A 72,089-nucleotide genomic window follows, 5' to 3' on the forward strand; every position below is an offset into this window, starting at 1 on the left:
TGTAAAAATACCTTACTTTTTCAGTTAAATAAATCAAGGCACATATGGACTTAATTTGTTAATTTAAAAAAAATTGACAATCTCTTGCCACTGTTTGTCGTACGATATTAGTTTGTGACCTTATAATATGATTTTGATAGGAGAAATAGTTCATCGATCCTAGATACTGCTTACTTCATTTTCCAATGCTACTGGTATTAGACTTAAGAGGCATGTGTCTTCAGACTCACTCTGTCCAAGCCTCATTTTACTATCACAGAAAATTGGTATGTTGTAGAAAGAGAAATCATGGAAACTGCAGGAGTTTACACTATAACCAGTGGGGTGGAGGAGATATCCATCGGTAAGTTTTAAATTGTTTTTGCTTGTATGAGGAGTCTGGTGATAGGAGATACTGCTGTCTGTAAAAATAAATAGAAAGCATACAGCTTTCATTATAATCATGAAATAATCCAGCCTACATTAGCCATATATCACACAGCGTACATTCAGCAGTATTCATACAGTTCTCCCTCTCCAATAAAACCATGGGCTGTGACAAACTGTTGGGCAGCTGGTCTATAGTTCAGCAGTCACAACGAGTAAGTCTATTGTGTCTAGTTGCAATAACTAGTAACCTAGAAGTCTAGTGTACATTGAGAGATCACCAGGTGCAATAACTCCTAGTTATTCTGAAAGGTGGCAAGGTAACTGATTTGTGCAGGTGGTGGAGTGTTAGTCTATCAAACCTGAAGTTGTAAGTTCAAGCTTCGTATGATGCAATCTTTTTCCCAACATTCAACCATGTTTTGAGCAAATGGACTGGCAAAAATGGCTGTTAAAATAGTAAAAATTGCAGCCTCATTACATTTCTCGCAAGTTGCAGAATCACAAAGCATTAAATCTCCTTTTACTATTTTTAAACATTTGACTTTTAATATTTTTAACTGTGACAAAAATTGGTCGCAGTAAAAGCACTAAGATCAATCAAAAATGTAATTATCACGCCTATTATAGTTGCAAAGAGACTGACAGAATAAAGGCAATAGCAAATATCAACTATAGCAACAATAATAATAATTAGTGAGTAGAGGAAATGTGCGACTTAGAATATGATTATTTTTACATGTTTGTTTCTGAAGCGCGCACCCTAAAAGATGAACTTATACCTACAAAACTTTAGCCTTTTCATCAGACAGTGTACCGTCAAATACTTGTAATCTTTGATCAAATATACTAAAATTGTGTGCAGGTTCATCATTGAGAGATGAAAGTTGAGCAACGTCAAATGACACATTTTCTGCGTCACGCATTTTGTAAACATTTCCTTCTCACAAGAGGAAATACAAAATTTTACTGCAACTTACTGGAAATACTGCAACTATATATTTCTGTCCCTACTGTTAGGCAATGTTTATTTTACTAAGGACAAGAAAGTTGTTACATTCATCTCAAGTCATGTGAAGGATACTCAGAAAAACATGTTGATTTAGAGGTCTCTCTGTATTTTGGTAGTCATAGAAACATAAAACCGGTATTTCCTTTATATCTCTTGTAATGAAGCAACTTTGACTAACGGCAGACTAACTTTGACTAACAGGCGTTTAGCATGACAGCCGTACAACATTCTCAGCTGTACAACTGGAAAATACAGAAAAATAAAATATAGTTTCAGTATAACTAAAAAAAGGTTGTTGCACAGAACTGTTACCCATTCAATAGGTAGTTTCCTACTAGTTTATCATAAAACATACAAATAATTTAATCTATTTTTGTAACAAAATATTATATTTAAAATTCATTTTATTGAAACTGCAAAAGCATTAAAAGGAACAAAAGTAAAACAAAATAACTGCTTTTTAAGAATAAAGCACTGAAGAAATATTGAGTGAATTCTAAAGAGAAGTTGTTTTTGATGTTAGCAGTGAATTCTAGCGTGCATGTGCAAGGGAATTTTAGCGTGCGTGTGCAAGGGAATTCTAGCGTGCGTGTGCAAGGAATGTTTGAAAATTTTGCTTGATTCTTTGTTGTGATTGGCTAGCTAATTGCCAGAAAGTATTCCTTAGAACAAAGCACAAAACACAACGAAAAATTCTGCTTTTAAAACTAATGTTATGCCATTCTAAATGAGAAGGTTATTTTATGACCAAAATTATTAAAAAAACAATATTCACAAAATGCATAATTTGTATTACATCATAGAGTTTATTTTAATTAATATCAAGGAAAATAGATTTCCTGATGATTTCCGTGTTTTAAAAAAACTTCTTGCAAAGTTGAAGCAAATGTATAAATTTTTTCCCTCATGCCCCTCCTTTTGCTTCCAATTTATTTCAACCTTCATAGTGGCAGCACCATGTAACTAATTGGTTATCTAAGATCCACTCTCACCAACCAATTCTTATAGACGCTTTATAAAATGCAACAAAAACCGGTTTATGCAAATACAAGACTTCGAAGCTTGAGTTGGAAGAAATGCAAAATAATCAGTAGGATTGGATATTTAGTACAGCTGTATTGACCCTTATAGATAAGGCTAATACGGTCTGCTGTGAAAGGAATGTGCCTGCGATCTGATCTAACTTGAACAGCGGGAAGCACCAGTATTGCATAATCTCATGCTGTCCCCTTGATAGATATCTATCTCTCTCACACTGCAGTATATGGATAGATTCAGATTACTTCCTGTTAATTACAGTTACTTACAGCCAATGGCTATCACTTACAGACGCATGTACTTACTATTACTTACTGTTACTTATCGCTTCTTACTTTTTTTACCACTACTTAAAGACTAACTTGTACAAAATTTTGGTAGATTTTATCAGAAATTAAATATATATATACATATATATCACCTAATATATTAATTTATTGGCAATAATAAGTATCGGTATTTTTCTGACACTTGCAATTGTTTTCGGTGCTTGAGATGATCTGATTGTCAGGATGTTTCAAGGTTGAAATCGACAAAACTTGATCACAGTTGAAACGCTCAGACCAAGCTATGTGCGATCAGATCAAGTCTGATCAAGTGTGACTATGATGACTATAGTTGTCAAGAGATTGAACAGAATAGAGACGCATAACGATGTAACTTGAATGCAGTAGCTGATATCAACTATAGCAATGATAGCAACTAGTGACTTCATTGTGCACATATGTTTCTTCTGAGTATTTTTACAGTGATCAAGTTTTACTGATTTTAACCTTAAAACTTTATGGCAGTTGGTTAATCTCAAACATAAAAAACAGTGGCAAATGATAGAAAAATACCCATACTTTCTGATAAAATATAAAGCAATTTTGTGAAAATTCATTTTCAAATTCTGTTTGTTTTCTACTTAATGTTATTTACCATTATTCACTGTTAGTTTCTTACTATTAATCACTGTAATTTACTGTTTCCTGTTTGTTATTTACATCTCGTGTCGAATCCTGAACTTCACTGTTACTCGAGCAGGTTAACAATGAATCGGCAAAACAAACTACGCCGCGTTTTTCATGTTAAACAAGCTGTAAGTCTGTTTATCTTGTGGCTATGATTGATCTATTGTGGAACAGAAATAAATTAACAAAAGATTTAGCGGTGGTCAAATAAATAAAAAGGAAAACTTGACATTCTATGTGACTGGCTATAACCGCAATATGATTATTAAGCCTACATAGTGACACAAGTGAAAAGAGGTCATATTTGGAACTTGTTAGAGCTTCCTGTGTTTGAGTGACAGTTATTACATTCTCAACACTTTCAAGGATATAATATCTTGTGATGATGTTATTTAATAGCGTTTTGAACCCTGGATTTTTGTAAATAAAATTTAATGTGTGCTACAAAATTTGGCAATTTCATTTAAAACAGCTCTGCACGTGTTTGTGCCCTGCGCTGTCATTGGTGGGCTTGTATAAGCTCTGAGTTAGAGAACATTAGTAGCAGCCATTTTTACAGTCATCAAATGTGTGCATCACTATCTTGGAGGCCGGATTGAAGATTTTTAAAAATTATGATTCCCACACATGTATCGTTTGGTATTCATAAGTATACAAAAGTGCTTTTTATCCAAAAAAAGCAAATTTATTTGTTTTCGCAAGTTACTACTATTTATGCTAGTGCGTTATTAGTAATAGTAATGTTTAAAATGAGGCAAATCGAGTGCCTTCCTAAATATGTACTTTGAGGTAAAAGTTGAACAAAGATATAACTTTGGATATTACGTTCACACAAGCATAATATATTTAAAATATATATTATATAATACATGATAATATATTATATAATATATGATAATATATTATATAATATATTTATAATATATTTTATGAAATTCACTGCTGTAGGAACCTTTTTACTTCTGTTACTTCGGTTGGAAATGTGCGGCTTAGAATATGATTATTTTTACAATGTTTGTTTCTGAAGCACCCTAAAAGATGAACTTATTACCTACAAAATTTTAGCATTTTCATCAGACAGTGGCGATATTGCTCTATCATTTGCCGCTGTTTTTGATGTTTGAGGTGATCTGACTGCCAGGATGTTTTAAGATTACAATCGACAAAACTTGATCGCAATTAAAACGCTCAAATCAGTCGAATGTGTGATTATCACACTTATAGTTGCAAAGAGATCGATGGAATAAAGAGGCGTAACACTGAAACTTAAGGCAATAGCCGATATCAACTATAGCAACGATAATAACAACTAGTGACATCATTTCATACATTTTTTTGAGCGTTTTAACCACGATCAAGTTTATTTGATTTTGGTCTTGAAACATCGTGGTAGGCAGATTACCTCAAACATCAAAATCAATGACAAATGATAGAAAAATACTTGTAATTTTGTTAAAATTTACTGAAATTGTGTGCAGGTTCATCATTAAGAGATGAAAGTTGAGCAACGTCAAATGACACGCATTTTGTAAACATTTCCTTCTCACAAGAGGAAATACCAAGACTGCAACTTTGGATTTCTATCCTTACTGTTAGGCAATGTTTACTTTACTAAGGACAAGAAAGTTATTCGTCTCAAGTCATGTGAAGGAAACTCAGACGAAAACATGTTGATTTCGAGGTCCTTTTGTTGTTGACGATTAGTAGACTTTCTAGCCGAGTGACTGGCTTACGGGTGACCTCACACACACAAAGTGACTGTTCATTAATAAATACGGCGTTCATAATCACAGAGCTGGTCAAATAGAATGTTACACACTTCTTCTAGACTATAGTGTTTGATCATGAAATGTCTTTTCCAAGTTTAATGCATTCAATGCCATGAACAGGCATTTTTGTGTAGATTCGGTCTGGAAACTAAACCTTGCTCAAGGTACTTGAGGAGACGAATCAACAAGTAACTCTTATAGCTGGATAGAATTTGATGGCATCGACATGAAAAACCTTAACATGCTTCATTGAAGTAATTGTATCTTTCTCTTTGTTTCAAAAGTCATAAAAAGATTATCTTATATTTTTTGATATGTCATCACAATGTGTTTTTTGTTTAATTCTGATGAATTTGGTCAAACTAATCGCAGTGCAAGATGTTCTTTTGTTTTTGGTTTAAAAGTACATGTTTATAACTTATAAAAAATCGAACTGCACATTTTTCACGATTAATCTGGACCGACCACTCCCGGTGAAAAGTGAAAATCCTTGAATTAAAAACTAATGAAGTAACTTTTTTTACTGATAACACATACAACTTATGCTCAATAATTTAATTGTGCAAAAACCATTAGTCAGTGTTACCGAGGGTGATTGCAAAAAACTTAACAGCTGATCTGCATTGTCCAAATGACCTCAAATGACCTCAAATAGGTTGTTATAGCAAAAACATCTTTATAAAAGTTTTCAACATTTGAAAATTAGTTTGTGTGCTATTAATGTTGCTCAGTTTCTAAATGCAAAAATTTCGCATGGTGGAAGGTGGTTACTTATTTGTCACGGAATGCAGAAAATCAAACGGCAGCTTTCAATCGATGGGATAGTTTTGAAATAGAGCATTTCTAAATAAGTAAATGTATTTTATTGCACGAGACTTTCATAACAAGGCTTGGTATGAATTTCTACAATAGCAATAATGATTGCAACATGCGATGATGTTAGTAGAACTTCCTGAATATTCCTAATATAAGTTAGGATGCGCCTTCATTAAATTGACCCTAGCAATGATGATTTGGTTATGGTCTTTGTTGGCCTACACAACTCATTATAAAAAACAAAGTCGAAATCGATGAGTTGTTTAAAGAGTCGAAATAGCTGAGTTGTTTAAAAAGTCAAAATCACTGAGTCGTTTAAAAAGTCGAAATCGGCGAGTCGTTGAAAAGGTCAAAATTGCCGAGTTGTTCAAAAAGTCGAAAACGACAAGTCATTTGTAAAGTCGAAATTGCCGAGTTGTATAAAAAGTCGAAAACGCCGAGTCGTTTGTAAAGTCGACATTGACGTGTCATTTGTAAACTCGACATTGACGTGTCGTTTGTAAAGTCGACATTGACATGTCGTTTGTAAAGTCGACATTGACGAATCGTTTGTAAAGTCGACATTGACGAATCGTTTGTAAAGTCGACATCGATGAATCATTTGCAACGTCAAAATCGAGGAACCTCTAACCAAGTTGAAACCATTTCTAGGGGAAATTCTAACCAAGTCGGAAATTGTTAAATTTTTACTGAAACCAAAATTGCTAAATCCCTAACAAAAATTGAAATCGCTAAATCTCTAACAAATTTTAAATTGCTGAATTGTTCACAAGGTAGTATATTGCAAAAACTGCAAATATGATGTGTTTAATTTTCAGCTTCTATTTTTGCTAAGTCACATACACCATGCTTCCTTCCATAACATCGTCAGAATTCCTACACATCATTTAGCAGATAGTGTAATGGAATACTCCAAATCTATTTCCTAAGGATAAGCGCTTGCGTATCTAATGTAAATATAGGATTGAATATTTAGAAAACTGGTCGCAACTCAAGTGCGGTGTTGTTTACTCAGCCAAATTAGGTCAAGAGGTCAGAGAGTATAATAGGCTATTTAGACTACCCTTATCGCGGTCGATCCAAGACCGAGCTCTATTGTGAGCAACGATTAACAAGATACGTCAGATTCTGATTACAAAAATCTCTTTGGTTATTCGAGTCGGAAGTATACAACGAGCATCAAAAATGCAGACAAAAGACGATGGGTGTCGTCCTCTATGTGATGGCAAAATAACAACATTATGACTGTACTGCATACAGAGATATACAGAGGTGTCTCAAGCTCATGAGTTGTTTACCAAGTTTTAAGGCTACAAGATAGTGCAGAGATGAAATTCAAACTAATTGCTATCATAGCTTTTATCTACTGGATCAAGGTTAGATTTACAGATATTAAATAAGTGAATCTTTACTATAATAAAGACTGTTCATTTTCCCTCTATTTAAAGCAACGGTTCAGGATAGGAAAATATAGTGCATCACACAAGACTCAAACCTACAACCCCAGACACTGGCAATCAGCTCGCCACTGCCAGCTGCGATCCAACTATATCTGCAAGCTTTTTAATTTTTAGAATTATCTCCCTTTGCTGGCTAGTATGATCTCAAATGTCTCATTAGAACCCTTACAGCTGTGATAAGTGTTACTTGCCTATCTGAGTCTATTTCTTAAAAGGTTCAATTAATATTAGGGTGCTACTTTTGGGTGTCCGTATCAAAATTAAGCATGGCCCAGAAGCTATGCATGAAAAACACATTAATTATTTTTCATCATTGGGGATACACAACAAGCAATTGTTTAGCTTTATGTGTATTCATAAATCTGGAGTTATCCTTTACATGTCCCTTGTAACTGCTGCACAATGCAGCAAATATTGTATCATTTGGATGGTGACCCAAAAACTAATCTAAAAACATTTTAGCATTCATCGAACATGTTTATGATTGCACCCTGCCAACATTAATTTGTCACTAGAATTTAGGGCTGTAGTTTTTACTGGTGCATCAGAAGGCATGCTTTTATCTATGCTATTATAGCCTGCGTACCATTGTGTACCCAATCAAGGCAGAACTGCCATTTTTTTTTTACATATGTGAAAGCACTTTTAAATTCAACACATTAACCAATTTTCTATGCAAATATTTTGTTTCAATTAAAAGGCTGAGAAATGTAAAAATTGTAAAAGAAAATATTAGTGAAGTCACAAAGCTTAGCCTATGTTCCCAGCTTTATAATGTCACATATTGCATCGAACCTTTATTGTAGGAGTGAGGAACTTAGCCTTCCACCCAAGCACAGCGGAGTTACGTCCCCCCACCCTTTTGGAATGTCAGAGCAACAGCTCGGAGAGTCTTGGTAAGTTGCTTGTGCTGATTTTGAAACTGATTGAAAGCAAGGAGTGACAACTTACGTATTTGTTTAATAAATCAAAATAAGATTGCAAATTTAGTAGAAATGTAAACTAAAATTAGTTCAATAAATAAAAAGAATATTGTAAAGAATTTTGAAATAAATTTATTGAAACTATTATGGTTGAAAATAACTAGGCGAACTCGGTAAGAGTGGGTGTATTCAAGAACTGAGACTATCAAAAAGTGATGAACTATGTTTAATTAGTGTATTTTAGTTATTCTATCAGCTGCATAAGTGAAATTAATAGTTTTTATCAAGGAATTGTTTTTAAATGTCCTTGAATACATCTCAAATATTTTTTGAGAACTTATCATGCATTGCTTTGCACATCTTACAAGAAATGTGAACTAGTTGTCAATGGAATCAAATTTACTAGGAAAACGTTTTTGCCGTGATCCTAGGTTTTTGCTCATAAAAGCAAGCGCAAGCCTTTCACGATAACACATTGAGCTAATGTAGAGAAGGAACTAAACTAGTCAGCAGACCTGTGGGTGTGATCGAAGGCAGCATAATTTTTTGTGCAGCTTTCAACAAACTGTATATAACCAAAACCTTTAAAGATGAACTTTCACAAAGTTTCAGTAGATTTTATTAGAAAATATCAGTATTTTTCTATCATTTGTGATTGTTTCTGACGTTTGAGGTTATCTGATTGCATGGATGTTTCAAGATTAAAATTGACATTAAATTACGACATCTGTAGTTCAAAGAAACCGACAACAAACTATCAACTATAGCAACAATGATAATAACAGTAATAACAATAATAACAATAACAACTAGTGACGTCATTTTGCACAAAGTTTTTCTTTAGCGATTAAACAGTGATTAGATTTTCTCATTTTAATCATGAAACATCCTGGCAGCCAGATTACCTCGAACATCAAAAACAATTGCAGGTGATAGAAAAATACCACTTCTTTCTGATAAAATGTAAAATTCTGTCGAAGTTCATATTTAAATCAAATTTAACACAAGAAAGTATAAAAAATGTTTAAAATTTGCTACCTTATGTTAAGCTGTTTATAGCTCTTTCTACTCGATGCATTTGCTGTCACTAAACAGGCCAGTATTACAAGCGGTGAGCATTTGCAAGAGGACATGCGAGACCCAGCAAGTAGGTGTTGGCCTAAATTACGAATTACAATCCTTTCACGTTTCTATAATTTCAAACAAGTTGTGTGATTAGCTAGACAATAACAAAGCGTTGCACCCTTTGTAGACTACTGTAAACATATAATGTTACAGTATGCCAAAGTTTGTTGTCGATTGACTATGCACCTTTGTTTTTGACTTGAATTATGAATGGAAAATGACACACAGACGCTGACAAGACTCTTTAAAGTAAACAAACGCTGCTCTTTGTTCAATTGCATGTTAATCACATTCTTTAATCTGACAACCAGCTCTACTCGCCTGTCTGTATTATTACTAGTAAGCAGGTTTATGTTAGTAATTTTCAACTTATCTGTTAAGATCTGAACACAAACTTATTTTGACCAACCATTTCCTAAGCCAATCGACATGTAGAAGTGTTGAACTGTTTTTATCACTAGCCTGAATGAGCTGATGGTGCATTTACTATCAGAGCGCATCTCAGCATTACGATGTTTGTCAAAACATAACCAACAATCATTGAAATAACTGTACGAGTTACAAAAGTGTTGTAGAACTAGGTCTATTATGTAAAAAAGCTGTCATATTTATTCATGTGTTTTGTAATTATATTTTTTTTTCATTAACAAGAGTTATTCATGTGTAAAAATACCTGGCAGCAATTAAATATCAACATTTAAACGAAGTTTTTAAAATTTAATTTGACTTAACTTGATTTGGTTTAATTTAGTTTTAGAGGTTTGAAATGAATTTGGTTTGAAACAATTAGCTAGCATTTCTCCTCATACAAGCCTGAGCTACACTCTTAATTCCACCATCAACATCCATCAGCCAGTCATGATTATAATTACATCTTCCAGGCTTCCTTGTTTACTTGGTGTGTAATCGCCATGGAGACGCATTGTCTATGTACAACTAATGACCTTCAATTTTAGACGCTCTTCCCTAGCCATTCCCATACTGCTATAGATCATACTAATCCTTCACCATGATTTATGTTACTCGTGTTCAGTAAACTATTTTTTCGTTTTTCAAACATTTGCGTAACTGTTCATAAGAAATGGCTCACCATTATGCTAATTCCTTCTTTGGCAACCAACGCTTTGCTTATAAGAATATGAAGTTTAAATACATAATTCTTAACTATTAAAGTTTTTAAAATGGGTCATTTTTATTTAATTACAGAGGCTTTCCCCTGTTTATTGATATTATGGACATGTTGTTCAGCCAGTTTCTGTTGTTGAAAACAATCTGTCAAATCTAGTGAGAACAGGAAACTTTGCAAAACTATTACAGAGCCGCTCTGTCTATGCAGTTAGCTATTAGAAGCGTGCGCATGCTTAGTGCTAAGAACTTTACCATAATTGCGACTTAACTTCTTGTCTTTTTCTTCGGATTCTAGATGTTATAGCATTATAACATTATACCAGATTATAGCATTAGCTTCAATTTATGGTTATAGTCGCAATATAATTTTATTGGTTTCTACCAAATTTCAACAGCTAAGAAAATGTAACTTGCTGCTACTGATTTAATGCAAACTGTTTTGAATAAATTTTTTTACTAAAATATAGTATTAGTATATTTTTAGTAAAATATACTAATATATATTAAAACAAGCAATCTTTAAAATACCAATGCTTTGTTACATAGCAAATAAAATTTCCAAGCTGAAACTTTTGTAGTTCTTAGTTGTCACAGAAATGCACTCTTCTAGAGTATTCCTCTTTCGAAATCCCTAGAAATACCAATCTACTTGTGTGGTATGGTCAAGCAGCAAGCTCCGAGTCTGGGTGGAATAGCAAAGATGGGAGGTTGTGGAATAAAGCCTGTCAGAGCATTTAATTTAGAACTATGTTTTCTTTTTGTACCTACTACACACTGATCCTTCTGCCTTTGAGCTGGCATAAAGTTTTTAAAGGTTGAGGCAAGCCAAGAAGCTAATTTACATACAAGTAATTTTAATCATTCTGGCTGATGTTTATATTTTAATTTGCCTCTGTCTCCCCAGCGTAATATCACATACGCTATTTCAGATAGTATCATTAAGCTGGTATTATTCTATAGCAGCTTTAAAAGGTTTAAAATTGTGATGGAAATACACATATATTTAATTAACTACATTAGTTACATACTGTTACATATTGTTAAAATCTATACATTCTAATTTAATGCATTTGCAATGACTTCACCAGTAGAAAATAATATCTGGTCCAGAACATTTATTAATCACACATTTCTGGTTGAAAGTTGCAAAAAATTTGATATGATGGCACTTCCTGTACACTTGACATAGTAACAATTTTACATAGTCAAAATAAAAAGAACATTGGAATACATAGTAACAATTACCCAGTTTGCAACAAGAAAGAGTGGATACCTACATGTGTGTTCCCCAACGATGTTTTGGCATACGTGTTTTGGGAGTTAAAATGTCAAACAATAACCTTCTAAATACTCATCTGTTACTTCAACTGCCAACCTATTGTGATATGCCTTTCATTTCCTGAGAATTTATCCACAATAATCTCATCTCACACCTGCCAAAAGTTGGCTAATTTAAATGTAAGCATAAAAACTTTAAACCTAAACAAGCGGGTTTCTTTATCTCTGCTGATTAGCTAGATTCTTCATTAGGAAAGCAAACTGGTTGACCTTGCTATACTTGCTATACTTGCAATACTTGCAATACTTGCTATACTTGCTATACTTGCTATACTTGCTATACTTGCTATACTTGCTATACTTGCTATACTTGCTATACTTGCTATACTTGCTATACTTGCTATACTTGCTATACTTGCTATACTTGCTATACTTGCTATATTTGCTATACTGTATTCGATGTTTTGCTTATAGCATTACAAATCCAAAGCAAAAATTACTCAACCAAGTTGAAAAGCGCAATCAGATAAGTCTTATAACTAGCCAAGATTGGTACAACCTGTTCAGAAAACATGTTAATAAATGTTAATAATATTCATGAGCAAATCATACCAAGAATAGTGTTAACATGTGTTAACATGTCACATTAGCATGTCATGATAAAAAGGGATGATAATTAAGCTTTTTTAGCGAATCTGTTAACAATTAAGGCTTTTGAAATAAACATCAAATTTTAATCTTATAATCGAATAATCTCATATTATTACTCACTTCAAGCATATTCCCTGGATAGACAACTCCAAGGCACCTACAGTTATGTTCAGTGATTTGGAATATTGTAGCCTCATGTGAAATAAACAGCCAGCTCATCACAAATTAGACTCGAATATGCAGAAAACTTTACAGTTTAACAAAACTTTTGGGTAAAGGCTGATTCACACTCTATTGCTGTATGTCAGCGTTTCTCTTTCAGCGTTCATTGTCGATTATGTGAACCATAAACCGATAGCATCGACGAAGCAACACGGACACGTCAGGAAAGTTTACAGCCGTCAAACTTTCCTGATATTTTATTAAGCGTCGACGACCATCTGTACAGTGTGAACCATTTCTTCGATAGTAATTCGCAGTCTCGGATAGCTTGATTTATTTCTGTTTATGATAGTTGCTGCGGAGCTAGTATTTGATTTCAGCACGCGAAAAAAAAGCGGTTTGACGCCAAAAATGAGACCACTGCGTCACGGAGTATTGATTGGCTTATGTAAACGCAGATGGGTTTTGTGATAGTGGGAACATTGTTATCATTGACGATCACCAAAGTACTGTGGCATCAACGCAGAGATACTGCAATATAGTGCCAACCAGGCTAAATGAACCGCATAAGCCAGTTGTTGCCAGTTGTAGTGTTTTGTCAAGCTTTTCTCTCAAACAAAATGAGTTTCTGAGTGACACTTCATTTTATTTGACAGGTCTAGACATGAGTGATGAGGAGGAAGAAGGAACTACGGGCGACTCTGAGATGAGTTGCAAGGAACACCAGCGATTAGCATGCTGGTTTTGCGTCGACTGCTCCGTATTTATATGCGCCAAGTGCCTCAAAGTGCACCACTCTACTCATGGAACTGTCTCGGCAGCCGAAATGAAAAACAGAGTGCCAGGTAAGTTTGTATACAAGTACTCGCTTGCAGCTGTTAGATCAGAATCTGTATAAACCTCAGTTTTGGTTTTTCGTTAGTCCTGTGTTAATTAATCAATAGCAACTCAAATATAGCAATGAAAATCTACACGGCACTGGATTTGATCTCTGAACCTCTATATCTAGAGATAGCAAGCATAAACATTAGACTACAATGGTTTAACTGACTGGAGTGATAAATGATGTGATTGCATTGGTTAAAATAATCAAACCCTAAGAGGTTGGAGCTATTAACTAGGGCAGGTATTATGGATCTTTACTGGTGATGTGATGATTAAGCTGGCTTAAAACTTAAAAAATCTTAAATTTCAGTAAGGGTTTTGACTACTAGCTGAAGAGGTAAGATTTTAGTTCATTGGGTAATTATTCTATTACTCGTTCAACACCAGGCATTTGGCTAGCATATACTGTATATAGATCTGTGTTTGTTATTCAGACGTCCAGTTATAGCAATCATGTTTTAGAAACAAAAAACTAGTTTTGTGCTGAAATTGAACTGAACAGTCCGGTTTTGCAGACAGGCGAGCTTGTCACTATGCTAAGTGGCTACAGTGTAGCCGCTACACTGTTATACAATGGAATAATTGTACAAATGCTTATTACTTCTACCAATCTTTGATGGTGATTGGTTAAAATACCCACATATAACACTTCTGTTTACTCACTCGAATTTGTCTACTAAAATAAAAACTTTATTAGAAAAATATGTGCCCTGACGTTTAAAAAAGCTATAAATATTCAGTATATAGCATAAATTTAATTAGACTTACAGCCTACAAAGAAATAAACAAACACCTTCATTTCAAAATTAGAATGGTAAATGTTGCATATGTCGCAAAAACCTCTTCTGCGCAAAAAATTTTTATTGCTTGTGCAATGCCGAGCTTTCAGCTAGCTGGATCATAAATATAAAACTTTTGTAAAAATTTATCTCTTATATTAGCTTTAAGACTTCAATATACCCTCCACATACTAACTCAAAGCCATACAAATGTGTTTCAACTGTGTATCAAGCAATTGCGTCTGTAGTGGTTAACAGGCTGACTTGCCAAGCAGAAGGCGGGTGGTTCAAACCCTTCCTCAGGTTTTAAAATGGTCCTGTGCTACACGAGCATTTGGAGACAAAACTGCCCACCCACAAAAGATGATAGGAAAGCAACATAAATCTATCTCAGCACCTTTTACAAAAGACTCGTGTAACACAGAATCTAAAGAATAGGAAGAGATGATATCATGAGGGACCTACCTATGGCAGAACACCCTTTAGTTAAATTAAAACTGCAGCTCTAGAAAAAGTCACAAACATGATCACTATTATACGCACAGGAGGCGAAATATCTCAAGAGAAAAATACTAATTCCTCCAAGTTTTCTAACAGTTGCACGTGACAGCTGCTTGCATCACAGTCGTACGAGAGAACACACAGTAGAAAACGCATTAGTAGGGTGTGTCAATCTCAAGAATTGGCAATCTGTCAAACCTCTTTATAACGGATTACGTAATGAGATAGTGTGAGATGTTTGTATAGGATGGAAAAGGATATGAAAGGAATGCGCACTGTGTATTGAATTCTGTACTGAGTTGTCTCTTGTTATCAGCAGTCAATCTCTATGCAAACATTATGAGTTGGTTGATAGTATTCATCCGTATGACTCGGATGAAGGAATTGTATTTTTTTGGTTTTGTGTTTTTTTCTGACGATGTACTGAAGAAGAGAATAGACTTTATAATCTTTGAACATCTTTGACCTTAAAAAAAATTAATTTGTTGCAGCATTAAAAATCCTCTTTGCAAAGAAACAGTAAAAAATAGCATATATTTTTACGGATAGTGAAAACCTTTGTTATGTAACTTATTTAGCTAAAAATGTTGCAACGTTGGATAACTGGGTTGAAACAAAGAATTTTTTTGACAGAAGAGAAGAAAAGCATATGCGGATTTTCCATAACATTATGTAGATGGTTGATCTATGAATACATCTACGAATGCAGCTGAATTGAGCAGAATAGTAATGCAGCAGTTTTTATTGATTTGACAGCATATCATTAGAAGCAAGGTTGCTTGTTTCTAACATATATTTCCTGTTTAAAATGCTCAAACTGCATCTCTAATCTCCTGACCACCCACTATATTCCTACTTCCTAGAACAACCAATAAAAACCTTACACCAGACACCAACACCTTGTCAATTTACATTATAGAGTAACGTTATGCACAAAAGTTTTTTTTTCAATATATGTAATTTACTTTATTATTTTCTATATTTGTTTTTGTCTCAGTATTTAATTTGCTTTAAATGACATTGACCTGCAATAAAAAGGTTAATATTTATATATCTACTAGGTTTGTAAGCAATAGCACCTCTATTTGATATAAAAACCTGATCTAGAATCCTTGATGTGGTCTGTTGGTTACAAAGAGGATTTCACTATTAACCATACAGCTAGCCACTGAACCATGCAACAGAGAGGGAATAAATGTTGATAATTAAATACATACTGGAGACTATAATTGATGGCTCACAATCTTCAGACTAACTTTTACAGAGTCCTTAACTCAGTCTAATCTGGCAAGCAGAAAGTACTGGATAAATTCTTTGCTGGAAAATGGTTCTATGGGTTTCGTGGGTTCTTCTCCAACTAGAGAAAACCTCATGAAAAACACAAAATGCTTGAACTGTAGTATAGGGTGTTCAATTGTCATTAGATTGTACTACTTATAAACCTGCATTAGTCTTAGATCTAACACTAGCTGGTACATTTGGCCATAGGTGCAGCGTAGAAGGGTAACAGCAATCGTAATTAAAACATCTCACAGATTTTCTAAGTGATTTCTCTACAAATATTAAAGTTATGTTCTATGCTAAATTTGTAATATCTCTGCACTTCATCAACATAAACCTTTTTTCTACAAATTATAAAATATAATTTGTTTTTGAATTCATATTTTTATATTTATTTAGGTATTAACATAGCAACTAGCACCTAACGTTTTCAAGAAAAATGGAAAGTTTATATGTGCAAATATACAAATTATATATGTCGTAAATATACAAACACGAAGAAAATGTATTTTTTAATTTAGAAATAAATAGAAGTATAAATATGATTAAATAAATAAAAAAATATACATGCTAGCTTTTGTTCAGCCTAAAGGCAATGTAATGCTTACATTGGCAATGAGCAGACAACTCTCGCATTGCAGCTGTGACAGATGTTTGCACCAAGTACTCATTACAAGCCGAGTCATACAGAAAGTCTCTTCTTGAAGAGCTGGGATCACTTGATGAAACGCTCACATATGCCCTCGATGATGTCGACAAAGCCTACGAAACAATTTTATCCAGGTACATCAATTATACTGTTAATCATTGCATCAATCATCAGTGTGCATTGATTATATAACATTGTATAGCAGTATATAACATTATATAACAAGGCTATTAGCAATGCTTATTCAAGTTTTTTGCTCCAATGTACTTTTAAGCGCAATGTAAAAAAAGAACTATTACAAATGAATGCAGGCTAGATATGTGACTGCTAGGTCATAGGATTATCTCTTACCTAATCCAAGGAAAAAAGATAATCCTATATAAAAATAATACTTAGTGCTGAATTAAATTTTAAGCACTTGCAATCACAGCTTTGAATTCTGGCAACTCTTGAGTTCAACTTCAACTGTTTAATCGCAATTTCTACAATTTTCATATTGAAAGTATTGACAGTTATTATATATGACAGTTGATCTGCTATTGACAGTTAGTAGAGGATGAATGAATCATTGAAATAACGATGATTATTTTATTTAAACTGAAATCAAAGCCCAGTTAAACCTCGACTTACAACTACCACTCAATCCTCTTTCACTGCCACAAGAAGTACTTTGATCAATTGCCTCAATATGCGAACTTTTAACATTTGACTTGAGATGTCATGATATATGTCATACTGTAACATGTTATGCAACATACAAAGTTTTGTAAATTATTGTTTTTTGTAAGAAAAAGTAAAAAATCTGGCCAAAATAAAAAACCAGAAAATAATGCATAAATTAAGCTAGTCTAAACTATAGGGTAGAGAGTAAGGTAGAGTAAGCTATGTGGCACATTGCCACCATTGAATCTAGCAAAGCAGTTAGACAGTGGACAGCCTGCTTTTGTGTTCACAAATATGTAATGTAAGAAGAAAAGCCCATTTTACTTGTTGTTTTTTTAACGTTTGCAGTGTAAAAAATACCCAAACAGTCTGGTGCTTCATGAGAGACCATCAGATGTAATAACTATCCGCACGAGTACTCAAAAAAGCTGTAGGGCAGTCAATTGGTGCGAGTGTTGGAGTGTTGTTCTACGAAGCCCTCTGCCGTTAGTTCAAATCCTGCCTGATGCAGTCTGCTTTATCAACAGCTAGCCGCGGCTACAGACAGGCTGTAACCTGGCAGTCTGGTGTCCTGGCAGTCTGGTGTCCTGGCAGTCTGGTGTCCTGGCAGTCTGGTGTCCTGGCAGTCTGGTGTCCTGGCAGTCTGGTGTCCTGGCAGTCTGGTGTCCTGGCAGTCTGGTGTCCTGACAGTCTGGTGTCCTGGCAGTCTGGTGTGCTGTGAGAGATCATCCGGTGTAATAAGCAAGTGCACAATCATTCGGAAATTTGATTAGGTGGATGATTGAGGCAGGTTATGGAGTGTTGGTCTACCACTCTGAAATTCATGTATTTGAATCCAATCTTTGAATTTGCAAGTCGAAGGTTGGGAGTTCTAATCCTGCTGAAAGCAATCTTTTCTCTTTACGTTCTAAACATAGTTTTGGAGGACAAACAGACATATATCGCTCTTCTTGCAATGAAAATTTAGGTTTTTCCAATATTTTTAATGTATTTTTACATAAAATCCTTGCATATGTAACTATTTTTGGCAAAAATCATGTTTGTAGAGCTATGAAACAATTTAAACAATCTACAAATTATTAGTATAAAAATATATGCTTTAACATATGACAGTTTTATAATATGAAGAGAATATTGAAATGCTTTCATATGTCGAGGCTTGGCTGTACCGTTTTTGATAAGAACTGAAAAAAACAATTGGAAAAAGCATAAACATGTTTTGGTTGCTCTAATATTCCTCTGAATTTGTCAAATGAACAAGGAAGCACAACTCCACAATTGGGGTTTTCATGTATCCAGTTAGCCAATTAAAAATTTTTGAATACTTGACATATATAGGAAACTTTTAGAATAATTCAATATGAAATTGTTTAAAATGTAAATTTAACTGGCTTACATTAGTTATTCATGTTTTCATGTTAAACATTTGTTATAGTACTATGACGTCTTGAACAAAAACCCCATAGTTTCGTAAGATCATAGAGACGCAACTATCATGCGAATGTTACACAAGCATGACTCAATATGGCTATTATGATGAAAGGTTAAGAGCTTTCCTAGAAATTAATGGTTTATTCACAGTTTCAAGGACTTGATTTTGAAAGTTTTTGTTTCTCGATCAATCAGCCATGAGGTCAAGTCTAACTAATCTCTACTGTAACAAGAGTTGTGTTCTTCTATCTATCTGAAGCGTGAAGCTTTGCTAAGAGCTCTGGCGCTACAGAAAAAAACATTCTACCACCCAGGATTCAAACCAGTAAATTTAGATTCCCAGGGAAGCACACTACTATCCATACCACTCAATCACCTTTTCGCATATAATACATGTATTAACTGTGCACATAGCTATTACATATAATGATTTTGCATAGCACCCAAGACTGCCCGCACACTAGTGTTTATTATAACAAAGATGGTGTCTACCCATCACTCCGAAGTCACAGTGAGAGGTCAGGAAAAAGATTGCTTCTTACGGGATTTGAACTCAAAGCGTTCAGCCTTGTAGCCCGGCTCACTAACACCTGCACCAATCAACTGTCATCTTGTATTTCTGAAAAGAATTGCGGATAGATATTATCTGTGCTTTATCAATGCACCTGACAGTCTCTTATAGCATACTAGACTACCAGGGTAATAGTTCTGTATCAGAAGGAAGCTTTTAGGGAGACCGAAGAAAGCAATCCGATAAAAGGTAAACCTGAGACGGTTTTCTCCAAAGCAGTTCCGTGCCGGCATAAATGATTTACTTTTCACTTGATCACATTTCAATTCTGGTCTTTGGTGACTGACAAAAAATGCTTATAAAAGCCATGCCAGCAAAGTTTCTAAGAAAAGTCTTAAAACTTGAAACGAACTTTGCAAAGGTTCCCTCTGCAAAACCAACAATAAATAATAATTTATTTGGTTTATCTCATTTTTTGTAGCATTAAAAGAAGTAGAATTCTTGACAACAGTTATAAGATTTCAAGTTCTTTGTTTTGTTTAGAAACCTAAATGCGCATAGGATCAAATCAATGTTTAAATAGAAATAGTCGCACAAAGTTCTAATACACATTTCACAATTATTCACTCTATGGAGATCACTTCTACCCTAGGTTTTAAATTATTCTGTATATTTATTTCAGAGTGGCAGAGAAAAAATCGGAGTCTGTTTCCAAGGTCAAGGCTGTTATTTTTTCAAAGCGAAAAATACTCAATGAAAGGTTGGAAAATAACCAGAAAGTTATCGATGGATATAATGACGTACTTTCTGCAGGTTAGTTGTCATAGCAACCATAGGTGTCATAGCAACCATAGTTGTCATAGTTACCATAGGTGTCATAGCCACCATAGGTGTCATAGCCACCATAGGTGTCATAGCAACCATAGGTGCCATAGCAACCATAGGTGCGATAGCAACCATAGGTGTCATAGCAACCATAGGTGCCATAGCAACCATAGGTGTCATAGCAACCATGATAGGTGTCATAGCAACCATAGTTGTCTTAACGACCATAGGTTTGTTAACATTGGTAGTTGTCTTAACAACTATGTTTACAACAGTGACAACGGTTGCCATAGCAACCGTAGTTGTCATGGCAATCGTAGTTGTCTTAGTGACTGTGGCTGCCACAGCGACCGTTGTTTTTGTCATTGTCATAGCGACCATAGTTGTCATAGCAACCACGGTTGTCATGGGAACTACAGTAACTAACGAGAGACATATAGTATACAAATTGGATGTCTGTCATGTTATTAAAGTGGAACACATAAAATGAATGTATCTTCTTACTCCGCTAATTTTAGCTTCTCAATACATTTTTTGTCCCATCAGAGCCGAACATGTCGCGAATGTCGTGTATGTCTTGCATGCTGCACATGCCGCACATGTCTTGCATCTCTTGTTTTCCATCATTCTGGGCCACCCTATTACCATTAGCCTGGACTATTTCTTCTGCGAGCACTGCCAAAAAATCATGCCAAGTAACTATCTCTTTTATACTTTGTAATGAAGGCAACTTTAAAGTTCATTGTATGCCAGTGTATATTGTCTGTTCCTATGTACTTAGGTTAATATTTACTTAAATAGATAAATTGTTAATCGTAAGATAAAACCATACTAATAACAATATCATGTTTTTTGTAGATGAAGGGTCTCCGGTCTTAGACAGCAGAAAGCTGAAGGAGCTGCCAGCAAGTTTGGTTATCCCAAAAGCCTCCATCACTGCTGGTGTTCTAGTGGAAGAGCTGATCATACCAGAAGTAAAGATTGAGGTCAGCAGTTCGGCATCAATGATGTCACTGGAGACAGCCAACAGTCTTACAAAACTCAAACTGACTCACATGAATACAGTAGGCAGCAAAGGTAAAGGCAGCATGTTGGGTAATCATATGAAGTGTGCAGAACAAGAGCTGTAAGTTACATGTATCTATGTAAAGTGAACTGTTTTTTTATTGTCCGTATGTCCGTATGTCCAGTTATTGCGATTAAAATCTAGGAGCAAGCAAAAACGTTGCGCACTGGAATTGAACTCAGAGATACCAGTTTTGCAGATAGGCGTACCACCGCTGCACTTTGGGCAACATTGCCACGCTATGTAATAGTTACGGACAAACTTATTACACCTGAAAAATTTCCATGTCTCTTCATGCTTCAGTTGGAATGGTTATATAATAGTATATGCATATGTAGACTACGTTTTTATGTTTATGTTTATGGTTAGTTTATTATGTTGCAAAAACTTTTTGATTACTCGTGCAAACAAACAAACGTAACATCTTGTAACAGAGATCAAAGCACTCACAAAGATTGCGATTACAATCTTTGTAAGTTCAAGTCTAGCAGATTGTAAAATTTAAATTCTAAAGTTTTAATAGCTATAGTTGGACATACTGAAGGACAGACAGACAAACAGACGACAAAATTTGAGAAATATATCGATACTAGCTGTACTACCCGGTGTTGCCAGGGTAATAAAAAGTCTTTGAACAGAGAATTTACTTATATTTAACATATCATATACGACGTTTACCATTCTAATTTTTAAACTTGATATTATGAGAAAATTTTTTTGTGCAGTTTAAATGATTTAAGAGAAAAGATAAAACAACTGTATAAGTTAACAAACTTTTTCAAACAACTACAACTTCTAAATTTTATATCACGAAAGAAGTTTTTTGTTGAAATAAATTAGGAAGAAAAATAAAACTACAAAAATGTTCAAATGTGAATGTGAAATCATTAGCAAGTAATGCCTAAATATACTCTGTTTTGCTATGATTACAATGAAAAATTACTTAGTATACGATTATATGATTTTCAACCAATTCATTGTTGGCATCATAAGATGGAAATATCGTAACAAATATCGGAATAGAGTAGTGTAGACACCCCAAAGTAGTTATCTAATTGCAATCAGTACCAGTTAAAAAGTCATCAAAATCATCATTATTAAAAATAGTAATAAAACAATATGTTAGCTTTAGTAACTATAGTTACCTACAATATCTTTAGTGCGTTTTGTGGGTATGATCTGCAAAAAAATGCAACTTTACAATGTATTATGCGCAGAGCTCTTCCCTTTAGGCAGACAAGTAACATAAACGCTGAATCTAACTTATATGAATTTAGCTTACTAAAAACATACTAGAAAGAACTTTAAGTATGCATTTTACTAAACTTTTAACTTAAAGTTTTATTACTTATCTGTTTGCTAACTGTTGTTACCTAACATCTGTTGTTACCTAACATCTGTTGTTACCTAACATCTGTTGTTACCTAACATCTGTTGTTACCTAACATCTGTTGTTACCTAACATCTGTTGTTACCTAACATCTGTTGTTACCTAACATCTGTTGTTACCTAACATCTGTTGTTACCTAACATCTGTTGTTACCTAACAGATGATGCTCAATTGAGAAATAATCGCCAAATTTTATTTTCGAGAAACATTATTCTTGAGACTGTTTTACGGAAAACAAATTAGCCTAGCACGGCGAAGACAAAAAAAGCATGTTACATAAAGTTAATAGAATTTATAGAGTTTCAATTAAAACGTCATTTAGTGTGGAAATACTTATAAACTGAGGGACTATTATCAGAATTAAGGAAACGTAGTGTGGCTGGGAAAAAGTCTTCAGAGCTGCTAAAATAAATTAGGAGAGCAAACAAATGTAGATATGAAATAAATAACAAGTATGTAAGCTACAAAGTAGATGATTTGTAATGATACAATTAATACAAACTGAGAAAACCGCTATTTAAATATAAAAAAAATTTAAATAAAAATCGTTATTTCATCCGTAATCAGCACAACAATCACCAAGTTTTAATTTCAGGAGAGTCTATTGTTGATATCGTTTTGCTGAAATCAAATTAGTCCTAGTTGCGGCAAGGATGGAAAAGCATCACATTTCATAGAGCTAAAAAAGCTCATCGAGCTTTAATTAATACATCATTTTGGGATGAAAACAAAAAGAATGTACATGTACATGTAGTAAAATAGAAGAGGAATAAAATAAGATATAAAAATAAAATATATGTAGGCGAAATAGAAGAGCTTACCTGGTCTAGTGGTTAGTGCACTGAGTCATGTCTCGCAACCTTCGTGAGTTGAAGTCAAGCAGAAAGTTAAATTTTCATTCCAAAATTTTAATAGCTGTAGCTGGACATACAGTAGGACAGACAGAAGACAGGACACCAACATCGAGAAATATATCTATATACGTATATAGATTTGTATGTACATGTATATGTGTATGTTTGTATACATGAATATATATGTATGTGTGTATACATGCATATATACATATGTATATGTACATGTACATATAATACCGTAATAACAATAGTTATAATAACAATAGTTATAATAACAATATGATGTATATTTATATACTTCTTATATTAAATAAAGTTTAATATATACAGGTAGTTTTATATATATTTATTAATGTGTATGTATACATGCATACATATGTATATATACTAATATGTACGTATATGTATATATATTTATATTATTAATACATATTATACATGTATATCCATATGCATATACTATTCATGTATAATATATAATATATATTATTATATTTATTATTACATGTATTGTATATGCTTATATATGCATATATATATAATAATAATAGTATGAAGTATTCAGGACAATATTAGTAAGTGTCAGCAAACCTGTTCAAACTAGGCACAGGTTCAATGTACACTGCAGCTGATGAAGGTTTGATAAGAACATGTAACTAATAGTCTAGTGGTATGAATACTTGATATAGGTGCAGCAGATTGGTGTTCTATTCTAAGAGCAACCGCTAGTGGGGTCAGGGAAAGCTTCGAGACTTAACTGGCTCTCTTGGCAGTTGAACATAGGCTGTACTCTTCCTTATTATAATACATATTGCTTGACTGACTCTCAATAGGAATTTCTTTACCGGTGTGTTGTTATTTGTGCATAGCTCTTGGTACGATTGCAATCATAATATTTTCATTGTAAAGTATGCATTTTTGTTAAAACAGTAAGATATATTTTTGAATGCTCGTAAGACAAACTTAAAAGTTATGCGGTTATGTCATCAAAGAAGAAAAGTTACAAATGATAACAAAATAACATTGAAACAATCTTTACATATCCTGTTGTATTTTATCTCAATATTTATATCCAATTAATTACTGTCTAATGAAACAGAAAATTAACATGTATTACCTCATGTTAGTACAATCTTTTTATATCTGACTCATTAACTATGTATCAATGTGAGCACAACTCCAAAATACTCTGCCCATTAGCTTGGCAGTTGCATGGCACCATATATACAGAACTGTATGTACATGTATTAATAGGCACAAAAAAGCTGGAATTTATCCTGCCGGGAAGCGTGTGTGTGGATAGAGAGAACAATGTCTACGTAGCAGACGAAGGAAATAACAGGATACAGAAGATAAGTAAAGACGGTCAATGTATCGATGTCTTCAACTGGAGTGCAAGCAAGTCGTGTATTGCTGGAGTTGCATACGACCCAATGAGTAATTGTCTGCTCGTGCCTAGAGCTGCAACTGAGCATGGTAAGTGATTCAGTGTAGCCAGACTGCAACAAACTCTGAAATTATCACTTATTTACTGCCCTATGAAAAACGTGCAGCTTCTTGGCTCTAGCAACGTTGTCTTTGCTGGCAGTAATGTCTGTTCCACCTTTTTATTTATTTAGTGCAGATAAAACTTGTCTTTTAACCTACATGTATATATCTCACTGTTTGTTCATCTGTACTTCCGTCTATCCAGCTATAGCAATCAAGTTTTAAGAATGAAAAATGAAATTGAACTCACAACTTCCAGTTCTGCAGACATCCATTTATTCAATACACTATACCGTCCAACTGGCTATACTATGGAACAAATTTGGAACATATTTGGAATACATACCATTCTTTTACGGCTTTATGTTTAACACTCGGCTAACTTTATGTATAAAACCATACCAGAAAAAAAATCCGTGAAGCCATACCAGAAGGAAAATGCATGCCCATAAGTGAAAAAAAATGCTTTAACTCATATAGCCAATGAGACTATAATTGCAGTCAGTATAGACCTGTAGTAGGCACTGCAGCTGGTACGGTATGAATTACACAGAAATAAAGACAGTACACATAAATAAAACAGTATACAGAAATAAACAAACATCTTCGTATAAAAGTTAAAATGGTAAATGTTGAACGCATTGATTAAAAGTAATTTTCTGTGTCAAAGCTTTTTTATTATGTGTGCAACGCCGGGCATCGAGCTACAATTTTTTATCATATTTGCTCTATTATATTATTATATATATTATATTTTTAATGTACTATATATATATTTATTCTATTTCCTTTATAACACGTATTGAGGTAATCTGCTAAATTATTGACTTCCTACACAAATCTCCCTCAAATCATTATTAGCAAGAAAAAAGTGGTTATCGATCACAAAAATTTACAATTTCTGAGATCAGCTTGTACTGGTGGACCTTGGAGGGTGTCACCTTTTATGTTTTTTATATAATAGTTTACCAAGTTCAATTTACGCTGTTGTAATAGAAAGTGACCTCGGACTTGATCAAAGCATCTTGACTTACTTAGTGTAAGGCAAAAGTCATATTTTCTTTCTTATCTGGTGACTTCATAAAATCTGGTGACTTCATAAAATCTGGTGCCCTAAATAAGCGCAATGCTGTTAACACAAGGTCTTCAACACCAATTTTCGTTAAGATCTCTTTGTCATTTTACAAACAAATAAATTGCTTATGATTTGTAGATTTTATTTTTTAAGTATAAAATAACACACAAGTATTCTCAAAAGTTTCTCTTCATACATGTAGCAGTTTGCAGCTTTATCCCAAGATGCATTGACACTTCCTCTTCTGCCCATTCACTAGATATATAGTGTATATGTATATACAGATATATATACATGTATAATATTAATATATATTTCCCAAAGCCTGTTCATGTGTCGTCATCAGAAATCCGGCTATAGATCTTAAAATCTTGTAAAAAATATTCCGCACTGAAGAAGATTTGATCTCAGATCAAGCCATTGATCAGTCTGACACCTTGCCCCTAGACTACGAAAGTCGAATTGCTAGCATGCCAATATACTTAAGTGATTATATCAGAGCAAAACCTAACTGCTTTGCGTATGACGCAGCTCATAGCATAATGTCATGAGAAGCTGTTCGCTCACATTATTAAACTGGCTAATAGCAAAACTCTTACTACTTCTCATTGTTTATAAGACAAAGAACTTTTCTCATGATATGTAGTTTGAAAGTTAGAATTTGCAAATGTTGTTATATGTTAAATGCAAATCAATTTTCTGTCCAAATAATCTTCTATTACACGGGCAACGCCGGGTGGCACAGCTAGAATGTATGTATAGATACAAATGTATATACATACGCACATGTATCTGTATGTATATGTGTATATGTATCTGTGCATATATTTGTTTTATTAGCAGTCCATAATCATTTTCCTAGAAAGTGTTTTAATTATAGTGCCATCATAATAAATAAAGGTGTTGCCATGTTGTGCCATAAACGTAAAAACCAACATTCATAGATAGAAAACTTGAAACTAAGATTAGATACAGATCGTATCTATATTGATAAACGTATCATAAGTATCTCTGGTGTATATTTTAGGTATATTAAAGTGTTCAGAGTTCTCCTACGTCACCTTAGAAGGAGAAGAAAGTGCAAGGTTCATTGTACCAGGAATGCAGGGTGGTTTGTTCGCCTGCTGCAACAAAACTGGGACTATCCTTGTATCTGACATAATCAAGAAATCAGTGTTCGTCATTAAAGACAGCAGAGTGCTTATGGAGATAACCAGTGATGAGAACTTGAAGGTTAGTTTATATTAATAGTTCGTGTTCTAAAAGTTATTGTACGATGGCTTTTACATTAAATTTCCAAGACTCTGAGGGTGTCAGAATAGATTAGACTGAAAGGTTTGCTCGCAGAATATATTTTAAGTTTATATTGCTTAACTGATGCCTGATGCTTTATAGGGTCGTTGCTTCACAGGTTTTTTGCTATGGTTTTCACAGCAATGACCCACAAATACAATATCCTGAACATTCTAGACATGAACATCTTGCCAGACCCTAACTAAAACATCTTTATAGCTTTAAAATTTGTTCTTTAAATAATATTAATTCTTCGTGTTTTTATTTAATTTTTTACCTTTTAGTTTACGCTGGTGAAATAAACTTGACATCAAATCAAATGAGAGACCTATTATGGAAGAGTAAATAAAATTGAAATCTGTCATAATTGATGTCCAGCTTAACTAGCAGTCAATACGTAGACAGATGCATCATTACTTCAGCATATAAGCGTAAATTGGAGGCCTCTTTGTAAAAACTTTTTTTTCCTGTTAGTTACATTTCATGCCAACTATGAATAAAGCTATCTTATAGGAAAGATTAAACGGAATTAATCGGGATTAACCAGGATTAACTAAAGTTAACCATAAGTAAAATTAATAAACCAAGATTAACCATGATTGACCATGATTGGCCGTAATTGACCATGCCTAACAGTGATTATCGAGATTAATCAGGATTAATAAATATTAATCAGGATTAACTATGTTTAACCAGGATTAACCATGATTAACCAGGATTAACAACTTTAAAGATTCCCTACAAAGATTACAAAGATTCTTTTTAAAGATAACATTAATCTAGTATTCACAATCAGTAGTAAATAAAAAATTCTACTTATCAGGTTTTTTTTTGTTTGTTATGGATGATGCAAAAAAATAAGTAGGCCTACTTGATTTTACATCTAATTTCAATCAATTATGATTTTAACACAGGAAGCGTAGCCCAGACCTAATTTTGAATTCCACAGCTGAATGGTCTCGGTGTATAACATCAACTCGGTGTGCATGACATGCCATCTCACCACTCGACCTCAACGCTAAAAATACTGAACCGTAGGACAGAACAATAATTAATTTCTGTATTTCAGAATTTTTGGCCATAGAAGTAACTGAGGTGTCACTGATGGATCAGCTTTAAAGACAAGTTTAATTATATTTGGGCACCAAGCAAAATTGTACCTAGAGGTCAGGTTCATAAATTATACAGTAGCAAAGGCCAAGTGTGAAACCTTTGGGTGTTTTGATTTCATACACATTTAAACTAATTCGGATGTATATATTTAAAAAACGCAGCCCAATTAAATCAAAATTCACGACAAATGCAACCATTTTTGGTAGAAATGTAGCTCCTAGGTCACTGGCAGCCATCTTGCTAACAAAGCTTAGTATATTGACTACCAAGTAGCATCATGAGGATTTTTTTGGTGTGAGAAGTAGTTTCTTGAGTAGTTGTTAGGCCTCAATCAGTTTAAATTCACTACTAAGAGATGAATAGGATTTAATTCTGCACTATATAATACGCTGAAAGTCACATGGGCAAGTAAAGCAAATGTATTTTTCAGGGGTCGTTTTCTCATTAATGGTTTTAGCTGCTTTGACTGTTTTACTCGAAGAAAGTTTGCTAGATTTTTTTCTCTTGATAAAGCGACAGAAAAATAAAATATTTCCTAGACCTTAGTAAAACTTCATCGCATGTCAACAAAACTCCGAAATGAATGAATTCATCCTAAAGCACATTTTTCTATTTTTCCATTTCAAGGCTCATTTACCGTAATGGAATTTATGCATAAATATCAAAAAGGGGCCCCTGATTTGAAATGTTTCAAGGATTCTGTCCGTAATTGGAATAATTCTGCTTTTACATTGAGGATTATTTTTGTAACTCATGATGTTCTAAAGGCCTATACTAATAAAATGAACAGAGAAAATAATGTTTTGGTCAAATAACTTTGTAGCTAATTAAAAATAGCACAAAAAGCTTAAAATGATTGCATAATAATATAAGATTAATATGAAAGTTTGTTTTGGCCATAAATGAAGGCTGAATGATGATTTTTTTTGTTCCATTGCAGATCTTTATAAATGCCTTCATTAATATCACTTCGCAAACTATTTTAGAATTTTATACAATAGGTCATTCATTATTTTATTTGAAATCTGAACAATTCAAAACATAAAACAATTTAAACAAAATTGATGAGCTAAAATGAGTATTAATTTTGTCACTCAACTACTGTACAAAAAACTTAAAATGAAATTAAATAGTTTATTCAGGAACAAAATAAATATCTAAAGAACTTAACTATAATAATTACTTGCAGCAACCTGCCTTCTGTGCCTTTGGGAAAGATGACGAAATTCTGGTAGTGGACAGCGTGAGGAAAGTGGTGGCAGTGTTCGATCATCATGGAAACTACATCAGAGATATCGGTGCCAAAGGTAAGGCGAGCAGAAAAATATTCAATGAATTCACTTGTTACTGCTTGTCACCCAGCTATGACATGCCTGAGACTGTCAAACTGGCATGCTCCAGTCTGCCAAGTTATGACCCAGCATTGATATAATTACAGATGAAGAGAGTTCAATCGAGTTGAAGAAGCCGTGTGGCATTGCGATAGACCAAAGCTGTGGTATCATAGCCGTCACGGACTGGTCTGGAGACAAAATCGTTCTTTATTCTTATCAGGGTAAAGTTCTCGCAACCGCCGGTGGGTTTAAATGTCCCCACAGCGTCACAATCAATGACAATCACAGACTTGTAGTTACCGACTCTTGGAATAACCAGCTCAAGGTGTTTGCCTACAGCGAGACAGATGAATAACATTGCGTCTTACGTTGCGTACAACCTAAAGCATTCGCTCATATCTGCTTGTGAAATCGTAGTTTTATTTATAGTATTTGAAGTTGTCTTATATTGAAAGCTAAATATTTAATATGAATGGCATTTTATTTGAATATTCAAACTAATGCTAAACGAATTGCAATCGAGTCATTTTTGCCCAATTATAGAATTATAGCAGTGAATTTAAATAATTTTTTTAAATAATTTTTGCTTTAAGCTGTATCAAGTTTTAGTATGAAATAAAGGGGCTCGAGCTGTAACGAGAAAGTAGGCCAAGTGGCCTAGCAACTTTTAGACTACAAAAAAAGTTGGTAAGCTTGAACAATGCTGTGATTGCATAACACTAAATATTTTGACGTAGTAAGTTCGCCCATGAATAAAAGAGAATTGATATTTGATGGTACACATAAAATAGTATTTATACTCAAATGAGTCACTACCCATTGTTTATTATATTTTAGTAAGCATGAACAGTATGGTATATTATATTTACCTTTGTGAAATAAAATAAGTTGATGTAACGCATCACCCAGTTTCGTTTTAAACGCTTTTTTATAATACGCCCTGTGATATTGTATTATGTAATAGTGTAATATTTTTCTATTTTATTATAAAAAACAGTTCTCAATATCCAATCAAATACAAACTGCCAGTTGATTCCTTGTTTTTTGGTCTTCTTATCAATAAAAAATCATCATCAACTTTTTAACCTCTTTTCAATGATTTGGAAAGTTTGAAATGCAACTTGTGGAAATAATTAAGTATATTTTCCACTTTGTTTCCCGATTTTTCTCTGGCGATCTTTCCTGATCTTATCTCTGGAACTTGTTGCAACTAACTGCTAGTTATTCATGTATACATACAATGTAGAACTTACAATTCTGTTGTACAACTAGATACTCATGTATTCATCAGTTGTTGGAGTGTTTTATTGCTTTGATGTACTGGCAATAAGCCCTAGAGTTTTGGTGTACCCATAGCAGTTGTGTGAAGTTATAACATGGAGATTAAGTGGAGTTCGAAATCTGTAAAACTGCATTTTAGATTAATCTTGTTTTGAATTAGCAAATTAACTTTATTAGCTTGCATCAAATGAATATCTGTAGAAACCTGTTCTATCTAGTGCTACCCGCTGTAAGCTCAGGTAACACTTTTCGTAATTGGTAACATTGTCCTCCATAATTTTGAACTGCTTTAAAATTTCAATCTGATATTAAACTGGCTTTTGTGGGTGCTTTTAATGGTTTGTTGAAGGATTCTACTAGTCGATAATTTAAAGTTTACCATATGAACAAAATATATTTTTTAACCATTTTAGATCTTCATGTATAAAAGACTAGCTGTACCACCCGGCGTTGACTGATAATAAAAAAAAAGTCTTTGGTCAAAAAATTTATTTGTATTTAACATAAAACAACATTTGTAGTTCTAACTTTCAAACTACATATCATGATAAAAGTGTTTTGTGTAGTTGAAATAAATTAAGAGAGAAAATAAAAACAACTGTAAAAGTTTTCAAATTTTGTCAAACAACTGTAACTTTCAAACTTCATATCATGAGGGAAAGTTTTGTGCAGATCAAATAATCAAAAAAATAAAACGAATATAAAAAAGTTTAGATGTAAATGTGAAATAATTAGGAAGTAATAGCTAAATTAAGTCTGTTTTGCTACGATTACAATAAAAGATGATTCGGTAATGATACAATTAATACTAACTGAGAAAACAAAATAAAAATCTTAAATATGCAGAATTAATAATAACAATTCATGCATAGAAGTGTATGTATATAAAAAAGGTTATTGTTTCACCAGAAGCTATCCATCAAAACTTTGAATACAGCGGTACGGAGACAATGTAATTGACCCCAGATATAGTAATTGAACCTTACGAATAATATTTCTTAACAGGGGCATCGTAACACGTGGCCACATTGGTAAAATAATCAGCATGCGCTGTAGCTATAGCTGGAATGACAGATCCACAGACATACTTTGAGAAATATATGTATAGATTAGCCCTAGAACTTTTTTCTGTGTTTAGTAGAGAGATTTCATAGACTTCAAACCAATAGTACCTATGTAGAGCAGCTATTTTAACCAATCCAAAATATTCCTGTATGGAAATAATATTAGGAAACCAATCCAAGACATGATTGGCTAAGGCTGTATTCACGAACCCAATCACAAGCTTTATATGTGCTTGACTCAAATATAGCTAGCATGGATTGCTACTCTGTCATCAATAATAGCTTTAAAGGTAATAGTTATAACAAGCTGTCAGCTTTAAATATAGCAGCCATGTTTTTACTGGATTGGCTGTCTGTCTGTCTGGCTGGCTGTCTACCATAACCTCTACAGTCGGAGTTGTTGAAGATAAACATTCACAGAATTTTGGTAAAGTTTATTAGAAAGTATCGATATGTTCTATCATTTGTGATTTTATATTTGAGGTGGTCTGTCTGTCTGTCAGGATGTTCCAAGATTAAAATCGACAAAACTCGGTTGCGGTTGAAATGCTCAGATGAAGCGAAAGTGCAATTGTGACGTCTATAGTTGCAAAGAGACTGACAGAATTATAGAGGCGACAGAATTATAGAGGCGACAGAATTATAGAGGCGACAGAATTATAGAGGCGACAGAATTATAGAGGCGACAGAATTATAGAGGCGACAGAATTATAGAGGCGACAGAATTATAGAGGCGACAGAATTATAGAGGCGACAGAATTATAGAGGCGACAGAATTATAGAGGCGACAGAATTATAGAGGCGACAGAATTATAGAGGCGACAGAATTATAGAGGCGACAGAATTATAGAGGCGACAGATTTATAGAGGCGACAGAATTATAGAGGGGACAGAATTATAGAGGCGACAGAATTATAGAGGCGACAGAATTATAGAGGCGACAGAATTATAGAGGCGTGTATCACTGCAACTTAATGCAATGCTTAATATCACTATAGCTATAGTGATAGCTATAGTGATAGCTATAGCTATCACTATAGCTATCACTATAGCTATAGTGATAGCTATAGTGATAGCTATAGCTATCACTATAGCTATAGCTATCACTATAGCTACGATAGCAACTAGTGACGCCAGTTAGCGCGTTTTTAGCGTTTCAACCACAATTACGTTTTTTCAATTTTAATCTAGAAACATCCTGGCAGTCAGATCACCTCAAACATAAAAACAATCGCAAATGATAGAAAAACTATCAACATTTTCTGATAGTCTACTAAAATTTTGTGCAATTTCATATTTAAGGAGTCATGAAGCAGATGTACACTGAGAGAAGCTGACATTTCATAACTGTAAAATATCTTTCAATAATTGTAATACTGGTCTACAAGGATGTAACTTCCAAAAATTTCTATAATAGCTTTCAAGCCAATTAATATATATTTTGACATGGTGCTTTCCGCTTTGATGAAACAGTGTCTGAAAATTGGTTTTACCAAAGTCCTGAAATGGTACAACCAGTTACCTCAATATTCTGAGAATTAGTGCTCCTATATACTCTTTTAAAATGTCATTTCTATTATTGGAAGATGTCAAATGGCTGCCCCTTTCCTATACTAGAAGATAACTGATTGTTAGAATTTAGGGCTATCTATTGGTAGAACTTCTGATTTTTTTAGCTCTTTAACCCAAGTTTTTTTACCGTTCCTGGTGTAAAGATGCAGAACCTTCTTAGCATGGCAACAACTCCAGGTAGATAAAGCAATTCCAGCAAAACTTGTGAAAATTGAAGCACCTGCTTTAGCTTATCCTCTAGCTCATATTATAAATACTAGTTTACAATTAGGTAGATTTCTTGATAGCCTTAAAATAACAAAAGTTATCTTTTGTTTAAGATTTCACCAAAGCTTTTGTCAAATTATAGACCAATATCTATATTGCAAGTTTTTAGTAAATTTTTTGAGAAAGTTGCTAATATGCAAATATTTAGAAAATAACAGCATTCTTACGACACAACAAAATGGTTTCAGAAAAAATTGAAACACTTGATGCTTGGTTAGTGTTTCAAACTATTGAACTAACAAATAAAGTTTTATTGGCAATAAACCATAGCAGAGCAGTACTAGGGATATTTCTGGATTCTAATAAGGCTTTTGACACTATTGACCACAATATACTCATTGGCAAATTAAAATATATTCACTTTTCATTGTCTTCTGTTCACTGAATAAAAACTACTTAGGCCTAGAATATAAAAAACAGGTAACCTTTATAAAAAAAAACTGTAAATCTAGCTTTTCAAGTATAAAAGTTCCTCAAGGCTCTGTTCTGGGTCTAACCTTATTCTTAAAATATATTAATGATCTTGTGTTATTTACTAATCATTTAAAACCTATTTTATATGCTGAGGATACAAATTAATTTTTGAGCCTAACATTTGAATAATGACATTGATATAGTCAGTAATGAACTTAAAAAAATTGAACATTGGTGTAATACAAATAAATTAACTGTAAACGTGGACAAAACAATGTCCATTGTAATGAAAAATTATCAAAAAAGATTAAATTCGAAAAAGCAATGAAATTATTTGATTTAGAGTTGAAGGAGACATCTTCAATCAAATTCTTAGGAATTCATTTAGACATTCAACTGCTACGGGGCACACACATCAATAAGCTAAATAAGCACTAGATGGCTATAAGCTGGTAGATGTTCTAAATTTCTACCCAGAAGTGTTATGAAACTAATATACAACGTGTTTATTAACTCAAAAACTAGTTACTGTCTGTAGCCATGGGGAAATGCTCCATTTTGTTATTCAAAAAATACTAACAACATAAAATGTCTAATAAACTTCATAATATATAATAAACCACCGCTGACTGTATCTTGGTCCCTGTTTGTTCGGCTCTCTGGCTTGTCTGTTGATAAACTTTATCAGTATAAAATTCTTCTGATAGCTCATACAAAAAATTTAAAATTTAAAATTCTATGCCAGTGACGAAACAAAAAAAAAGATTCACACCATAACACCAGATTTTTAGAAACCAATCTACCTTTACCATTATTTTATACTGCTTCTGGTCAAAAACAATCAAATACAGAATTAATGTTAAAAGCCATTTATTAAACCTAGGTTAACTCAGACCTGCTGTTTGAGTTTGCCAATTTCTGCGGGGCCCAGTGCCTCGACTAGCTGCAGCGCTACTGCGCATGTGGGCCTCATCACGCCTTAACAAGTAGGAACTTAGATTTCATTTATTTTCTTTAACTTAATCCATATTATAACTATATCTCCATTTTCCTTAATGTTATATTTCTACTCATTGATTAAATAAATACACGCACGTGCGCGCACACATATATATATCTATATATATAAATATATGTATATATATATATATATAAAATGTTTCTTCCCCTCGGTTAACCTATATGGGTGGTATTTTCTACTCCAACTCGGGTCTTCCACCAGAGACCTGGGAGTTTGAGCACTCATCTGTTTTGAACCAGTAGCCCATTTTTCACTGCCTTGTCTTGGTTCAGCTACAGGCAGTGCGAACCTTGTTTGACCGGGCGATGTCCGAGCTGGCATGGCTTTGGTTATAGCACTCATCATAGAGGTTGTAAATGTTATACAAGCAAGGGTCTTGTCTAAGGACCACCAGAAGGGTGCAGTTGTTGGGGTGCAGTTGTTGACCTAATGATCACTGTCTCGATACCTTACCAACTGCGCTATCTGTCCTGCACATATATATATATATATAAATATATTGTATTTTTTCATTTTGTATTACGCGCATTTTACATGTAAGCATTTTCCTCACAGATTATTTACATTGTAGTAGCGTCTACTGTATATGAATATGTTCTTTTCTTAATATTCTGGGTGGTCTGTTTTAATCTTATGACCAGATGACAAGTATTTTCTTTTTATTTCCTGTTCTGCATGTTTTTTTCAAAATATGCCTTATTTTGTCTCATTGAGACATGTTTAAAAGCCTATGCTATATTATTTTCTTCAACAAACTCGTTTTCATAGTCAACTACCACTTATAGCTATAGAATATTCATGTATTTGCAATACAAATACTTCAAAGGCAAAAGAATTTTGGCTATTCATTGATGACACTGATACATGATGTTCTGCAAATGTTCTCAAAGACTGGGTATATCTTCTCCAAAACATTTTAATAGTACAACTAATCATTTGGTATAATTCATTCAATGCTCCATGGGATACTGTCTAATCCTTAGCCTGAGTTCCATAAATGTGTATTTGTCAATTGATGTCAGCTAGGTTGAAACAACCCAAGACAAAGCAGCACAGACTATCAACATACTGATTTGTTATTTATATAACCAAGTACTGGTTATTCACTACTTGTATGCAACCAAACAAACATACTCTGCAGACTGTTTACATCACATTAAAAAGGACAACATTTACAACAGTGTGGTCTTTTTTAGTCATATACAATACGGTTGTTTTATATAATATATACAAGAGTAATTATTTATAAAATTCATTAGCTCAAATTATTAATAAACATTGGATTTGAGTTTTTAGATATATGATGACATTTGATCAATTTAATTGGTTCTTTTAACCCTGTTAGTCCCAGAATTGTTTAACTCTGTTGGTCCAATTGGTTCATTAACTATCTGATTCTAAGTACAGGTGTGCCCAGCAGTGGAATTGTATTATGCTGATCCTTGGGTCATAAGCTTTTTGGCATGTAAGAGCAGGTGATTGGTCTCACAGTGTATAAGCATAAAGCATGATAACCTTAGAAACATTATATCAATTGACATGTTTACATGCTGTCAATCCATCAGAAGATGTCATGTTATAGAGCAGCCATAACAACAGCATTATGAAAGTACTTCAGTATTTCAGTCAGCATGAGGTCAGCTAATGTAACTTTATACAGTCTCATCACATTTAATAAGTCTTAAAATATATTGGCCAACTATTATAGGTAATGGAATTGTTCATGCAAATAAAGCTTAATATTACATTTATAAAACATCAAATTCATAGTTTGATAAAATTTCATTCTTAAAAAAATTCATAAAACCCTTTTCTGTCTACTAATTCTTCTGTTATGGGTTTTTATTTTGGAATAAGTGTCCCAACTTTTCTATGTAAAAAGTAAGAATATGTTTATTTTTTATTATGTTCATGTGTTGCCATTGTCATAATATTAATAATTATAATATTAAAAGTTTTTCAAATTTTCATATTTTGGTAATTTTGATTTTGAAATTCATTCATATTCTGTAATTTATACCAATAAAAGTGCAATTATTATTTTTTTAGTAAAATGGAAAACATCCCAAACCATTTCAACGTACGCTGGTTTGCTGTAGTTACGGGACTGCCAAAAGACATGTTTATATCCTTGCTTAATGGGAGTTGTCTTGTCTTAGTTTAGTACTGCAAGAAAGGGAAAATTTTTTCCAGAATCCATGTATAGTTTATAGCAGTTCAACTCATCCAGTTGAATAATAGATTTTTAAAGAAAATAAAGTATTTTTTGCTATGAATGCAGGTGTATATAAAAAGGTGGATGTTATCACATTTACTTTAAAGTACCTGGATGTGTGTGACTGTTTCTGCAGCTTCATACATACCAGCTGCTCAAGCAGGAAATGAGACTTTATAATCTTTTTTGAAAACTGGATTATTTTTTATAAGTTATAATTGTTCTTTATCCTTTTCTTGTCTTGGCTTTGTACAGGCGGAAGGACAGTCTCGCATGGTTTGTATTATAGTAAAGATTGTGGCAGCGAGCAATACTAGTATTTTGTAATTGGCTTTTAAGGAATAAACTAAATACAAATCATCAATCTCTGTCATCAAGTACTGCTTTGGTGTAATTAAATAATTTTGCAGAACATCCCTTTTGAATTTTTTGCCAAAAAAATGCTAGTTTTTCATTAATTTCAAAAATAATGCACCTAGTTGAACATTTGTAGAAACTCCTGTCTGTCTATTCTAGTTTAGAGTTATCTTCTCCTACGCTGAAGGAACACAATCCTCAGGTTTTACAATATTAATGAAGGAAGAGCAGGCGAGTGAAAGAGTAAAATCCATCAAGTGGAAACAATAAGACTTGATACAAACAGGTTTGAATCAGGCTAATATCTTATCTCCAAGGCTAATACCTTGTCTCGCAGTTTAATGTCTTGTCTCACAGGCTACTGTCTTTGTTCACAGGCCAATATCTTGTCTCACATGTTAATATCTTATATCACACGCTAATATCTTGTCTCCCAGGCTAATATTTTGTATGATAGGCTTGTACCTTGTTTCACAAGTAAAGTAAGCTTGTAAGACAGATGGAGGATTCTATTTAGGGTCAACAGGAGACCCAGCAGCAGTCTTGGCTCAAAACAACATTAAGAAGGTAGAGCTGCTGGAGTATCCAGAACTCGGTAGGTTTTTATACAAGCAGTTCTCTATGTGTTTGTATGTAGCACCATCCTTCCTATTGTCTTAGTTCATTGTAGTACAGACTCTCCCCAGTTTACAGATGAGATGCGTTTCAGACGGTCATTCGTTAAGCTAATTTGTTCCTAAGTTGTCTTGCACTATAACTTGTGCAGTGAGCCTCGGCTAAAGGATTATCATTATTTTTGCGAAAAGTTTTTCAAATTGAAGATAGTAAAAGTTTTGCTTCTCTAAAACAATTGTTTAGACACTAATATCGACTTGTTTAGCAGTACAGAAAGAGAATTGAAGTCAGCAGACACTTTGAAAGGTTTTGAACAGCAAGAAAATAAAATGGTTCCAAAGAAAGCAATCAGAATGCAACCTGCCGAGCAAATGATGCAAAGATTTTTGTTCAAAAAGTGTAATTTGAGTTTTTGTATGTATTATAATTATGGGTTGTTTATGTCACTTGTTTTTGAATATCTATTTGTAGCATTTGTTAAATATTAAAAAACTTATAAGCTTGCAAGTTTATAGCATATTATGTGATAGCATAATTGCAGTTATATAGACTTGGCTTATGGTAGATCCTCTCTTATAACTCCTTTTCTATTGCACATAAAAAGCCAGTTGGGATGCAAACTGTAGCAAACATAACACTTAGTGCAATGAGCTTCCATGTAACACTGTTAAATATAGTTATAAAGAGTTATAGGTTAGTGTCTGTATGAACAACACTATTCGTATCTACCGTAGTGCGTAATATAAATGTTTGTATGTAGGTTAGCATCTGTAGGTTTTGACCGGACAGCTTTTTTTAACTGTTATTCCCTGTTGTGTTCAACTCTGTTTGTCCCAGATGTGTTTAACCCTGTTAACCCCTCTGGTTCATTTAGTATCTGACTTTAAGTGCAGGTGTACTCAGCAGTGGAATTGGATTATGCTGATCCTTGTGTCATAAGCTTTTTGACATGTAAATACAGGTTATTGGCCTCACAGTCTATAAGCAGAAAGAAAGATGAGCTTAGAAACATATCAACTGACATGTTTACATGCTGTCAATCCATCAGAAGATGTCATGTTATAGAGCAGCCATAACAACAGCATTATGAAAGTACTTCCGTATTTCAGTCAGTGTGAGGGCAGCTAATGTAACTTTATACAGTCTCATCACATTTGGTGATTCATAAAATATATTGACCTACACTATTATTATATGTAATGGAATTGTTCATGCAGATGGAGCTCAATTATACATGACAAAAAACTTCCAATTCATAATTAAATTTTAGTCGTAAAAGTTCATAAAGACCTTTTCTGTTTACTAACCTGTTCATTATGGCTTCTTAATTTGGAATAAGTGTCCAACTCTGTTATGTAAAAAGTAGGCATATTTTCATCTCTTATTATTTTCATCCGGTACCAACGTCATAATATTAATAATTATATTATTAATAATTTTTCAACTTTTGATAATTTAAACTTTTAAATTTGTTATTGTTATTTTATTTATACCAATAAAAGGGAATTGTTTTAATTCTTTTACTTAAATGGAGAACATGACAAATCATTTTAAAGTATGTTGGTTTACTATAGGTACAGGGCTGCTAAAACATGCTATCCTCGTTTAATGGGAGTTGTCTTATCTCGATTTATGAAACGAAAAAATTGTTCCAAAATCCATGTATAGTTTATATCAAGTCAACTCATTTAGTGGAATGATAGCTGTTTAAACTGGTTAAAGTCGGTACTTTTTGCTATGAATGCAGGTGTATCTAAATACTTTGGAAATTATCATATTTACTTTAAAGCACCTGGATGTGTGCGACTGTTTCTGCATCTTCATACATACCAGCTGCTCAAGCAGGAGGTAGCACTTTATAATCTTTTTTGAAATATGATATTTTTCAATTTATAGTTATTCTTCATCATTCTCCTGACATGGATTTAGACAGACAGAAAGACAGTCTAGCATTCCTATTCTGCATATTCATACATACCAGCTGCTAAATAGGTGGATGTTATCACATTTACTTTAAAGTACTTGGACGTGTGCGACTGTTTCTGCATCAAGCAGGAAGTATTACTTTATAACCTTCTTTGAAAACTGGATTATTTTCTCAATTTATAGTTTTTCTTTATTCTCTTGACTTGTCTTTAGACAGACAGAAAGACAGACACACATTGTTCTTATTATAGTAAGGATTGTGGCAGCAAACAATACTAGTATTTTGTAATTGGCTTTCAAGGAAGAAACTAAATACAAATCATCAATCTCTGTCATCAAGTCCTGTCTTGGTGTAACTAAATAATTTCGCAGAGCATTTTTTCTGAATGTTTTTCCAAAAAATGCTAGTTTTTCATTATTTTCAAAATTGATGCACACAGTCTAACATTTGTAAGACCTCCTCAGCCGGTTCATTTTACTTCAGAGTTATCTCATCCTACACTGAAGGAATGCAATCCTCAGTTTTTACAATATTAATGAAGGAAGAACAGCAGAGTGAAAGAGTAGAATCCATCAAGTGGAGACAATAAGACTTGATACGAACAGGTTTGATTATGAGATTATATCTACTGATGAGTAATTACTTATTAGCTAATTAAATTCATTACTTTATTACCCGTGCACAAGTTTGATGAGAATTTAATAGCAAATAATATGTAAACTTTGTTTGACTGACATCAGTTCTCAATTTCTATCATGTACCTCAACTGGTATTTAAGTAGCACAAATTAACAAAAAGAGTTTTTACATTCCTAATATGTAAAGAAGCACCAGCAAATCATATACAGTGGTGATACAAATTATGGAACCGCCTTTGTGTTTTAGTACATAATGCGCTATAATGGCTCTCATATTACTTATATTCAGTCCAGATATGAAAAGTTATATATCATTAAAACGGAAATTTTATCAGCTGTCGCATTGTTTAATTTTTTTCTGCATCCAAACATAATTCCATCGCTTGTGCAGTTAATAGTCCAACTACTCAGGGTGTCTCATAACAAGTCATTTTTTTCAAAAACATTAGTCTGGTGAATGATGTCTAGAATTTCCAAATTCTTTGATCTGCCCAGTTTAACAACCATCTAAAACAACAATTGCATTAAGTGAGACGTTGTGCATTACGCAACATAACCCAAATAGTATTGAAAAGTCCTTCTGCTCTCAGTAAAAGTCATTCTAATAACTTCATCATCATGCCTCAACATCTCACGAAAGAAAAGCGTGCTGTAATAATTCACCTTCATCAACAAGGGAAATTGCAAGAGAGGTAGATTGCTCTAAGAAAGGTGTATTTACAACAATCTGCAGATGAAAGGAAACTGGTCAAGTTGAAGAAAGGGCTGGTAGGGGAAGGAAAAAGCTAGCAACAGATCGAGTGACCAGATGCCTAGTGAGACTTTCTTTGGTTGATAGACATTTAACCATTCCTCTGCTAGCCAAAAAGTTAAAAGAATCAACAGGTACAGAGTTAGCACCATCAACTGTTCGCAAATCATTGAGAGATAATGGCTTACGAGGCTGTAAAGCTCGTAGAAAACCTTTGTTATCATCTCGACAAAAAAAGGCTCGTCTACAATTGGCGAAAGGTCATGTGAATTGGTCACCAGAAAACTGGAGAGCAGTATTATTCAGCGATGAGAGCACACTTACTGTGCAAAATCACTCTGGCAACAATTATGTAAGAAGGAGTCCTGGTAAAGAGTTTAAACCAGAATGTATTTTACCTACGATAAAGCATCCCACCTCAGTAATGGTGTGGGGTTGTTTCTTTGCTGCTGGTCCTGGTAGATTACATTTGGTTGATGGTATGACAAATGCAGAAAAATATTGTGGAGTACTACAAAGTGTGAGGATACCATCTGCTAGAAGTCTGTTTGATAGAGAGTGGCTGTTCCAGCAAGATAATGCTCCATGCCACACAGCCAAAAGAGCAAAGAAGTGGTTTGCTGACAATAACGTTAACACTCTGACTTGACCTGCTCAGTCACTAGCCCTTAACCCAATTAAAAATTTGTGGAGCAGAATAGGCAATCTCGCAACTAAAGACAAACCATCTAATAAAAGAAGATTGATGGAGCTTATTGTGCAATCCTGGCATCGAATAGTGACACCTGAAGAGCTTCAGACGCTGACAGATAGTATGCCCAGGCGCTGCCGAGCAGTGATTGAGAACAAAGCCTGGCCAACCAACTATTGATCATCTTTAGAACCAAAACAGCTCTTTTCAAGGCTACAAAACCCTGTATTTACGTTAATTCACAATAAAAGCCATTTCAAAGAAAAGAAATTTGATATTTAATGACTTTTGGTCGGACACTATTTAATAGAAATGACAACTGTACAGTAACTCTCTGACCGCTTTCAGTAAACCTCTAATAATATTTTTATAGAAAATACAATGTTGTTTTAATTTAAGTTTATCAAAAAGCCAACATTGTGACAATTCAAATGATATATAATTTTTTATAGTTATGTAAAATTTTGATTGTGGAAAAAATAAACACAACTCAGAATTCATTGCTATGTAACGAAAATGAGAGGCGGTTCCATAATTTGTATCACCACTGTAAGTACTAAGTATAAATATTCAGGAGTTGTCTGTTCAACATCTGTTGTGTTGCGAGACAACACAATGGTTGGATCCAAAGATTTTTTTTAAATTAGCTGTTTGTTGGTAATAGTTTCTCTTATTTTTAATTGTGTATGTTTAATGAGGATGTATTGAGCAGAATATTTAGCAGAAAGCAAGCAAAACATTTCATGTGGTTTTGTAACCAAAAAAACCCAGAGACTCGGCAATGGAGTGATGATTCTTCCTTCCAATTTGGAAATGAGTTGCCACAGCAATAGGATGCTGCAATTGAGTTTCAATCAATTTTTAGTTTGGTATAGCGATATTTAATTAGTACACCTGGTGTCACTAACCAGTATATTGGATGTCACCATTATAGGTCGACTGTCACTAGTATATACCAGGTGTCAATATTACATGCTGGGTGTCATGTACGCGCCCCTTGAAAAAGGTTTCTCAGTTCTTAATTGACCAGCGTTTGTAATTTTTGATGTGTATTTAAATAGATCATCTTCAATGTGAATTTGCACTGTTTCCACTGGTAACAAATATCTCTGTAAAGTTGCAAAAGCTCTTCATTTTCATGACTTAGCGTCACCTAATGAGACATAAACATTTAAGAAACCTTTTTATATTGTTTTATGATTTGTCTTCTCTTGCTACAATATTTCATGGTTACCAATAAGAGCTGTTTATTCTGCAAATATTTTATAATGTAATAATGAGTATTCTAGTTATGTAAGTAACAGCTTGTGAGTAAATGGAGCTACTGCTGTGTTGGTATTTACTGGTTATATTTCCACAAGAGATTATGCTCATGGTTCCTTCTTTATAAGAGCCCTTGTGGTAGCTTTTTACAAACACAGCTGTCATCGGGATGTGAAGAGGCTGTTTGAGGAGCAGGTACTACCTAATAATAGCTATAAAAGTGTCAATAACTCTCTTTATTCATTTTTCACTTCTGACTAAACATTATCTTAGTGAATACTGTTATACTTTGAGGTGTTTCTCTCAGCTTCTTAGACACCACAGATTTGTTAAGTAGGTTTTATTATTGGATCAACCGTAAGAAAACTCTGTTAACTTCATGACTCAGGAAGTAAAATTGTATAGTGACATTTATCCGGTACACTGAAGTATCCTTCACCTTGTAGATAACAAAGAAGGTGAGAGCAAAAAGCATAGAGGTTAACAACAGATATCCAAGAATAAGCAGACAGCAGCCCAGCCTGATGTCTTTACCAACTGATGGTAAAAAGCTCTACCTATTTCGTGGCTACACTCCTCCACTAACTGAAAAAACAATAGAACATTTTTCTGTTTGGCTATCTTATCACAAGCTCTTGCACAGGAGTTATTGTGTATAGAAGACAACTTCTAATTTATTTATATCCATGCGTTCTCATTTGTTCATAACGATATTATTGTGAATGGTCTATTTAAATATTATAACCACATGACTGGTATCAACCGTTCAATAAAGTTTTATTTGATTCTGCATCACTATAGGAATTTGCCAATATAGTATGTTATTTTTGTCTCTTATGTTGTATAGATAGTTTCAGTTAAAAGTTCAACAAAATAATAAAATCTAATAACTTTATGCCAATCACACAAGATCACTACTACACGGATTTATGATAAAAAATTGGCTCATAATATACCATCTGTATTACTTGAGTTGTAAAGATTTTATTAAGTAACTGTTGAATACATAGCAGAATACTTAGGTTTGTACCAGTCAAACTTTTGTTTTGAGAATTGATGAAATTTTAGAGAAACTTTAGAAATTTGAGAGATGCTAAAAATAGTATTTAGAACTCAGGTAATTAACCATTTACATGGCTTCTCATTTAGACCTGGTATACTTGTATATCATGTTTTATTAGGACCATGACTGAGATAATCACAAATTGAGGATGTAAGTATTGAGAAGTTGTCACACCTGTCATGTTATTAAAAGAAAGTCACTAGATCATTTTTAGTGATTCCGTGTGACGCTTTTTATTTACAATAACCCAAAATCCTAAAAATATTAAAAATTTTGTATAAACCCGGTGTTGTAAATAAAACCAAGCTAGACTAAGGACGATAAAGTTAATATTTTTATTCGGTTTTTTTCTGGCGGGCGCCGAGGTTAGTTTACAATGAGATTAAAACTGCATTTCTGAATTAAGGTATGGAATACTCATGTAATGCTGAAATCTTTATGTAGTGTATCTGATTTTTGCTTGTCATACAATTTACCGCTTTTAGAAAATATTTCAGGCTCATAGAACGTTGTACTAATGCAATGATGTTTGGTATCTAGCCTATTTTTATAAGGTTTTTGACTATAGATAATAAAACAATGTGTGTACTCATTTGCTTATGAGTGATGCTCAAGTTTTTGATGTATGTGTCTTCTACTGAGCCTAACGTGTGATAATTGTTCAGGGAATCGAGCCTGTCGGTTAGCAATTTTATCGTTTGCCATGGTTACGAAAAGGCTGACCTAACTTATCTCCAACTGGACATGGATCTCTAAATAAATAAACATTGGAAAGTTGAATAATTGTTTTACAAGTTGGTTATTATTGCTTGCAATTAACTCATGAAAATCTTTTAGGCTGCACTGCAAAAAGTTGGAGCTTTCAATTTTTATTTTAATAATTTAAATATGGATGCATATTTCTTATTTTATTCCAATGATTATTTATAAGTCTTTGAAACATGACACGATTTATTTCAATTCTCACCTAAAAATTGACAATTCAATTCCCAATTCTTTTGCATCATATTTCCTGTAAGAATTGATTCGATTCTCAATTAAGTGCAAAAACATCACAATTCAATTCTTTAGCTATTATCACTTCAATGACTCCCTTCAATTCAATTCTCCCAAATAAACAAAATCAAATTTCTATCAATTGTTACAAAAATTCACTTGCAATATATCACAATAACATTAAACCACAATTACTAGTTCTGCTACATGATTTAACTCAGGCTGTTGACTGCTTGTATAGCAAATATCAACTTTTTCATCAGGGATTTCATTGCTGTTTTGAGTAGAATCAAATCATGCTTCCCATTTTGTGCTGGCATACACTATTTTTGTGGCTAAAGCAGAGTTTGGCTAGCACAATAGTTCTGCACAAGAGTCAATGCATGTGTGAAAAGGAATGTTTAACCTTTTTGTAGTTTAGTGAAACTGCAAAAGAAAATTGCTATCTTTTAAGCAGTTTGACTGAAACGCACACACACATTATTTATTATAAAAATGTAGTAGCCAGAAAAATAATTGGTTCAGTATTAAAGGTTGACTTGCAACAAATTATCTTCTGTCTGTTCAATACCTTCCACAGTGTCTTCTGACCCCAACTCCTTTTCTGTACAGCTGAACTAGTCAATAAAGCGGTCAAACAATTTTTTTAGCTGAGCTAAACTTTAACACGTCATTTATAATACAAACTTTTTGCGTAAATAAAGTGAAACTTTTAACCACGTGACCAGTTTGTTCATGAGTGCAAAGCACAAATTTTATCCTTCAATTATTAATACAAATTCTGTCATACAAATCAAAACTAAATTGCTTTAATACAAATTTAAAAACAAATCATTGGATTCAAAAAAACATCAATTGAATACTGAATCTAGACGGGTTTAGACAAGGGATTAGTACGATGGGACAAGTCCCTTACTACGATGTAACCGGTTTCCAAAGAAAAAGGTTAAACAGTTTCTGTGGTAAATGTTATATAAATTTATATATAGCCATGTCTTGTTAATTAGTTAACTTTAACAATTAGTTAATAATTTATATTTGTATATAGCTATATATTTTTAATTAGTTAACTGGTCGTAGAACGCTGAGAGAATGTCGACGATGTAGCACATTAGCTTACCAATTGTGAAAGTTAGAGAATTGCTAGCATATATGAAAACTATGCTATGCAACCGTATGGTATTCTATGAACAATTGCTAGACAAATACAAGACTTCATTTAGTATGCTAAGCACACTCTGAGTGCATTTCTATTTAATTTAGAATTTAGACCACATTAATTTACAAATTAATGTGGTTTTTTGGATTTTTCTCTTAAAGATGAGGTTGCATCAAATTTGAGTTGATTTTGAAAGAAAGTATTTTTCTTTCGTCTAACAGTTGATATGTTGTTTATTGTGTTAGGGGATTTCATTGTCAAGATATTTGAAGATTAAATTCGAAAAAATTCGATTGCGATAAAAACGCTCAGGCCAAGAAAGCATGCTCAGACTTGCCCAAAATGATGTAACATGTGATACAGCCTGTCTCTATCTCTCGTATTCACATCGGCTATTGCGATAAAAGTCTAGTTCTACACGGCTCTATTGGCATATATTTTATCTTGTATTAGCTCGGGTTGGCTAGAATAAAATTTTAAATCCAGCTACAGATACATTGTTACCAATGTCTCGAAGGCCTCAAACAAGGAAAATAAAAAACTTGTCATATTAGCTTCTTCTGATTGCTGTGTAAACATCTTAGTACCGACTACCAATTCTACTGGTCTACGGTAATGCTGTCAAACAAACTATGTAGAATAAGGTCTTTGTATCAGCACAATTCCGTCGCTACCCACACTAACGATATACAGCCTCCCAAAAGCCCCGCCCACATTATGCCCGTCGCCTATCCTGAGGGTGGGGCTGTATATCATTGCCCACACCGAAAACTAGTTTCTTTCTACTGTAAGTAAAATAAGCAAACTGCGTCTTTGAAAAGAATATGTGGCGAAACCAACTACATCCCTAAAAGCTATGTACATTGTATAGTCAACGTTATCGAGTCTTTATTGGTGTCGATGTGTAGAAAAAATTCACTGGTCACATTTGATTAGTTGATTCAAGTACTAAACAAATGGTCGAGCTATGCAAAAGTGCCTGTCCATGCAGCTCTGATTGCACTTCATAAATCCATCTATTCGAAAAGATTTCAGCACAGGTGTCAACGGGGCTATAATATATTCTATGTTCTGCAAATCATGTTTTGCATTATCTTCAACAATATTATTTTAACATATAATTTTTACAAGCAAAAGGTTTTTCATCTTGGCATAAAGCTTTTATTAAAAATATTCATCAAGTCGTGGCCACTCACATAGTTTCAGCTGATACAATAAGACAAACTCATCTACTGCAGCAAACTCAAACAAAACATCATGGTTTATGCAGCAAATTATCAAGTTTCTTTTTCCCATTTATGGCAGTTTCCACACTGACAAAGCTGCTTCGGCTGGTGGAACCACATAAACATCCTGTAATCAGTAAAACAAATGCAATAAATATATGTCATTCATAGATGTCATTCTAACGCGTGTCTACTGAAAGCTTTCAAATTGGGAGTTATATAGATTGCGAGTGTAATTTTAAAATGAATCAATGTTTAATAAAAGCATAAGTACGCCAAGCCAACGATTCGAAGCTTTGGTTCTGGAAGTTAAAGATTTGCATTGATCAATCGATTTTCTTCACTTTCTACAAGTGAGTAGTGAACATCTAAAGTAAATCATAAATCTAAATTACTAGATAAAACTGCCTCAGAAAATTTGAAGCAAATATAGCTTGGTGAATTGATAATAAATTATCAAACGATGATTGGTGATTGCATAAAGTTATAAGTAAGTTAATAAGTTACTAATAGTAAATACTAATTAGTAAAGTTAGTAATAAGTTATATTCTAGAAGAAGAAGCCGTCAAGAACTCACTGTACCTATGTATGTCGCACTCGCAGGAAATTACATTATAACCTCAAACAGGGAAATATAATCTGAATGTAAACTCTACAGTATATCTATAGGAGACTCAAAGTAAAAGATAAATTTACCTCCATTCTCCTATCTTCCTCCGTAGCACTTTAACCACCTGATGCCCAGAAAACTCGAAATCACCTCCGCAGTAACTTTACGGCAATTTGTACAATTCTGTTGTTCGTCAATAAAACATGTCAATTGAGTAATTCATTAAAGTAATGATGTTAATTAATTTAGTAAATATCGATGCCCATGCGATTTAATAATGGAGTAACACCCCTAAATTTGAGATCACAGACAACGCGTTTTACGAGCGAAAACATTTATTACAACCTATATAAAAATTTCGTGCTGGTGATTGGCTATTGAAGCGACCTTATATTTATCGCTCGTGGACTCTTTTCAGATGTATCACTAGTTACGTCACGAATGAAGCACCCGTTGGAATGTGAGCTTTTTAAAAGATTGCCTCATTCAAACGCATATATCTCTGGACAGGATTGGTCTACAAAGACAAAAATGACATCAAACTGTAGCTGAGGTTTTAGCCTTTTATTGGTTTTAATTTCTTTAAATCGATATTTTTGATGCAACCACATCTTGAAACGTTGTTTCATCACCCAACAAGGAAAAACAGCAGTCATCAATGATTTGGTACCTATAAAAGAAATCACACAGAGCTGTGTTTAGAAGAAGTTGATGGTAGAAATATAATTGTCTAGTTCTTCAAGAGCTATTAAAGAAGCAAGCATCACTAGTATTTATAACTAACCTTTAAGGAATAAACTTTTGGCCTTTTGGAGTTTTCTGTTAAACGTTGTTTCATTCCCCAACAAAGACAAACATCAGTCATCAATGATTTGGTGCCTCTAATAGGAATCACACAAAGCTGTCTTTAGAAGAAGTTGATGGTAGAAATATAATTGTTTAGCTTTTCAAGATCTATTAAAGAAGCAAACATCACCAGCATTTATAACTAGCCTTTAAGGGATGATATGCTTTCTGCAAAAGTAAAATATTGTTACAAATTAATGTGGTCTTTTGGAGTTTTCTGTTAAACGTTGTTTCATCACCCAACAAAGAAAAACAGCAGTCATCAATGATTTGGTACCTATAAAAGGAATCACTCAGAGCTGTCTTTAGAAGAAGTTGATGGTAGAAATATAATAGTTTAGCTTGTCAAGAGCTATTAAAGAAGCAAGAATTACTAGTATTTATAACTAGCCTTTAAGGAATAAACTAACTACAAATCATTGATATTTGTAGTCAAGTACTGCTGTGGGGTAAATGAACAATGCCACTCTAGAACACTTTTCAGTTTGGTGCTAGTTTCTCCTCAATTGTAAAAGTAACATTCTCTGTTTTACTTTTTAGGATCTCCATCAGGCTGTTCATTTAAATGTAGAGTTATCTCATCCTACACTGAAGGAAGTTAAATGTAGTGGAAAGGAACCTGCAGGTTTAATAATATCAAAAAGGAAGAGAATAACAGAGTGTAAGTAGAATCCATCAAGTAGACATCATACTTAGACTGATATCCAAGCAGCACAAAATGGTCGGATATTCAAGTAAGACAAAATAACAGAGATAATTATAACATTTCTAAAACGTGCAGAGGAACTAGCAAATCTTTAGTACAGCAAGAGTTGTCTGTCTGTCCAAAGTTGAAGATGAAAAAAAGATTGCAACATGCGGGTTCAAACTCACTATGCTCTGCCTAGCACGCTATCACATGCGCTAAGCGTCGAGTTTCCTGGATTTTAGAATAGTAGTGCACAGACTTATTCTCTGTGATTTACTGACATACTTAGCAATATCTCACGACACCACTACCCATGTACAATGGCAATGATTAATGCCATTTGAGTCACACAAAAATTTGAATATGAATATTTAGAAGTTTTCTGTTGAGAATGATTGTGAAATTTATTTATTCCAGAAGCTGCTGAGTAATGTAATCTCAGTACCCTTTCTTTTGGGAAACAAGTTGCCATAACAACGGGCTGCTGTTAAAAAATCTGCAATTGAATTTGAATCCATATTTTACGTGTGATAAGGATAATATTTGATTGGTACACAAATACACTGGGTGTCACTAATACACAGGGTGTGACTAGTACACAGGGTGTCACTAGTACACAGGGTCTCACTAATACACTGAGTGTCACTAGTACACCGGGTGTCACTAATACACTGGATTGAATTGTAAAATAAATAGTTGCTAATCATATTGTATTTGATAATTATTAAACTGTGTAGAATTGTTATGGTTTTTTTCGTCATGTACCTAGGAGACGATGCTGGGCTTCAGCTTTTCACCTTTGTGGCATGTGGCTTCTACCTCAACCATCTGACTTTTGCTTGTTTTATTAAAGGCCTGGAATTCTATTCTGTATGACAGAAGATTATTGCGAAGTAGGTGATGAGTTTCCTGATCTACATGTAGATCACAGGGTTAGGTGATTGTAAACTTAGTTGTTTTATGCTCAACTTATGAGACGAGTATTCCCATTGAACGTTACCACCATGAGTTGTCCGCTCTCTGTTGAGTGCTAATCTTAAAGGTTGACTTGCAATAGTTTAAACAGAAATGATAAAAAAATTATAGTTAATTAAGAGCAATAACATTCCATGGATAGTTTAAAGTTCTTTCATAATTTTGTAGTTGTCGTTAGAGGTCTCTCATGTCTCAAAACCCATTGAAAAGCTTAAATTCACTAAGCTAGATCTGGCAGAGCAGCACCCTCCATACCTAGTCTCCACACCGATGACTTACTGATGCAGCACTTAGAGTAAAGAAGTCTAATGTAGCTGACACACTAGACAGGAACACTCGACTGATCACTGTGTAAGTTGTCCCACGACCAAACACGAACGAAGCGATTGTTTGGGAGATTGATGATAAATGCATATGTGCACACAACTCACGAAAATTATTCATCAACACCGTCGCAAGCTCTGGTACCGAAATCTCATCAACAAATTTAACCATTTTTCAATGGAGTCGTTCAAGTATAATAACGATACAAAACACATAAAAACCTATTTAAATATGTTACCAAGTCTTTATTATTTGTAGACAATATCCTAAACCTTACCCATCTGATCGGATTATACGCAAATAGACAGATTAATTTGGCATAAAGTCGCAATAAAACACTTGAAAAACCTTTTTAATCATAATTAAGACCGGCCAACGATACGCCAATAAAGCCGTGCGACAGATGGCAGAACTATTAAGCAGTGCGCATTTCACGAGAAAAACGTGCTCATTTCACCAGTCTATGGCATTGTTTAATTGCCGAAAGTTTCTAATAATTTTCCATTCTGAATATCTTGCAAAAATATTTAATTAGAAGAATAATTATTCGATTTTATAAAATTATTATAACATTTAATTATAAGAATAACTATTCAAATTTATTCGAAGGTTTCTGTAATAAACGTAGACCGTTTGAGGCGTAGACCGATTTACAGGTACGAAATTGTGGTACACAGTTTATCAGCCTGTTTTTTTGTCCAATTACCGAAGGTTTCATTAAATTATTTAAAACGTTAGCCAAAATTCTTTACATCGTATGTACAAGCTAGGGCCGAACTACAATGCCCCTTTATGACAAAAACATTTTTTTATTTTGCTCCAGTTTGCAGAAAACTTCCAGACGCGTGAACGCTTACACTTGCTTTCTGTTAAAGATCGCTATCAAAACCATTGTACATTCAACACAACCAACTTTCAAACTGTGTATATTACACAGCAGCTTGCCATTTTACTTCTAATATTGCATTTCAGAGTTATAATAAACATATTTTGTTATTGCTGTTGTTAAATTACATACATTACAGTAGGTTAGGCCTACAGCTTTAATTAATATTTATTTTATTGTTGTCAAACATAAGTTTGAGATAGTTAAATATTTATTTTATTAATATTATTGTAGTATTATTGTAGAGATTAGGTCTGAGTTTTTTACAACCTTTTGTTTTGCATAATTGACTTTTTGAATTTAATTTCAAAACAACTTGACAACTACCATGGACATACAACTTCCCAGAACACCACGTCGTGGCCGACGCAGTGGCCGTCCACGTGTCTCAATTATTACAGCTCAATAGGATGATAAATAGAAGGTCCTCACAGCAACCATCAACATCAAATGCTAATGTTCAACAACACGCTACTCAAATTATCAACAACAACTCATCTGATTCAGAGAATTCTTTAGTAGATGTTGTAGGCGATGTAAATGACATGGACTTGGCAACCCCTTTGTTTCCAGATGATGATCATGATTTTATGGACATCATTGACCATGAAAATATTGCACAAAACAATATTGCTCCTCCCAATGCTGCCCCCCCCCTTCATAACATTCCTCATTTTCAATCTTTAGATTTCCTAATTTTCAAGAACTGCGTAACAACTTTCTAGGCAGACTTGACAACAACATATCACAGCTCACATGTACTGGATGTAATGAGAAACATTTCATTACATACAATGCTCAAATACAACTATGTCATACATGCAGACAAGTTAGACCTGACACTGTTAATAAATTCAGTGCAGCCAACAATATGGGCCCAGGTTCATCGGTTGAATTTTTATCTTCTATATCTTATATAGAACAATTACTCATTGCTCAGGTTAATCCTACAACGTCAATATTCCGTTTTCCGCGTGGTGGCCAATTTGGGTTCGTAGGTCATGTCAGACAGAGGACACGTTCAGAAGTCATGTCAGGTCGTGGGCTGTATGACAGGTTAATTTCTAGTGTATAGTATAGGTATTTATTGCGCTGTGTTTAGTTCGTGCTATAGTATTTTCATGATGTTCACTTGTTAACATTTGTACTGGTTTTTATTGCGATGTGCTTTTCCTGTGCTATAGCAAATTTTTATGTTTAACTAGTTCAACCCTAAGATATATACTGCTATGATATAATATGAGTCCTCTGTTGTACAACTATATGATATACTAAGAACACTGTGTTATACAATCATAAGATATGCTATGATATAATATAAGTACTGTGTTGTACAACTATATGATATACTAAGAACACTGTGTTATACAATCATAAGATATGCTATGATATAATTTGAGTCCTCCGCTTTACAACTATATGATATACTAAGAACACTGTGTTATACAATCATATGATATGCTATGATATAATTTGATTACTGTGCTGTACAACCTTATGATATACTAAGAACACTGTGTTATACAATCATAAGATATACTATGATATAATTTGATTACTGTGCTGTACAACCATATGATATACTAATAACACTGTGATATACAATCATATGATATGCTATGATATAATTTGAGTACTGTGCTGCACAACCATATGATATACTAAGAACACTGTGTTATACAATCATAAGATACGCTATGATATAATTTGAGTCCTCCGCTTTACAACTATATGATATACTAAGAACACTGTGTTATACAATAATAAGATATGCTATGATATAATTTGAGTACTGTGCTGTACAACCATATGATATACTAAGAACACTGTGTTATACAATCATAAGATACGCTATGATATAATATGAGTCCTGTGCTACACAACCATATGATATACTAAGAACACTGTGTTATACAATAATAAGATATGCTATGATATAATTTGAGTACTGTGCTCTACAACCATATGATATACTAAGAACACTGTGTTATACAATAATAAGATATGCTATGATATAATTTGAGTACTGTGCTGTACAACCATATGATATACTAAGAACACTGCGTTATACAATCATAAGATATGCTATGATATAATTTGAGTACTGTGCTGTACAACCATATGATATACTAAGAACACTGCGTTATACAATCATAAGATATGCTATGATATAATTTGATTACTGTGCTGTACAACCATATGATATACTAAGAACACTGTGTTATACAATCATAAGATATACTATGATATAATTTGATTACTGTGCTGTACAACCATATGATATACTAAGAACATTGTATTATACAATCATACATCATGTTGAGTACTGGCATACTTAGCAATATCTCACGACACTACTGCCGATGTACAATGGCAATGAATAATGCCATTTGAGTCACACAAAAGTTTGGATATACAGTCAAACATGGATAACTCGAACTTCACGGGACCGAGCAAAAGTGTTCGAATTATCAGAGCATTCAAGTTATCAGAGCACTGTCACAAGTCCATGTATTTACTTATTTATTAGTAGATACATGTACATATGCAAACTATAATATGAATCAAAGGCACAAATGGCTTGTTTCAAATTAAATGCTTCTAATGTAAAGTTTAAAACGTTTTTATCAAAAAGTATAGAAATTTTTCTATCACTTGAGATTGGTTTGTTGTTTGAGGTGATGTTATTGCCAGGACGTTTTTTAGATTGACATTGACAAAACTTGATCGTTGTTGAAATGCTCAAAAGAAAAGACATCTTTTTCTTTTGAGCGTTTTACCCACGATCAATTTTGCCGATTTTACTTGAAGTTTATGCAAAGATTACCTTACTTTAACTGGGATTCGTTAAGAGCAACACTCCGAGGCAGTTCAATTAAAAGTTTTACGAGGTTTTACGGTACATTCTATATCACTCACGCTTTTTGAATGGATACTTATTGAATGTACTTACGTATTCTGTGTTTAGGTCAAACGATGAATAGTTTTTTTTAGCTAAGACAACGTATACGTTTAATTACAACCATTTTTAAAACGCTTTAAACATTCAACATTCCGACGTTGATTCAACACGTAATCAAGGTCGGAAAACTATTCGTCACGGGCTAGCCGGGTCACGCACTCAAGGATTTTCGCCACGCACATACAAAACAACATGCTGTTTTTGTTTTGTATGTGCGTGGCGAAAATCCTTGCGCGCGTGACCCGGCAAGCCCGTGCTATTCATCGTATAGCAGTATAAATCAAATTTGACCAAACCTTTAGAAAAGTCGTTGACAAAAATATTTTGCCGATGGAGGTAATAACAATGCTTATGAATTACGAAAAGATGAGGTTTACCTCTATGGCTTTGAATAAAGTGATTTTCTAGAGCGATAACAACCGTTTCGGTAGCCGTTGGGCAAAAAAACAGTTCGAATTAACAGTGTTGAGTTCGAGTTATCTATAGCAATTTATCATTACGTGGGAACGGACCAAAGAAACCGTTCGAATTAACCATGTGTTCGAACTATCCGTGGACGAGTTATCCATGTTTGACTGTACGTGTAAATATCTAGGAATTTTCTGTTGAGCATGATTGTCAAATTAATGTTCTTCATGTACTTTAGGAGATGCTGCTGGGCTTCAGCTTTTCACCTTTGTGGCATGTGGCTTCTACCTCAACCATCTGACTTTTGCTTGTTTTTATTAAAGGCCTGGAACTGTATTCTGTATGACAGAAGATGATTGCAAAGTGGGTGATGAGTTTCCTGATCTACATGTAGATCACAGGGTTAGTTGATTGTAATGTTAGCTGTTTTCTGCTCAACTTATGAGATGAGTCCTATTGAACATCACCACCATGAGTTGTCCGCTCTCTGTTGAGCGCTAATCTTAATGTCTGTAGCAATAGTTTCATCATTCACTAAGGACAAGTGTACAACAGTTTATAAACAGACTTTGAGAAATGATAAACGAATCCTAGGTAGTTAAGAGCAATAACATTCCATAGATAGTCTAAAGCTCTTTCATATTTATCTAGTTGTCATTAGAGGTCTCTCATGTTCCAGAACCCATTAAAAAGGTTGGATTCGCTAAGGTAGATCTGGCAGAGCAACACCCTCCATACCTAGTCTCCACACCGATGACTTACTGATGCAGCACTTAGAGTAAGGAAGTCTAATGCAGCTGACACACTAGACAGGAACGCTCAACTGATCACTGTGTAAGTTGTGTATAGTATAGGTATTTATTGTGTTGTGTTTAGTTCCTGCTATAGTCTTTTCATGATGTTCACTTGTTAACATTTGTGTTAGTTTAAACGAGTTGATGTTATACTGACTAAGCATTTGCGTTACCAAGACAACAAACTTGCATGTTTAACTGGTTCAACCATATGATATACTACGAACATTGTGTTATACAATCATAAGATACGCTATGATATAATGTGAGTACTGTGCTGTACAACCATATGATATACTAATAACACTGTGTTATACAATCATAAGATATGCTATGATATAATTTGAGTACTGTGCTGTACAACCATATGATATACTAAGAACACTGTGTTATACAATCATAAGATATGATATGATATAATTTGAGTACTGTGCTGTACAACCATATGATATATTAAGTACACTGTGTTATACAATCATAAGATATGCTATGATATAATTTGAGTACTGTGCTATACAACCATATGATATACTACAAACACTGTGTCATACAATCATAAGATATGCTATGATATAATTTTAGCAGTCTGCTGTGACTGGCATTACTGGACTACACTTACGATCAACTGATTGGTTTAGTAGTATACCACTCTTCATGATGGACATACAGTCAACACAACAATAAATCCATCAGATATTATCTGGATAATATCTGATGGATTCGTGTACACAGTAATAAATTACTAATCATAGAATTACTGTGATAGTGATAATAAAGAGAAGCATTTGACTCGAGTTTTCATGCATATTGAAAACATGCAGAGTAGAGTGTGTTTGTCTATGGTGGCAGTAAAGAATCGGTTTGATTCAGTTCTTACTGGCAGTATGCGCTGAGTCAATCTATTTTACAGTAAAAAAAGATACCGAAGAATCAATTCAATCTGATTCAGTTAGTTTGGTTGGTAGGCTTGATAAAGCTAGGTAACTATTAACTAGGTAACTATGAGTATTTGTCAGCCTTTTAACTGTAATATTCTACTACTTGTAGGTAACTAACAAATCAAATCTTTCTAGCTGTACTGACGAGGGCAGAGTTTGTATGACTGCAGTATTAGAGTCCTGAGCTGTCAGTGAATCTATGCTGTTCTTTTCATTTATTCAAAGTTATTGATGTGTGACCAAGCAACAATGCTACTGCGTTTGTTTTTCCTAAGGACTTGCTTGCCTTGAATAGTCTCTAAAATTTAAAAACTGTTTTGAAAGCTTATCGATTTCACTCATTTCTATTCATGACAATGCTCATGTTCCGATCGCATTGTGAATTTGGCCTCATTTTATTTTTGAAAGTTTTTGTAAGAAGTTTACACAAGCAGAATCGAGTTAGCGAGGCGTCATTGTGATTAAAATGTACACATAGCTGAAAGCATACCATGGCGTTATCTTAAAGAGCGATGTCTGTCACTATGGTTTTGAGACTCGCAAACAAAGGCTACGCCTCAATTTCACCTCAGAGCATTCTGATATGTAAACAACCTTTATGTATTGCTCTTGGTTAGTGTGGAGTTATTATCTCTTGTACTTGTAATGTTCATCGTACGGGTGGATTTCCTTGTAGAGGATACTGAAATTTTAGAGAATATTTTATAAACATTGTAACGCTTAAATTGTAGGCAATTATCACAGCGAGTTGCAGAAATGAGTTCACTACGCTGTACCGATTTTGTAGTGCGGCTCAGTACAGCGTTATCATATGGTTAAGAGTTATGTTGGGTGCCTTTTCTAGGCTTTGCATAATATATATATGATTAGTAACTAGTTGATCAGTTCATCTAATGCTTCTGCGCTCGATCACCTTATCTCAGCGTTGATGCCTCAATAATTCGATGATTGTCGATGATATTGTGATGTTCACACTATTACAAACCCATCCGTGTTTGCATCAGTAAATTCTCTCTCACGTAGTCTTCTCACTCTCTTTGTTATTTTTTCGCGAAGAATCTTTGTTGTTTTTGTGTCAACAAATAGTAGTCTTGCAGCATAAACCATCGTAAACGGAAATAAATCACTCTCTCTGTGAGCTATTATTGTTGAAATGAATCATATTGTACAGGCTGTCGTCGATGCTCAGTGAATTATCGGGTAAAGTTTGACAGCTGCAAACATTCCCGATCTATCTGCGTTGCTTCATCGATGCTATCAGTCCTTTGTGCACATAGTCGATGATGAATGCTAAAAGGACAAAGATGACATTTGGTGATATAGTGTGAACCAGCCTTAAAGAAAGGAAACGATCATTTTTCTAGATTGAGTCGATGGAAAACATGCTTATAGTCTTCGCTGAGCTTAATTTCACTGTGCAGAAACTTCGTTTTTTATCACAATTTTCTTCTTCATCGACTTCTGGTGATTATCTATTGAGTAATAGTACCGGTGATGGTGATTATTTTATCAGTTATGATACAGTCATACCTCAACCTATGAGTACCCCATCATATAAGAATATCCAAGTTTCTACACTTGGATTCGAAAAAACTTTGAGATACGAGCATATGAGCTGGTTCTCTATGTGACCATGTATTTGAGGGCCGATTTCAAAAACAACTTTGTCTTTTTTGTCGAATCAGTTCTAAAAATTTGTTTAAATGTTCGGCTGAAAGCTATAGAGAAAGCGAGACAAAAAGCGCCAAGTTGGAAAAGGATAATATAAAATGAGAACTCAGACAAAAGTAGAAGAGGGTTTAGTAAAGGATTAAAACTTAGCTTTAAGTGCTCCTTTGGTATAAGATAAATTCATTCTAGTTAAATTTAAAGTTTACACGTATGTTATGTTACGTAGCCTGACAAAAGTCTAGTGTACTGAACACATTGCTGTCAAGTTTTTCACACCTCCGTTAACCACTACACCTGTCTGGAAGTTAAGAACTCCATACAATACTGCACATTATAATGCTACATTTTATAGCGGATCATAACCACAAAATAGGTATTCGTTATTTTGGGAGTGTAGGCAGTCCATTCCGGCAGTTAAAATACATACTTCCATCATAATATCCTGTTTTAGATGTTTTTTATAGTATTAGAACAACTTATTTCACTTCTACTTATTTTATGTAGGTACTATTGCTTTGAGATATGAGAAGATTTGACATATATTAGCTCAGTACCAACTCACATTATTCTTGTATGCCGAGGTATGACCGTAATGTCATAAGTTATAGTAATAGTGACTCATCTGACTCAAAACATACTCAACTTGTTACCTACTGTAGTAGTGACAAGGCTAAAAGGCATGTAACAGCTGCATGCTTAGCATCGTTCAAGGTGCAGTTGTTGGAATTGAGTTAACATCATGTCATTTCTTTTGACTGCAATCAGAGTTATGTGTATAAGTCGACCTTTCAGACTGGTAACATTTTTGGCGGTCTAGAATTGGCTTATATGCAAAAATCTACGGTAATACTCAAATCTGGTGTCACTAAGAACCCTGTAATCAACATCAAGACGGATGCTTTGAGGCCTTAAAAATGGCTCGATTCAAACCAATTCTCATCAGAAAATTAGCAATTCAATTCCGAATTCTTTTGCATTATAGATCAGCTAAGAATCATTTCAATTCAATAAGCAAAACATTACAATTCAATTCCCAACTCTGTAGCTATCCTAACTTCCAATGGATTCAATTCAGTTCTTTAGACAAAATCGATTCTCTGTCAATTCTCCACCCGTCCCCCAGCCAGCTTGTTCAGCCTTTTCTCAGAATAGAAGTTGCTCACACACACAAATGTTGTTTGGTAACCCATATGCAAAACAAACTTAGAAATAAAAGACACATTGATTGTTGCAGTTTTATTTTATCATATATCATAGGATAGTTTTCAATGCACTCGGTGGTTACATTTACAAAAGATAAGTTTTGTTTAAATTGCTTGGGTTATCAACGATCTATGGGGCACATGTTGATGCCCCATAACTCAATACAGGCTCCACTGGTTGCAAGTGGAGTGCATAGAATTTCCTTAACTTGAGCCAATCTTTTAATCAATCACATATATTCCATTACAATCAGAGTTATTATGTAGAATATAATATATTTCAGTCTTATTTAGTTCTATTGTTTCTATATTTATCTATCATATTATTTATTGTTTATTTATTTATTATTATTATCATATCATCTATATTTCATATTCATTTTATTCTTTTTATAGCTGATTCTACATGCATTTAGTAGCAATCTATTCAGTGTATCAGCAAAAGTGAAATCTGAAAGTGAAAGTGTGACTGTATATTACAAGACTCAGGTATGGGTGAGGCTAGCTGCTGTTAATATAACATTTACTTTAAACTAGTGAGAAGTTGGTTTCCGGGTAGAAGTTATTGAATGATAAGTTTTAAATTTTCATGATCCCCGTTATAGTGGTTAATGACATAAACCCGTAAACCAAACGTTACTCACAGATTTTTATCAAACGTTTCATGCTGGCGACTTATGGAACGGTTCTTACGAATGATGTGTAAGAACCGTTCCATGCGTAAGAACCTGCTTCGCAATCTATTCCATTTTAAGCATTTTCCCAAAGAAAATATTTTGCTTCAAGTCATCTTAGTAGAGTGGTCTTTGCAAGACCGTTACTAGATGTTTCAGCAGAATGTTTAACCATTCAAAGTTAAAAAGCTCTCTCAGGAGAAGCGATAAAACAAATAATAACAGATAAATAACATTATAATTATTACACTTAGTAACCAACTAGTATAATATATTGTAATATAATCTAAGAGGTAGTCATTAGAGTTCATAATCATAGCCTGAACCATGAATATTGATGAAGAAAATAAATCTCTAAAAGCTGTTAACTCATTCGCAACCATCCAGGAGTTAACTCGCGAAATATCTTGTAGCTAAGCACCCAGCGCGAGTTATCTCGCCTTGGAAATTTACCCATTCCGTGTACAGTTATTTCTAAGTTATAGAAGAAAACTTTTTATTAGTTCGAAAGAAAAATTTCTGGTCGTTCAGAAGAACTTACAAATATGCCTCAATAATATCTCTGGCAAAAGTTATAGCCAAAATACTAAATCGATACCGACGTCTACCTAAACCGGAAATCATTGCGGCGACTTGAAATTTTATCGTTCGCGATCAGTTTTTTCAACTGCAGAAGTATGTATGCAGATTCAGAAGTGGTAAGACATTGAAAGACTGCATAAATCAAATTAAAACATTGTTTTTTTTGTTTCAAAGTTTCTATTATTTTTTTAATTCTGCCGATTTGAATCGTTATGCTCGAATAAAAATGCACTTTTTAGGCAGTCAGCCGTAGTCGGCATTAAGTTATCATTCACTTTTGATAAAATAGTAATTCTTAGAGCTGTCTATTAAGTCTGAAAAGTCAAGAACAGCGTTATTGAACATATTTTTGTTATTTGAAACATGTTTATGACAGTTTATTTGAGTTATATTGGCGTGCAGATTAGCTATGTTTTGGTTTGAAGGATGATACTTGCGAGGAAAAGTTTGAAATTAGAGTTTCATGACTTTCATGTTCATGACTAACTGTATATGTATAAATAATATTCATAACTTTGTATTGTATGTAATAAATAAGTAATTTTAGTCAAACTTTGTATATTTTGCAATTTTTATGGTGCAAGTCTAACTTTGTTTCAGCAAATAACAATTATTTCAAAATCGGAGATTTTCTAAAACTACCTTCTTTGAGACACAGTTCTACATGAAAGGGATATGAGTTCTCTAAATGAATGTAATATCATTTGAAAGAGGAGACGTGGCTGGCTCTTGTGAAACTTGAATGGGTAAATTATCTCAAGTCTGTCTCTTGTAGTAGTAATTTGAATTATGGAAACTTTCTGAAAAATGAGCTGTATTTGGGGCTAATCCCCTGGAATTTAATCGGGTGCGAATGAGTTAATAGTTTGCCGTAGTGTGATAAGTTTAATCTATATAACTTGTCTATTGTGGTTGCTATGCCCCTTAGCCAATCAAATCAATAGGAATTGGTAACATTTGTCAGTATTATGTATTCAATTCAGTTTTATCAATGGTAATAATTATTATTGACTGTATGATGAGGTCTGTAATAATAAACAAGTGAAGTCAGTAAAACAGTTGAGGTTGTTATCTCTTAAAAGGATTCTTATGTATTTTATGGTAATAGTTGTATATTATGGTCAAGTACCTGCTAGCACTACGAGGGTCATGTGATGTCAGGCTTTATTAGACACGAGACAACATTACAATGAAGGCAACGGGATTTTTTTGTTTCATTGTTTGTTTGAATGTCTAATTTCCTGTGATTGGCTAGTCACAGCTCATATCTTAAACAGCTTCTGTTGCGCCGAGCTGAATGGCATTGAGCTTGACTGAAACCGGTCTGTTGCAAGTTTGTATACTTCGGCTGCTTCATCCAATGGAGGCTTTCTGCATCAAAAGCGTCACTTGGGTGGGGCCGCGTCTAAAGACTCTGTCACCATAGTAATGACATAGTTTCATTGTTTATTTGAATGCTTACTCTCGTGTGATTGGCTAGCTGTGACTGGTATTATTGATCTCATTGATTCTTAATTGCTGGAATTGTAGCTCAAGGGAGTCAGACATTTACAGCATGTGAAAGCAGCTGGTTTAATATCTGGTGAAGAGCTGGCAGATAGATCATCACATAGTATAATCTGATAGTATATCTCTGTTCATAACTTGAACTAGTTTGATAAGTTACAATAACAATTTAGTAAGTAACTTTCTACTATAATTTATTAAACAGAGCTCAGAATAACTTACCAAGTGCTGGACTGTTACTTACTTCAGATCTCCTCTGAATATAATCTCTGAGGAACTCTCAGCTTCACCTATCTGCAGATGACATAGTTTACACGAGCCAGCGCTGACATTTTACCATCAACCAATCAGAGACAGTATCTTGAAGCAGGTACCTTATTTATTTATTCCTTTATTAGACATGAAGTAGTCTTTATTATATTTATTACTAGCTATGCTTCCCAGCGTTGCCCGGGTATTAAAATCAGCTTATAAACAATGAGAGCCACCTGCCACTTGCTATTAGCCTTGCACATTGCCAGTGGATAATTTGAGTAAGCTTGCTAATAATAACTACTCTCTGTGATGTTATGATATCATCTTGCGTAGTACGAAAACTGTTGTTGCGTATTTGTTCACATATAACGACATATATCGCCTAGTGAATCCATCAAGCCCGGGTTGTTTAGTTAGTAAAGTGTTGGACTGGTGAATGGGAGAGTCCGAGATCAGATCTTTGGTATGGATTCTTTATTCCAAGATTTTAATAGCTATAGCCGGAATACACACATATCCACATATTTTGAGAAATATATATAGATAGACTAGCTGTACAACCCGGTGTTGCCCGGGTAATAAAAAAATCTTTGGGCAGAAATTGATTTGTATTTAACATATAACAACATTTACCATTTTAAATTTCTAACTGGATATCATGAGAAAAGTGTTTTGTGTAATTGAAGTAAATTAAGAGAGAAAATAAAAACAACTAAAGGTTTTTAAACTTTGTCTAACAACTTTTAAACTTCATATCATGAGAAAAATGTTTCGTTCAGGTCAAATAAATTAAAAAAATAAAACGACTATAAAAAGGGTCTAGATATAAATGTGAAATAATTAATGGCTAAATTAAGTCGGTTTTGCTACGATTAGAATAAAAGTTGATTCGGTAATGATACAATTAATACGAACTAAAAAAACGAAATAAAAATCCTGAATATGTAGAATTAATAATAACAATTCTTGCATAGAAGTGTGTGTGTATAAAACAGGTTTCTGTTCCACCAGAAGCTATCCATCAAAACTTTGAATACAACGTTACCGATACCTCAAATTGTCTGCGTGAGAAGAATTGGCCTTGACCCCAGATATAGTATTTGAACCCTCTGAAAAATATTTCTTAACAAGGGCATCGTAATCATAATAAAATCGGTCAAATAATCAGCGTGCCAGAATGACACACATATACACACACGCACAAACTTTGAGAAATACTTTCATCACTTGAACTTGTTTGACGATAAGTTTAATCTATGTAACTTGTCTATTGTGGTTGCTATGCCTCTTGAGCCAATTAAATCAAATCAATAGGAGTTTGTAACATTTGTCAGTATTATGTATTCAATTCAGTTTTATCAATGGCAATAATTATTATTGACTGTATGATGAGGTCTGTAATAATAAACAAGTGAAGTCAGTAAAACAGTTGAGGTTGTTCTCTCTTAAAAGCATTCTTATGTATTTTATGGTAATAGTTGTATATTATGGTCATCAAGTACCTGCTAGCGCTAGAAAGGTCATGTGATGTCAGGCTTTATTAGACACACACAAAATTGCAATGAAGGCAATGTGATTTTTTGTTTCATTGTTTGTTCGAATGCTTACTCTCATGTGATTGGCTAGTCACAGCTCATATCTTAATCATAGCTTCTGTTATGGCGGCTGAATGACATTGAGCAGGAGTGAAACCGGTCTGTTGCAAGCTTGTATGCTTTGGCTGCTTCACCCAATGGTGGCTTTCTGCATCAAAAGCGTCACTTGGGTGGGGCCGCGTCTAAAGACTCTGTCACCATAGTAATGACCTAGTTTCATTGTTTATTTGAATGCTTACTCTCGTGTGATTGGCTAGTCACAACTCATATCATAGACCCCAGCTTGTTTAATAGTTGGGAGTGTAACTAAGGGTAGTCAGACATTTACAGCCTGTGAAAGCAGCTGCTTTAATATCTGGTGAAGAGCTGACAGATAGATAATCTCATAGTATAATCTGATAGTATATCTCTGTTCATAACTTAAACTAGTTTGATAAGTTACAATAACAATTTAGTAAGTAACTCTCTACTATAATTTATTAAACAGAGCTCAGAATAACTTACCAAGTGCTGGGCTGTTATTTACTTCAGACCTCCTCTGAATATAATCTCTGAGGAACTCTCAGCTTCATGTAACTGCAGATGACATAGTTTACACGAGCCAGTGCTGACATTTTACCATCAACCAATCAGAGACAGTATCTTGAAGCAGGTACCTTATTTATTCCTTTATTAGACATGAAGTAGTCTTCATTATATTTATTGTCGGTTTCCTCAAGTTTATCATTAGATATATTCAATGAAATGGTACTCAATATATGATAGTATTTATATATATTTTATATAGATAAGTATGTCTCCATCAGCAGACTTTATATCAACACATTAATAAAAATCATTAGCATTCCTCTTTTACTTGCTTCAGAATATCATTTTGTTAGCTGCAAATGGAACATCCTAATTTAACTTAAAGCACTCTGACATGTTAGTTATCATCATGACATATGCCAACTTTTTATTAACTCATTCGCACCCGACGAATTTCTAGGCGATTAGCCCCAGATACCGCTTATTTTTCAGAAAATTGTCGTAATTCAAATTACTACTACAGGAGACAGACTTGAAATAATTTATTCAATCAAACTTCAAAAGAACCAACCAAGTTTCCTCTTTCAAAATATATTACATTCATATAGACACCTTGTATCCCTTTTATGTAGATCCGTGCCTCAAAGAAGGTAGTTTCAGGAAATTTCGAATTTTGAAAAAATTGTCATTTGCTGAAACAAAGTTAGATTTGCACCATAAAAATTACAAAATATACAAAGTTTGACTGAAATTACTCATTTATTACAGACAATACATATTTATGATTATTATTTATACATATGCAGTTAGTGATGAACATGAAAATCGTGAAACTCTAACTTCGAACTTTTCCTCACGAGCATCATCCTTCAAACAAAATCATAGCAAATCTATATGCCAATATAACTCGAATAAAACATTATGAAAATGTTTCAAATAATAAAAATATGTTCAATAACTCTGTTTTTGACCTTTCAGACTTCATAGACAGCTCTAAGAATCAATATAATCCTATCGAAACTGAAAGATAACGTTAGTCCGACTACGGCTGGCAGTGTGAAGAGTGCATTTTTATTCGAGCATAACGATACAAATTGGCAAAATTAAAAGTTAATAAAAACTTTAAAACACTAGAAATAATGTTTTGATTTGATTTATGCAGTCTTTGAATGTCTTACCACTTCTGAATCTGCATATTTACTTCTGGAGTTGAAAAAAAATTATCACGAACGATAAAATTTCAAGTCGGCATGACGATTTCCGGTTTTGATAGAAACTGAGATGGGTGTACTAATTTGGTTATAACTTTTGCCGGAGACTTCATAGAGGCATATTTTAAATTTTGTCTGATTGGCCAGAAATTTTTCTTTCTAACTAATCAAAAATATTCTTTTATAAGTTAAAAATAACGATGCAAGGCGTTGGTAAATATCAGACGCGAGTTAACTCGCGTTGGGTGCATAGCTACGTTATAAATATGCGAGTTAACTCGCGTTGGGTGCGAATGAGTTAACTCTTCAATTTTAATTATGTGAATTTCAGTAAGAATAATTTGAAAGTATTTAATTATCATCTGGTCTTCCAATATTCTGCGCATGACTGTCTTAGTTCAGTTGAATAACTTCAGATGCAACTAAATGTTTAATTATCATCTGGTCTTCCAATATTCTGCGCATGACTGTCTTAGTTCAGTTGAATAACTTCAGATGCAACTAAATGTTTAATTATCATCTGGTCTTCCATTATTCTGCACATGACTGTCTTAGTTCAGTTGAATAACTTCAGATGCAACTAAATGTTTAATTATCATCTGGTCTTCCATTATTCTGCGCATGACTGTCTTAGTCAGTTAAATAACTTCAGATGCAACTAAATGTTTATGTTGACTTTTCTTATTCATGTCAAAGAATATGAACTTTACTATAATTTCTGAGGTGATAGTAAATTATTCTCTTTATAATAGTTTCATGTTGATCATCTTTAACTGTTCTATAATTTTGTACTATTATAGTTTTTCATTATTAAATGTTGCAAGTATATCATGCGTTTGTTTCAGAATACTTCAAGAATACTGACTCCCACATGCTGTCTTCTATCTCAGCAGTTAAAATTTATGAGTGTAAAGCACAGCAAATTTTTGTTTATTACAATGTTTTATTTTATATCTACACTCTAATGGTGCCAACTTTAAAAGTGGTGTTGTTTGTGGTATTTATGATGCGTTAAATCTGACTCTAATAACTGTGATATATGTTATATTTAGCTGCAGTCATTCTGGAGTGATGCCAAAACACAAGTTGAAGAAGCTCAAAAGCAGCCCCAGTAAAAAGGCCAAGTCTTCAGAACCCTCTGGTAAGATAAGGTGCTAGATGAGAGAGTATGGTCAGCACTAAATATGCTGACTGTCATTGTATATTTTAATAAAATATCTTATTATTCCTTAATAAAATAATATTGTATAGTTTGATACATATTATGTTAGTTTATTCCTAATTGGTTGATGGTCTATAAGCAGGTCAGTTGATATTTATAAATCCAATCCTTCCACCATTTTCATTTACCAGATGCACTTGTTAAAACAATGTCACTTTACCTCGCTAAAGCTCATAGCATTCGCTCCTGTTCTCAAGATAGTTGCACTTTCTTATGATATGGATGTAGAAAGTGGGTTTATATCGTAGATCAAAAGATGCGTTTTCATATGCTACTTTAGAAGTAATTTATTTTAGTAATTTGAAGCGAGATTTCACTACTAAATGTCTGTCGTCATCCAAACTCACATGTTTGTCATTTTACACTAAAGGCATCTGTTGTTCTAAGGAAACATTTTCAACTTGCCTGAAGACCGACCCATGTTGGTACTAAGTGTTCAGAGCCTTTGTGGTTTCTGTTTCTCAAACAGCATGCACAAGGGTTCTGCTATTACATCTCTCTGGGTTTCTGTAACTTTTTCAACCGATATTAGGAATAAACAATGGTATTTATTGTCTCTTGAAAATACAACTCAAATTTTTACCAAGCCAAAATAATAAATGGATTGTCTGTAAATAAAAACAGCTTGGTTGGTAAATACTTTAAAATGTCTTTGTCCAAGAAAGAGAACTTCATTCTAAAATATCTAATGCCAACTATCTGTTTAAAGGCTTTGACTGTAGTCATCAATCAGGTTTGCTTCATTATAACTAGTGCCTGGAAATTGACACATGACTGGCCTGGATTATTAATGACCACCCAAGTTGAAATAATACTTGACAGAATAAACCAGGACACCTTAAGATACCCTACAGGATGAATTTATTCGCGGAGTTATATTTCGCGAAAATTGTCTTTTCATGCATATTCGCGGATGAATTTATTCGCGGCTGAAAACTGCCGCTCTCTAGGAAAAGTTAATTCTATTGCGGCTAGTAATAGTTATTACTACGCGTGCACACACCGCGTGTTCCGGTTTATATTTAGCTTACAACTACGAGGCGATCATGCTATTCTACGGTAAACAATTTTTGCTGCGTCCAGAGGTTTTCACGAATATTCATCGCTTTGGAGGCCTTTGATAAGCCAACAACTTGTGGTAAGTAATGAGTTTTTACATTTACTAAATTAGTTGATTTATACTTTGGTTCTTCGGTAAAACGCAATACTACTGTATTTTTTTCCATCCCTGCTGCTTCATTATTTGTTTTAGTGTGAGAGAGAGATTTTTCATCATACACCGAAGAACAATGATTGCAAGGGTGGTAGATGTCATTCTTAGAAGATCACCAATCATTCAGGGGGATCTGGAAATTGAGGTTGAAGTGACCGCAGCTACTTACGAGAAGAATATATCTGTTTTTAAAAAGGAACAAAAACGCCTTTACGAGCACAAATCTTTGGCCAACCGGCAGAACTTTGCAATAGTAAGCCACGAGGAGAGTTCTGATGGTAACTTCCTTACCAGCCACGTAGTAGCGAGAGAATCGCCTTCAACACCTACCCAAGACAGTGACAGCGACAGATCTGCTATTAGTAAAATAACTAGTCAGAAAGCACCATTACGCGCTAGTATTCACATATCAAGAGTACCAGTTTAATTTTATTGCTAGACAACCGCCATATGAACTAAACTGTTTATATTTACTCCATTCATCGTTTTTAAAATTTTATTTGTATTTGAAATATTTTATTTGTACGCTCAAGTTTGTAATAAATTATAATATATCTATACATGAAATAAAATAGCTAATTTAATCATGTTTGCTACAGCTATATCAAGGAGTTGTTGTCGATGAAGGGGTCTAGGTTGACTGGTTGCCTCTCTGCCAATATTTCTGCCTTGATGAATATTACTACTTGTCTCTAGTTTTCGTAATCGGAGTAGGTTGTTTCATTCTCAATCTGCAGTAAACACAAAAAAGAAAAAAATATTAACGAATGTTGAGGAAGTACAAAAACAATAGCTGAAGTATTTGATGAAAGCGATCGGTTTTTAAACAAAAGAATTAACTAATACAGTTGATTATGGAAAAACGTATCTGCACTGCAAATCAAATACATACATACCATAATGTCCAGATCAGAATCATGATCGTCATTGACTTCGGTATTAGAGATTGATGAAGTTGATTCTAACGTCGAAAGACTAGGAGAGCTTTTTTGCTATGTTGAAGCCATGCCGAATAACTTGTAAAAACTTGGAATAATTTTGTAAAGTTTGACGCAATGGCAATAAAGCTCGAAGCCTGGCGATGAAGTTTTGGAACTCGGCTACGTTTAGTACTTCTGCCTCGCGGCTATTTTCGCGATGACGCTTTTCTGCATATCTTGTGACAACCTCGAATAATTTAGTAAATAAATGTGATGCATTGCCAATGGTGTTAGCTCAAAGCTCAGGCAATGATTTTAAAAATGTTCTGGAACTTAATTACGTTTAGTATTTACATTAAAAACTAGGCTAGTGACTAGTTTTCAATTTGATGCAGTAGTTATTCTCTCTTGTGATTAAAAATAGAACTAATTATTCAATGAATTTAATAATTCGCGGGATTGACTGTTCGCGAAATCGCGAATTTTTGTGACCAACGAATATTTTCATCCTGTAGGGTAGGTGCACTAGTCAGAGGCTTGGGATTTCATTATCTCTAAGCTTCAATTTCTAATTGAAATTGAAACCAACTTCAACGTTCCGTCACTATAGCAACAAGGCTCCTGATGAACTACAATTTATGCTACTAAGATTGTGTATTGTAAAATGATGTTCAAAGTCATGTTACTAGCAGATGATACTAATATTTAGCATTAGTATCATCTGTAGCATCAGGTATGTTATGAAAGTCTATTTCAATACCAATATTTCACCTGTGTCTCTTACTTGGTTGTCAGGAGAGTCTGGTCCATCTAACAGACAGGATGAAGGGCCATCATCTTCTAGTACCAGAGCTCTTTCAGACTCATCATACAGAGTACAGTTAGAGGACTCTCCGCTGTCTCCCTCAGACACAACAAGCTACAGTACAGATGGTATGTTTATCTGTATATTTGTCATTTAATAATCTTACTATTGTTATAGTTGTTCTTCTACAATACTCTCCCTTATTAACTTGTTAACTTCCATCATAAACTAATGGTAACATATACAGTTATACTAATCACCATAACATTCAGGGACTACAGTCGACCCCTGCTAAAACAGTATCCTTAATTTCTTAAATTAAGGATACTGTTAAATTCTTAATTTCTTGAATTCTTTAATTTTAACAAACCCATAATAGAAAGTTATCAGTAGAAGTGTCCACAAAATAGTACTAATAATGACTTGGATACATTAATAACAATTAACTCTTTGGTATGCTGCCACAAAGTCTGACTTGCTGTGACTGATTACACTGCTGACGCTAAGGCTCATCGTATAAATAATAATGATCAAATGTTATTGGCTGACTTTTCATGAGAGAACTCTATGGAAAGGATGTCTATGCTTTATCTTCAAACTATAAAATCTGTCAGAAACATCTAGTAATTATCAACCTTTGATACAGAACAAGAGAGATGATGGTTGTGTTTTATTTTAGTCAAGAGCTTGCTGTTGTTGATATGACAAAAATATAGTTGTAAGTAATAAAAGAGGTTTATTATATTCTCATAACTTATTTTATAGTCTACAGAGTTTCCTACAGACTGTCTACACAGGAGTCTGATGGCTGGTTCTTCGACTCACTGCAAGACAAAACAGTAGGGGAGATACTTAATGATGTTGGTGAAGACTCTATTACGCACTTTAAATGTGAAGGAAAGATTCCTCCATTGAATATACTTTGTCCTATG

General features: G+C 33.8%; 1 protein-coding gene across 1 annotated transcript; it reads left to right on the forward strand.

Annotated features, from left to right (window-relative positions):
* The first annotated feature begins 277 nt into the window (after positions 1–277).
* On the forward strand, positions 278–30,881 carry LOC137404277 (protein lin-41-like). Its single transcript, XM_068090459.1, has 10 exons — positions 278–343; positions 8,221–8,310; positions 13,338–13,526; positions 16,769–16,910; positions 20,064–20,194; positions 21,065–21,283; positions 24,774–24,995; positions 27,110–27,315; positions 29,678–29,795; positions 29,927–30,881. The coding sequence occupies exons 1-10, from the start codon at positions 289–291 to the stop codon at positions 30,175–30,177; spliced, it is 1,623 nt and encodes a 540-aa protein (XP_067946560.1). The 5' UTR covers positions 278–288; the 3' UTR covers positions 30,178–30,881.
* Positions 30,882–72,089: the final 41,208 nt, after the last annotated feature.

This window comes from Watersipora subatra, chromosome 9, assembly GCF_963576615.1.
Source record: "Watersipora subatra chromosome 9, tzWatSuba1.1, whole genome shotgun sequence".
In the NCBI taxonomy this organism is placed as follows: Eukaryota; Metazoa; Bryozoa; class Gymnolaemata; order Cheilostomatida; family Watersiporidae; genus Watersipora; species Watersipora subatra.

Bases quoted from the DNA above. Each gene is read 5' to 3' on its own strand.
- LOC137404277 (XM_068090459.1), top strand. From the start codon at position 289: ATGGAAACTGCAGGAGTTTACACTATAACCAGTGGGGTGGAGGAGATA. The intron at 16,911-20,063 runs GTACATCAATTA...TATTTATTTCAG, and splicing joins TACGAAACAATTTTATCCAG to AGTGGCAGAGAAAAAATCGG. The intron at 20,195-21,064 runs GTTAGTTGTCAT...TGTTTTTTGTAG, and splicing joins TAATGACGTACTTTCTGCAG to ATGAAGGGTCTCCGGTCTTA.